The 72,089-nt window shown below is 35.1% G+C and overlaps 3 protein-coding genes across 6 annotated transcripts in view; 1 reads left to right on the top strand and 2 right to left on the bottom strand.

Moving 5' to 3' along the window:
- LOC125651149 (uncharacterized) overlaps positions 1-2,452 on the top strand; it is an 84,022-nt gene extending 81,570 nt beyond the window's left edge. Inside the window, exon 8 of the mRNA XM_056157983.1 lies at positions 1-2,452. This exon is cut by the window's left edge and continues 786 nt beyond it. The gene's annotated coding sequence lies outside the window, so the exon portion shown is untranslated.
- A 13,512-nt stretch (positions 2,453-15,964) lies between these two features.
- Positions 15,965-34,274, bottom strand: LOC130052586 (protein draper-like). Of its 2 annotated transcripts, XM_056157989.1 has the most exons (4): positions 34,085-34,274; positions 33,898-33,956; positions 24,400-24,537; positions 15,965-16,523 (listed from the first exon to the last, which is right to left on the bottom strand). In XM_056157989.1, exons 1-4 carry the CDS (start codon positions 34,171-34,173, stop codon positions 16,126-16,128), a joined length of 684 nt encoding a protein of 227 aa, XP_056013964.1. In that variant the 5' UTR covers positions 34,174-34,274; the 3' UTR covers positions 15,965-16,125. The 2 variants fall into 2 exon arrangements, with proteins under 2 accessions (XP_056013964.1, XP_056013965.1); XM_056157990.1 differs by lacking the exons at positions 24,400-24,537; positions 33,898-33,956; positions 34,085-34,274 and adding an exon at positions 17,238-17,617.
- Positions 34,275-67,664: 33,390 nt separating this feature from the next.
- LOC125677196 (platelet endothelial aggregation receptor 1-like) overlaps positions 67,665-72,089 on the bottom strand; it is a 351,642-nt gene continuing 347,217 nt past the window's right edge. For all 3 annotated transcript variants that reach the window (XM_056157970.1, XM_056157979.1, XM_056157981.1), the window contains one exon: positions 67,665-67,742. The gene's annotated coding sequence lies outside the window, so the exon portion shown is untranslated. The remainder of the gene's footprint in view (positions 67,743-72,089) is intronic.

Genomic DNA, 72,089 nt, shown 5'->3' with positions numbered 1-72,089 from the left:
GTACCCCAATTACAAACGTCTCTTTCTTTTGTCAATTTCGTTTTATTTGCCGGATGTGATCATAATCATGCAGTATTTGACCAGGTAAATTGAACAGATCATAATTGATCATTTGATTGGAAGCACGTGGTAACGGTAAACACCCGTAGAAACTGTCTAAGTATGGAATAATTTTCAAAAAAAAGTTTATACTTCTTCAATCTTGCGAAATTCGTTCGGTATGATTTTCGCTTAAAAAATATTAAAATCTTATTTCTATTCCAGATACGTTTACAATAGATTTATATGAGGAAAATAGCTCTTTCCGAGGCTAATTCTGACATGCATTCGTTTACTGAAAACTGGCACAAGATTAAGTTCTGAATATGGCGATAAGTTGTTCAATTTGGAAAAAAAAATTGGTGACCGTTTTCTTTTCATCACTATATTATGCATTACCGTTTTGCTTTTATGTTTAGAATCGCACACTGGTGTTTTAATCCTCACAAGTCAAGGTTTTGTGATTACGTACCTCCCAATCACAATGCCTCTACCCCTTTTGAAAAACAATGTAAAGACCTTGTGACGTACGGAGTTGAATAAGTATGTACACATTTTCAGCATTTCATCATTTCTAGCGAAGTTTTAGTTATTGAAAACTTGATTGATTTTAGGTCATTATGATTATGTTGACCATACTACTTTTTAGCATATAATCATTAGGTCACCTGAGTAAACTCGGGTGACCTAAGGCAAATGGTTGTCCTTCATCTGTCGTGCTTTCACAATTGAACATTTTTAACTTCTTCTTGATAATTACCATTCCAGTTCTCTTGAAATTTGAAGCATCATTGTGACAAGGGGGACATAAATTGTAAATTTCAGGACTCTTGCACCCCCTTAGGCCTTAGGGGTGGGGCAAAATTGACTAGTTAGCTCACCTGAACCGAAGATTCAAGTGAGCTTTTCTGATCGCTTTTCTCTGCCGTCTGTCTGTCTGTCCGTCTGTCTGTCTGTAAACTTTTCACATTTTCGACTTCTTCTCCAGAACCACTGGGCCAATTTCAACCAAACATGGCCAAAAGCATCCTTAGGTGAAGGGCTTTCAATTTGTTCAAATGAAGGGCCATGTCCCTTTCAAAGGGGAGATAATCACAAAAATGCAAAAATAGGGTGGGGTCATTTAAAAATCTTCTTCTCAAGAACCACTGGGCCAGAAGAACTGAGATTTACATGAAAGCTTCCTGACATAATGCAGATTCAAGTTTGATCAAATCATGGGCCCCGGGGTTTGGATGGGGCCACAATAGGGGATCAAAGTTTTACATACAAATATATAGGAAAAATCTTTAAAAATCTTCTTCTCAAGAACCACTGAGCTAGAAAAGCTGATTTTTACATGACAACTTTCTGACATAGTGCAGATTCAAGTTTGTTCAAATCATGGCCCCCGGGGGTAGGATGGGGCCACAATAGGGGATCAAAGTTTTACATACAAATATATAGGGAAAATCTTTAAAAATCTTCTTCTTAAGAACCACTAAGCCAGAAAAGCTGAGATTTACAAGAAAACTTTCTGACATAGTGCAGATTCAAGTTTGTTCAAATCATGGCCCCCGGGGGGGTAGGATGGGGCCACAAGTGGGGGGGTTCAAAGTTTTACATACAAATATAGGAAAAAGCTTTAAAAATCTTCTTTTCAAGAACCATTGGGCCAAAGAAGTTGACATTTACATGAAAGCTTTCTGACATAGTGTAGATTCACGTTTGCAAAGGGTAGTTTGGGCCATAATAGGGACTAAGGTTTTACATGCAAATATATATGGAAAGTCTTCAGATATGGGCCAAGGTGACTCAGGTGAACGATGTGACCCATGGGCCTCTTGTTTTCAAATATCTTCTCTACAACCACACGTGTTAGAAAAATTGTAAAAATACATAGTGATGTAGAGCAGAAGGGGCAAAATTTGGTATATAGTATGTATGTGTAAAAAATTCAAAAGACATCTTCTCTAATTCTATTGAAAGTAGATGGTTATTAAGAATGAGCAGATAACCCTGTATCAAAATTGTAAATTTCATGATCCCAGGGGTAGAGGTTTTGGTATTAACGTGGGGCCAAAATGGCCAGTGATTAAATGTGTTAACAATCAAACATTTTTAGCTTCTTGATAACTATAATGCCATTTCTTTTGAGATTTGTATGAAGATTGTTTTTTAAAAACAGGTGACTGATAAGGTCTGTGGGCCTCTTGTATATTCCTGTGGTCAGAATAGGTCCTCAGTACCCCTTGCTTGTCGTAAGAGGTGACTAAATGGGACGGTCCTCCGGATGAGACTACAAAAACCTTGGGCCTTTATTATAAATAAATGGTCCCGTGTCACAGCAGGTGTGGCACGATAAAAATCCCTCCCTGCTGAAAGGCCGTAGGTGTCGAGCATAGGACTAAATTTGCAGCCCATCACATCGGTAATGGTGACGTCTCCATATGAGTGGAAAAAAAATTGAGCGGAACGTTAAACAAATTCTTGAACATGTATATAGAATTGCCTGATGTATATGTATTGTAACATGTAGCTGCAGAACTCAATCTGATTAAAATCAGATCCTTTGAATCGCTCACATAGATTGCTACAAAAGGTAGCGATCTACATGTACGTGAGCAGATCTAATCAGATTTTAGCTGTATGTTGAACGATTAGCCCTGATGAATTTGTAAACAGAAATTCGTCCATATCCATTAAATTAGTGAGAGATTTCATGAAACAAAACGGTGCACAGTTACACTATTTTCATTGCGTTATTTAAATCGAAGGGTCTTTATGACGTCACAAGCACACATTATCAAGAACGATATTAAAAGTGGGTTACTGATTCATTCTATGTACAAGTTTACAGCTTTATTTCTTATCAATGCAAAGACAATATATTTTTATCAAACGCTATTTAACTCTCATTCATATCCATCTTTATGTTTATGAAGTAAAATACCATTGTCAGAAATCATTTCATATAGTAGATTTATAATTTTTGATTTTATTTATATACTAATTAATATTTGTACATAGTTGTAAGGAAAACAATAATTCATTAACCTAAGAGAAGACTTGAACATTTTATACATTCATTACTTTCAAAAAACCATCCATTAATTTATTATTAATTCTAGTATTTTATTATGCAACACATTGTGTGATCTAGCTAATACACAGATTTGTGGTCTGTACTGTACGCTGTCAATGTAAACATGGTTCAATTTGTAAAACTTATACGGTACCAATTTTGATGCACCAGATGCGCATTTCGACAAATAATGTCTCTTCAGTGATGCTCAACCGAAATGTTTGAAATCCGAAATAACTAAGAAGTTTTAATACTATTCTTAGGTCATTGGTCGTCGTGTGTCGTCCGTTAACAATTTTACGTTTTTAACTTCTTAAAAACTACAAATTACCATTTTTGGTGTTCTAAAGCTTCTTTATGATAAGAGGAATGTAAATTGTTGAATTTATGATCTTGGCTCCCCCAGGGCCTCATGGGTGGGGACAAAAACTGCAGAAACAAAACAAAACACCAAAGAACAAATTTTCAACCATCTTCATCTCTACTCCCGCACATGTGGGATAAAAACCAAATGCATGGTTACGATATCTATGAAGCCCTTAACCAAGATTGTGAAATTGATAACCCCTTGGTGAGAGGTTAGGAGAAGCTGTCAGTAATCATGGAGAATTTTTTGGAAAGAGCAACAAAAAAAAAAAATTATTGAAGAATTCTAAATTTTTATGCAGTGTTATTGATAAAATCATTGAAAACGCATGTTCGAGTAAATTAAACTCAAATAACACAAAGTTATTGATCACTTTGTTGTTACCATGATAACAAGGACAAAGTCCTTGCAAAAATTGTGAAATATACCTCTTTAAAGTCCAAAATAAATACAATTAAGATAATAAGATGCATATTTTTTTAGTTTAAGGTAAATGAAAAAGGATTATTTAAAATTTTGTTGAAATAAGAAATTTAAATATCTCAGCAATAATGGTTGCCATGGCAACCAACATACCTTGCATTGTATACAGTCAAATATTCATAAAACAATAGATTTCTGAGCTAACTTTTTTCAGAAACGCAACACAATCAGGCAAGGTCTTTCATATAGCAAGAAATAACAAAGGTTAGATTTTTATTCAAAAATATAAAATCAGTTAAACAACTTTTAGTTTTGTGTTTCTGACCTAACCAAAAGCACCATTTTTTCATGTTCAGCTACATTTTCGAAAATCTTTCATGTTCAGCTACATTTTCGAAAATCTATCTAATTACTAAGCTAATGATCTAATTTAGGTCAAGAACATTTGCCTTCTGCATGGGTGCATCAATTACTTTATAATGACATACTAAATTCTATTGAAACTTGTAAATTCTTCTTCTTCTTCCAATTGCTGGCCTCTTTAAACTCATTGAATATTCTGCCAGTTTGTGAGTGTATGCATGTGGTTAAAAACAGGGTAAAAACAGTCTATTTAGTGGTGGAAAAGATTGTTCACTTGAGATTTGAACATCTCAAGTGATGCTGCTGAGGTGATATCCGGAGGCAGGTTGTTCCAGTCCCGTACCGTGTTGATGAAGAATGACCATTTCCTGCAGTCCTTCCTCGCTGATGGTAATGCGAGTGTATGGTGTTGTGAATGCCGTGATGTTCTGGTAGGCTTGCTGAAGTACTTCTGTTGGTCTATAGCTACTTTATTGTTGATGATCTTGTACATCATAGCCATTCGTGATTCCTTTCTGCGTTGTTGTAGACTTGGCCACTGCAATTGTTCTATCATGTGGCCTACGCTGGATCTATTTCTGTGTCTGCCTGTCACATATCTGGCCGCTCTTCTTTGTACTTTTCCTAGCTGCTCTATTTGTCCATGTTGGTATGGGTCCCACACAGTACCTGAGTACTCCAGTTGAGGTCTGACGAGTGATTTATATGCGTTCTCTTTGATGCTCCTTGATGAGATAGGTATGTTTCGTCTGAGGAATCCTAGTGTTCTGTAGGCTTTATTACAGATGTTATTGATGTGGGTTCCCCAGTTAAGATCTGCAGTTAGCGTACAGCCTAGATACTTAGTCGATGTTTCTTGTGCGAGGAAATGGTTATGTAAGCGGTATTTGTAGGATGTAGGTTGTTTCTTTTTCGAAATTGTAAGTACTGTGCATTTATCTGGATGAAATTCCATTTTCCAATTTTGTTCCCACAATGCTAATTTATCAATATCATTTTGAAGAATTTTGCAGTCGTTATTAATAAATTACCTAGTCCTACAATTTCAAGGTCACATACATTAACCAATGACCTTTAATCAGTTGACCTAAACTGCGTTTTGATTTAATTTAAACACATATATCTTTTTCTAATAACCAACATGTGTATATTTTTTTAGAAAATCACACATTGCTGTGGTTTATATATATATATATATATATATATAGAGAGAGAGAGAGAGAGAGAGAGAGAGAGAGAGAAACTCACACACAATTTTGTTTGTTTGATGGATGCTTGCAGCGCCATTATTATTTATAACTTCCATATGATCAGGAAGATTAATTGAATAGAGCTCTATATACAAAGTTGATATAGAATATAGAAATATCAGGAAATAGATATAAATCTCAGAAAAGTTAAATGAATGTAATAATTATTGTATATTTATGTCGGTGTATCTTGATTTATAAGGACGGTGACGAGTGCGAAGCCCTTCGTCCAAATATATTAAGATACACCGAAATAATATTCAATAACTTACTGGTATCATGACCAATTAGAAATATAATATCTGTTATGTGACCAATGGTTTTTGCATGATTTTTTTAATTACCCCAATGAAAAGTAAAGTTTTTGTCCGGTGATCGCTTGGGTATTTTCCTCTTCCCGCTATGCATGCTCATCGCGCACTTATCGCCCGATAGTTGATGAGAGCGGATGTGCAGAATGTGTATGATCAGACCACCTCAACTATGATCATTGGTGATTTACACGATTTAGGTTTACAGTTTTTATTCAATGATGGCCGCCATGAGGATTTTCTCACAAGCATGTGAGGATCACACATTTCGTGAAATTAAACTGGGAGATGATAAAATGGATATCGACACGGCCGCGAGCCTAGATCTAGTGAATTCTAATTTAAACTTCACCATGTGTTGAAATTGTCAGGTGGTGTTCAATAATTTATTTACATAGCATAGTTTTAAAAGATACGCAAATGATGGTTCCGCCCACTGGTGTATCTCCAGTTATTGTACACTTTTTATAAAAGGAAAAACACGACAGCCATGATACAACACATTTTCAAAACTTTACCAATTACATGTATATTTCAAACTCATGAGTAAATAAAACACAATGCTACTTTATGAATAATACTCCTAAAAAGTATCAACTATGGAAAAATATACACAGCAAGGTCATAGACATACTAATTAAAATCACCAGGTTTGTTAAGTTTACTATTGGGGGAGGGGGGAGTCTGCCATTTGATACATACATGAATGTAAGATGTTGGAATAAGTAGGCCTCAAGTATTTCTATTTCGAAATCTCTTATTTTGACATCTCTATGAGGTGTATTGTTTTATTACATTTAAAATATGGATGTGGTCTAAAATATATGAATTACAGAATTTGTAATTGGAAAACGTGTGCTATACCCATATATCCTAATGATAAATAGGAATAGTATATTTGTTAAGAGGATCTACCAACAAAATACCCCCTCCTCTCTCTCTCTCTCTCTCTCTCTCTCTCTCTCTCTCTCTCTCTCTCCCTTCTCATCAGAACAACAATCCACATCGTTACGTATACAATATTTTGAATACGAATTGCATTATAGAAATTACATTGACCATTTGATAGAAAATGAATTATTTCAGTGAAAATGAAATACTTTGAATACACAAAAAGTGCGTCACAATATGCATGTTGAGTATGACGCAATATGAGATGAAAGTGTGACGTCAGCATTGATACTGATTGAGTGTAGAAAATGATTTAGATATTTCTGTTGGGTATATGTTTGTCGTTTTTTTTTTTGTTTTTTTTTTAAAAAGGGAAACAAGTGTTCTACAATAGATATACTTTGAATCTTATTTACCGATGTTTACTATTAATTTATTATCTGTCATCGACAGTTTGTATAAATTTGGAATGATTACATTGATTCTAACTTCACTATTAACTAACATATAAAATTTAATTTACAGAAAAATAGCCAAATCTCTACATCACCTTTCAAGTTTCCTGTTAAATGAATTCCTTAATGACCATTCAGAATTTTTGATGATGTCTGCTAAGTGATATTCATTCATTTCTTCCTTTAATTCTAGAGAGTTCGCATCCAGGGGGATAATAATTGTGTAAAATAGTAGGCACTAGTGTAGAGTTTTTAGGGGTTTTACAAAAAAGGGTAAATTGTTTAACTGTTTTTATTTACTATGTTGGTAGTATAAATAGCTGTCTTAAAAACGGCATGTAGAATTAATGTCAACCCTGCTGCGTTTCAGAGAAGAAGTCATACATGTAGATGCTCTTTTTTACTTTAATTTATGACTTATTTTTAAGAATAAGCAAGAAAATACACATTTTTTAAATCACAAGTACAATAATCTAAGTGCTCTCTTAAATTTTCATTCACTGTACATTGTTGGGAAATTATTTTTGAGCCGAAGGCTCAAGTGAGCTTTTTAAAATTTGTCCGTTGTCGTCGTAAACTTTTCACATTTTCATCTTCTTCTCAAGAACCACTGGGCCAATTTCAACAAACTTGCCACAAAGCATCCTTGGGTGAAGTCTTTCAAGTTTGTTCAAATGAAGGGCTATGTCCCTTTCAAAGGGGATATAATCACAAAAATGCAAAAATAGGGTGGGATAATTTAAAAATCTTCTCAAGAACCACTGGGCCAGAAAAGCTGAATTTTTCATGAAAGCTTCCTGACATAGTGCAGATTTAAGTTTGTACAAATCATGGCCCCAGGGGTTGGATAGAGCCACAATAGGGGATCAAAGTTTTACATACAAATATATCGGAAAAATCTTCTCAAGAACCACTGAGCCAGAAAAGCTGAAATTTACATGAAAGCTTCCTGATATAGTGTAGATTCAAGTTTGTTCAAATCATGGCCCCTGGGGGTTTGGGGGGGGGCACAATAGGGGATTGAACTTTTACATACTAATATATAGGATAAATCTTTAAAGATCTTCTCAAGAACCACTGAGCCAGAAAAGCTGAGATTTACATGAAAAACTTTCTGACATATTTCAGTTTGTTTAAATCATGCCCCCTAAGGGAGGATGGGGTCACAAGGTGGGGATCAAAGTTTTGCATACAAATATATAGGGAAAATCTTTAAATATGAGTCATGTGACTCAGGTGAGTGATGTGGCCCTTGGGCCTCTCGTTTAACATTTACTATGACTATACACAAACTGCATTTAAATAACTCGAACTAGATTTGTTCCTAAATTGATATTTTTCAAAATATAATTATTAATATATTATATCATTTTGTTAGCTAAAACAGTCACAAGTACATGAAATTGTAATTAATTTTCTTATATCACCATGCATCTCGTTGTCATCCGCCATCGCGATCCGCCTGTAGGCGATATATGATTAGATTTTTAGCTCGCCGGGACGACTGTTCGGAGAGCTATTGTCATGACCCGGGCATCAGCGTCACACTTTAAGGATTTTTTAAACCGGGGCTATATCTTTTGAACCAAGGAGGATAAGGTTTTGATATTTCACATATATATGCCTCATGAAGTGACCTTTGCTTTGGTAACAAGACTTTTGACCTTGTGACCTTTACTGTGGACTTTGACCTACTTTTTAAGATCTTTAACCTGTCCGGGCTATATCTTTTAAACCAAGGAGGAAAGGGTTTTGATATTTCACATTTATTCCTCATAAAGATACCTTTGTTGTGGTACCAAGACTTTTCACCTAGTGACCTTAACCTTGGACGTTGACCTACTTTCAATTTTCTTTTATTCTGGGCTATATCTTTTGAACCAAGGGGTACCATAGAGTTTTGATATTTCACTTATAGATGTCTCATAAAAGAGACCTTTGGTATGGTACCAAGACTTGACCTAGTGACCTTGAACTGTGACCCACTATTCAAAAACTTTAACCGGGGCTATATCTTTTGAAGCAAGAGGATTGGGGTTTTGTTATTCCATATATAGATGCCTCATGAAGAGATCTTTGCTCTGGTACCAATACTTTTGACCTAGTGACCCTTACTGTAGACTTTGACGTACTTTTTAAAATAATAACTCGAGCTATATCTTTTGAATCAAGGTGGGATAGGATTTTGATATTTCACATATAGATGCCTCATGAAGAGACCTTTATTGTAGTACCAAGACTTTTGACAATGTGAACTTGGACTTTGACCTACTCTTTAAATCCTTTAACCTGGGCTCTATCGTTTGATTAATGGGGATAGGGATATCATATTTAGATGCCTCATGATCAGGCTTTTGATATGTTATTAAAACTTTTGACTGATTTTTCAAAAACTTTTAACCTTCTGAACGATAGGTTAAGTAGAGTCATGCTTCCCGGCGAGTGATGTTGTCTTCTGACAATCCTTGTTAAAATATTGAATTGGCCACAGCCAAGGGCCAGAAAAAAAATCATTTCGTTGGAAGATATCTTTCTCTAGCTCAATGCTTTTTTGGTCGATGCATATGGCCACATCGAATTGTCTTCTAGACGTGGAAAATTAAAAGTGAAGAAGATCGATGAATTTCCGGATAGGTTTGAAGAATATACACCGTTACACGTGACTTAGATCCGCCGATATACTTGCATTTATAAGATAATTGGGACCATCCACTTCATGAATATCTATGGTTAGTATTGATAGTCATTCTTCATTTTTGAAGTATTTTACAGGGCATAGTTATGATGACAAACCTACCTAGCTCTTTGTTATACCTTGGGATTTAAACTTAAACTCTTTATTTAATGGTTGGTGATACATGTAGGTTGGTTGGTTGTATATTGTTGAGAATTTTTCACTCATATGGAGACGTCACTATTGCCGGTGAAGGGCTGCAAAATTTAGGTCTATGCTCGCCGCTAAATACGGCCTTTGAGTAGTTATCGTTTCGGCTTTCTGTGACACGGGACCTTGGATTTTGCGATCTCATCCGAAGGACCGCCCCATTTAGTCGCCTCTTGTAATACATCTTCGCTAGCCAAGAGTTTATAATCCGCTCCGCTTCTCTACTAGCGAAGTGGATCATAAAACCTTGGCTAGCGAAGATGCTTGTAAACATTTCTCATGTGTATTTCTTCCTGATATCTTCTCCAGAAGAGTGAGGTCATGTTAGTTATTCTAATTTTAAGGCATCCCTTTGTTGTGTGGATTAAGTTGATTTAAGTCACAATCCCATGCGGCTAGGTTTGGGACATGATTTGAGGTCAAAATATGTCATGGGATTAAAAAGAGTAAAGATTTTTTTTTTAAATTTTCTGATGTAGAACAACAGGACCAATGTGACTCTGGTAAACATTTTAGCTCGTGGTCCTCTTGTTTTAATTCTTGAGCCCCATGTGATTGTGTACAAAAATGAACCAATATTAGAAAGCTTGCATCACAGAATAGTGTACATATACATTTATGTCTATCTATATTTGATTGTGCAATATTGTAATATTTTACTATTGACAAAATCATATTTGCGTGGATTTGTATGTGCATAAACAGTAATTTTCAATAAAAGATTAACCCATTTAGTTGACCATTTCACATATCTGTTTTTCTTTCTAATATTTTCCCAGTCAAGACGCACAGACTGAGCGCAGAGATATTTATCACGGAAAATCAGCATGGAATCATAACGATCTTAATTAAGTATTTTGAAACCATGCTTTGTTTTGGTAAACTTAAAATAATAAACAGTGAATGGAAAATTTTCTCGCATTACATTTTTAGCTCTTCTGAGCCGAAGGCTCAAAGAGCTAATCATATGGCCATATGTGTGGCGTGCGGTGTGCGTCAACTTTTTTGGAAAAGGAGCTATATCTCAAAAACCCCTTGGCCAATTTTTGTCACAGGGTATCCTTGGCCCAAGGGCTTTCATTTGTACTAAAACTAGGGTTGTGACCCATTAACAAGGGGAGATAATTAGGAAAATGCAAACAAAAGTAGTGGTTTCTAAAAAATCTTCTCAAGAACCACTGGGCAAATTGTCACCAAACTTATGCATAAGGATGAGAATAGGTTGTAGATAAAAAAAATTGTTCAAGGCATCATCCTGGGGCAAAGGGTGTGGTCTCAAGGTCACTCCAAAGTTGACCTTAAATTTTGTTTTGTTAATACTTTGATATTTTACTTAGTATAAGGACTAGGATCATCAATTTTTTTCAGTTGATGCATCTTAGGACCTAATATCATGTTGTCTCAAAAGTAGGTCATGGTGAATTACTTTTTGAATTTCACAGATAATTATTATTAAATGGATTTTGATGCATATCTTTGACACTTTTGAGCCTATGATCATCAAAAGTTGTTAGTTGATGGATCATGGGACCTTGAAGTGCGTCATGTGAAAAGTATATCACCAAGACCTACTTTCTGAATTTTATGGCTAATCATTTATGAATACATTTTAGGTTGTTATTTCAGATACCGAGAGGTTTAGAATCATCAAACCTTGTAAGTTGATGCGTCTAGAAGCCTCGAAACATATTTATTTTTTTAAAAAGTAGGTCACAGTGACCTACTTTTTGAATTTTGCAGACATTCAAATTTCACATTTTCAATTTTAGATGCATATTTTGGACACTATGAAAGCTAGGATCATCAAACTTTGTCAGTTGATGCATCTTGAGTCTTCATAGTTTGTTGACAAAAAAGTAGGTCACCGTGACCTACTTTTGGAATTTGACGGCTATATATTAATATTTTAGATACTATTTGACTTACAATTATCAAACTTTGTCAGTTGATGCATGTTGAGTCTTCAGAGTGTGTTGACTAAAAAGTAGGTCACCGTGACCTATTTTTGGATTTTGACGGCTATATTTGAATATTTCAGATACTATTTGACTTACAATCATCAAACTTTATCAGTTGATGGGTCTCGAGTCTTCAGAGTGTGTCGACCAAAAAGTAGGTCACTGTGACCTATTTTTTGGAATTTGACGTTGATATCTGAATATTCCAGATACTATTTGACTTCAATTATCAAACTTTGTCAGTTGATGCATCTTGAGTCTTTGGAGTGTGTTGACCAAAAAGTAGGTCACTGTGGCCTTCTTTTGGAATTTGACGGCTATATTTGAATACTATTTGACTTGTCAGTTGGTGCATCTTGAGTCTTCTTGAAAATACCTTAATTTTAGTTCATATATGGATCTCTACTTTTCTACTTACTTATAATAAATGGTTAATTTAATTAGCAAAAAACTTTTGCAGATTTGAAAGGTTACAAAAAACATGTGAATTTACTGTTAAAACTATTATGATAACCTCATTGGTATTCTTTTTTTGCATTTTGATTGCTGCCATCTGCATTACATTAAAATTGTTATTGCATACCTTCAAATTTCTGCCAACCTTGACATATATTGTAAAGTATTATGTGTTTAAAATACAATTGAAGATATGGACTTGATGATGAACATTTCCTATACCACAAGCAATACTTTTGTCAAAAGTAGTGTTTAAGTTTTTTATGTACCATTGTACAGTGGATGTATAGATTGTATTGTTGACATATCTGTCTTGGTCATTGCAACACCATTTTTAACTAGTTACACTTTAAATTGTTGAAACCTTTGAAAATAATCTGGTCCAATTTTTGAAAAAACAACTTATTTTCAACACCAGCTTGCCTGACATGTAATTTTTTTTCCAGATAACCATTGATTTGTGAATTCGGCAAAATTAACTTGGTAAAGATTTAAGTGTTCATTTAAATATGAATATATATCAGAAAGATAATGTTGGATGTGTTTTGATGTATTTGAACACCAAATAATTTCTTCTTGTATTTTTATAGTTTTTTGTATTCATCAGAAACACGGTAGTTCTTTTAATTGACTTTTTTATAGCACTTGTAGTCTGATTTTGTTTAGATCTAGTCCATTTCTGTTATTTTGCATGTTAAACAAATATATTTTGTTTCCTAGTCTTCAAATGATAATGGTGCTTGTGGACAGTTTGTGTTGACATTTTGTGCAGCCATTGTCTGCAAATACCTTAATTTTAGTTCATCAGTGGATCTCTACTTTTCTATATGCTTATAAAAAGGGGTTATTTTTATTAATCAAGGGAAACTTTTACAGATTTGAAAGATTACAAAATACATCTAAATTTACTGTTAAAACTATTATTATAACCTCATTGGTATTCTTTTTTGCATTTTAATTGCTGCCTTCTGCATTACATTAAAATTGTTATCACATACCTTCCTGCAATATTGTGTGTTTAAAATACAATTGAAGATGTGGACTTGTTGATGAACATTTCCTATATCATAAGCAATACTCTTGTCAAAAGTACTGTTCAAGTTGTGTTTTGTTTGGGTTTTTTTTTTTTTTTTTTTTTTTGATACGATGTAGACTTGATGATGGGCATTTCTTGTACCGTAAGCAGTACTCTTGTCAGAAATAGTATTTAAGTTTTTCTTAGATAACATTGTAGAGGAGATGTATAGATTGCATTGGTGACATTTTTGTCTTATTCATTGCAGCATTATTTTCAACTACTGTACTTAAACTTTAAACTTAAAATTTCCTGTATAATTTTTTGATAACTGTACACATTTTTAAAACCAGCTTGTCATGTAAATTTGTGTTTCAGACAATCATTAATAAAACATTGCCAAATCTTTGAAAAATATAGAAAAATTCATTAAAAATGCTATTCTGTCACTTAACTCACTCATTGTTTTTTTTTATTTCAACAGAGCTGAAAAAGTTAAAAAGCAATTTTGTTGATATTGGTTTTAAGAACCATTCTCCAACAATGGCATGAAATGTAATTGCATTAAAAATCGGACAAAATACCAGAGTTCTTGAAATTTCTTTTGAAGTGTCAGACATTTGGTCCGATACTGTTAGAAATAGTGTCAGCCCAAACAAAAGTTTGTCAGTCCAGAAAAAAATGCATTGCTTTTGAGGTTTTTATAAATTTTATTTATAATCAACAACATGTGTTATTGTATTCAATCTCCATCTCAGCTATACGTTCATAAATTCTCCTTTCATACCCTTTCGCATCTTCCTCACACTCTGAATCTTCTTCAATTCACCGAGTCACTTTTTTGCTCCATTTCTCTCTCGTCCTCCACTTCTGTCCCATCCTCCACTTCTCTTTAACCCTCCACTTCTCTCTCACCCTCCACTTTTCTTTCTATCCTGTCTATTCCTCTCAACTTCTTTCTCATCTTCCTCTGTCCTCTGCAATCGTTTAAATTACTCTCTCTCACTTTGACCCGGGTGTAGTTGGTCTCGCGACTTTGAGCAGATTGTGTCACCTAGTAATAGGTAAAACCGCATCAAACAAAAGTCATTGTTTCCCAGATTCCCGGTTTCTTTTCTCCTCATAGTTCTCAAAACAGATTCCTCACGTTTACGTTTCAATGTCTTGCCGGATTTAGCATCGGTTTGAAAATTTATGGGCCACATGGCCGTCATTTTTCCCGGTAAAAAACGGACTTCGATCCCGATCTTTTATCGGCCATCAGGACCGACAATTAAGTAATTTGTGTCGGACATTTACTACTTTTATCGGATAATCCGACATTACCGACACTTTTCAAGAACTCTGAAATACAATGCGATCCCCTTGTTCTAATTGTATGCATAGTAAATTCGGTAGTTAGCACCCCAACCATCTCTATGTCCCTTGAAAAAATTCATGTAGAAGAAAAATATGTACTACCCAGATATGCACATAGGTTAAGTAACTACATTTTGTAATTATTTTGATTCCCTAATCTAATAGTGTACTGTATGATATCCCCTTCATACACTATCATGTGATAGGTCTTTAAAACCTTGTTAATTGATGAATCTTGGTTAGTGAGAATTTTTGCCTCTTCTACAATGTATCAGAAGAGCGACTCTAGGCCCATGGGCCTCTTGTTAGACTATGGGCCAGTGCCTCTTTACAACCTCGATTATACATTCTGTGTATGCCTAAAGGTCCCTAGCAGCAATAATCAAATTAGAATATCAATTCTGGTTTGCCTGTGTGTCTAAATCCTTATTTGTGATATAGACATAAGACAATGCAAGGAGAAGGACGTATTTGGTCAGTGACGGGAACAATGCATCCAAAGGCCAAGCTGAAGCTCATGTCACAGTTATAGGTTAATTAAATAACCAAAGCTTGTCCATATATTGATAACAGTATTTCATATTCGGTCAGATGAAAGGTGAGTCAATTTCAGGATATAATCAAGATCAAATATCTATGCCAAAGGATAACATTGAATTGAGAGGACTTTGGCTTCTTGCAAGGGCTATTGGTACTTTGCGGAACGGAACCGATTGTGGGGTACCCTAAGGGGGAATCCACTGTAAAAAGAAGTTGGTTGTTTCGTTCCGTTCCGCAAAGTACCAATAGCCCTTGCAAGAGGTACGTAAATAGACATGCTAAAGTTGTGGAAATGACAGTTGACATATACATGCAAAAGGCTAACAGTACGAATACAGAAAATGTTCAAAGGGGTGGCGAGTTTTTTTATTGGTCCTAGAAAAGGAGATGTGGGCGAAAAACAAGCCCAAATTGAAAAAAAAAGATTATTTTTGTTATAAATGTTCAACCAAGGGGGAGATTGCAACCTCGGTACTCCGCCTCATCCACATCCGCCACTGATTCTTGTAGTATATCTACACGGACAAAGCTAACAAACACACTGTACACATTTTATCACGGACGTTTTAACATTTAAAAAAAAAGGTATATGCAATGAACTAGTGTAATTTAAGAGTTTAATTACATGTAAAGCGAAATATTACTATTGAAATTGCAAATAAGATACAATAGATATATAAATTAATCAATGTAATTACATGGAAAATATTGTTTCGCACATTGCAAAGGGGTGGCTTTGGGTATGTGGATCTAAATGTCACATGCACGTTCTAGTATTGGCATTGCAGAGCTTGAGACCCGCACGCCTACACCTGAAGTCGATGGCAGATTAATCTCGACATTTTCGTACGATGTATCGTTTCCACGATAATCTCCGGTTGTGTCGCTAATCTCGTGTACATGTGCTGCTGCAGTATGCCTCCGTTCATAAAACCCAACAGCCAAGTAAGTACAGCATAGAATAAAATCCACAGAACCAAACACCAGTATAAGGACAAGCAGAACATCATTGATGTTGAGAGACTCCGAATTTCTTGTTTCTGGGTTCAATTTCTTCGTAGTTCTGTCTACAGAAGAATGAGTGGTTCGGTGTATCGCGACTGGTTGTGTTTCTGTTGTACAAGGGGTGGCTTCTTCATCAGAATCCTCTTACAAATATAAACAATAACACAAATCAATCATTAGATATTACATATTTACATCTTAACAATATTTTTTCTTTTTCTAATAAAATCTCATTAACGAATATCATATTCTTTCCATTCTTCAAAATAACTAGCAACTTGACGTGAAAAGTATTTCAAGCTTCATACAAAAATCTGAATGAATAATGATATTAACATTTTTCGAAATTAGACTGTATTACATGTAAGTACCCATACGCAATTACTTATACAGGTACCAAGTACATGTATAAATATAAAACAAAAATCATACGCACTTTGATTTTTTATGTTGACTGGTGATCAATGACAATCATTTATTTAGAGAGGGAGGGGATAAACCCTGCTAGTCTATCTACATAGCATTATTTAGCGCAAGCTCTTGTTTATGCACAATCAAACTAATTTAAATCGGAATGGAAGTTTTTTTTTTATTACGTGTATATGCATCGGCATCTTCGCTAACCAGGCAATCTAAGGTTTAAGGGGAGAGAGGAGTTACAAGCATAAGTTTTTACACTTATTCCTCTTTAAATATATCTTAAAAATTTTATAAGATATCTTATAAAAGTTAGATATCTTCAAAATTTTATGAGATATCTCATATTCTTTATATATATTTTATAAAAGATATGATATGTCCCTTTTGCGGGTTTGAATCCCTCTCGCGCTAATAAGTGAGAAAGTTTCCCAGTTTACTTTCGGAAGGTCGGTGATCTCTTCCCAGGTACGTTGTATCTTGGTTTTCTCTTCCACCAATAAAAACTGGGCACCACCAGATAACTGAAAAATTGTTGAGTGTGGCGTAAAAACAAACAAACAAATCTATATAAGATATCTTATAAAACATATAAGATTTTATATACCAATCCATGATTTTAGTTTTGAATCAGCCTTATGGAAATTTCCAAAACGAAGCGAGGCAACATTATAACATTCTTGGCCGATAAGTTGCGATTGGATTATAGCATGATCAGCAAAAAATTGTGTAGGTTTTTAGTGATAGTTATACTTTTAATAGTTTTGACTAGGCCCATATTTGTCATGTTATGAAGATTTATAATTATTTTATTTATATACATCACGTCTCTATATGAGTGAAAAATTCTCTCTCTCTCTCTCTCTCTCGATCTCGATCGAGATCGAGATGATATTTAAGAAATAAGGTATCATTTAAAAATATTTATCGTGATATAAATACGGGTTGGTCACGTGATCAAATTTGATCGATGATTTGATAGATGATTTGATCATGTACCAACCCGTATTTATATCCCGATAAATATTTTTAAATGATACCTTATTACTTATATTTACATTTTTGGTCGGTAATATTGCTGAATTGTGTTAACAACACGTTTCCATACATTTCAAATTGTTGACGTCCACAACGAAGCGTCATAGATGTTCAATATGACGACAACACAAAAAAAGTTCTATAAAATGAAGAACTGTTTTAATTATTAAGACGCTAGAAAGCAAGTATATCAACATATACTTATACATTAACTCGGGAGTATATAATGGAAAATTCTTCCATATGTTTAATTTTAGAGGGTGGGGGAATTATGATTTAAACGGGAATGCGCAATGTTATACTTAGAGTTGTGATGCGCTTTGACTTTTGAAAAGTGAAGAAGACGTTGAAGACCGACTTTGAAAGATATTCTGTGGATATTACGGAGTTAACAGAAGACTGAGATGGAGGAACATGAAGAACAGGGCGGCAGTCGTCAGGTGTAGGCAAATCATTTATAGACAGGACAGAGGACGCAGCTCAGATGAATCTGCGGAAAGAACTGAACATCGCAGAGAATGTGGAACTGCACGAAGGTAAGAGACGGTTTGGATTTGGATATGTAATTGTTGACAAACATGAGCTCACTGAACGCTTCTTTTGACTCGATAATTTTTTGTAATAGGTTTTTAATGACGCCTCGTTTCGATGTCCGGACATGTCCCGACATAAACTTGGGAACCGACATCAATCACCTATGGCTGCTGTGGTACGGAAGCAGCGTGGTGTGTAGGTCTTAATGCACTTTGACGACTTATCGGCTATACATCCTGTGAATGACCTTTTTGCTAAAGCCTGATGTCATCGTCTAGCAGTAGGTACAATTCCGCATCACCGATGACCAGGGTGAAGTTGTAGCAGACGAAATTTTAGACATACATTAGGCCTAGTAAGCTAATAACTAAAGACATTGTTTACAGAAATGCTTTTATCAATTATTGATGAAAGTCCACTGCTTGGAATACAAATAAAACCGTAAATACATTTTGTGATGTTGATTTCATCTATTCAAAGATTTCTGTAGTAAGTGAGAGCGATTGCTAGATGTGTATTCCCTTAGTAAAAGTAGTAACTGTTACCTACTTTTAACAAATGTTCATACGCACAGCCGTGACCTGTTGACCCCGTAGTAGATTTATCCAGGGATAAATACGTATTGCTCGTAATAGTGTTATGTAGGAGAAAACAGTTGCAAATGTAAATATTAAACAATAAACAACCAACCAACTTGCATGTATATACATCTCATTCAACGAAGGAAGTAAATTGTAAAATATATAAGATATCTACAAATGTACGTTTTATAAGATATCTAATGAAAATGTTGTAAGATATCTTTTATTTTTATAAGATATCTCATATAAACAGCAGGTGTGGCACTAGCTTCAATAAGGTAGCCCTATCCGATTTTTTTTATTCTGATGTTTTCGGGATAGGGCTACAATACGCCGGTTTCGAGATACGTCTGAGTTTTGGAGAACTCTCGTAGTTAGTAAGGTGCAAAACAACTTGTTTACACGCGGGAGTGGGACAGATATTCATCACTACATAAGTGAATCTGCTCAGTAAGTTTATCATACGCAGTTTCATCACCCAATTTCGACTGATACATGATTGATTGATTGTATCTTGCTTAACGTCTCGCTCGAGAATTTTTCACTCATATGGAGACCTCACCAAGACCGGTGAAGGGCTTCAAATTTAGGCCTATGCTCGGCGCTTACGGCCATTGAGGAGTGAGGGTTCTCTAGCGTGCCACACCTACTGTGACACGGGACATCCGTTTTTAAGGTAGGTCATCTCCGAGGACCCGTGACATTCCCATCTGATGCCGAGCGTTTGGCGATGGAACTGTCACTACCTGTTTTAACGATTTAGGTCTGTCGCGGCCGGGATTCGAATCCCGGCCTTCCGCATGCGGGGCGAACGGGGTTCGAAACTAAGTAAATGGTAAGTATTCAAGAAGTAATTAAATACTTAGAATTCTTATTATATCACGTTATTTTGTTGCTGCTAGCTATCATATCCAGGACTTTGCTTGAAAATATGACATTGTATTTATGTTTCCACCTTAGTAAAACATTTCTTTTGATAGTATTTTACATTTCCTACATCAAGTACTTATCTATACATTTTATCGTCTTTCTCACTGACTGTAGTACCACTCTGTCCCACCTAAGCATTCAAAGTTCCACTAAATGAACCTCCTACACAGTAGAGTTCTAATCTCGAAACTGGAGTATTCCATAGGATCTCTGAAATGGTACTAAATAATTTTATGAATATCCGATAATAAGCTCCGTGTTTTAGTCCCAAATGTTGTTTACACCAAAAACAGAATCAACTTTGTGCTTGGGCATGTCTAATAAAGGTGTTTTTCATTAAACATCATGTACAGCATGCAAAATTTGCTTCGCCATGCTTGTTATCACGAGATCTCGAGGGTGGATTTACTGAAAAACCTAAACATTGACAATCTGCGCGAAAATGTAGTTACTAGAGCCACTCTGACAAAGAAAGGAAAATCATATGGTTGCAGAAAGAATTTACACTCTGCTGTTCGTTTTTTAGACGGGGTCACGTGACCCCGTCTATTAGTTTACTGTCAGTCGAGGCCTCCAAACGGAAGCCGTGCGGAGAACACATGAATTGAATCTACGTGGAAGAAAAGAGTGCATAAATTGCGGTGATCATTTTGTACACAGATTTGAAAAATATAAGATCAATATTTTGAAGAAAAAAACCAATCTTTTTATTTTTCATTGATTTATTAGATGAATTTGAATTATCTTTCAAACAGAAACGATTGTTGTTTTCATGCGCAGATATTCTTACTTTGTTTACACTCGGCCTTTTTTACGGAAGAAACCGAGAATATGCGAATGTATCCGGAGTTTGTCGTGTTATTTATTCTATGCACGCAAAAAAATAGTGTCAATGCAAGCAAACTGACAACTTGTGTACAGGCGAGTTCTTTTGGACGTTTTTTCTTATTTATTTTGAGGTCAAAAGGTCAAAGTCTCTTTTTCACTATATCTGTAGATTTGAGCTTGCCTCTAACTTTTATACATGTACTTGCTGGTGCATGTTTATCAGACTTCAAATCCTGATGACATTCAAGATTCATGTTGCTTTTGATATCCAAAGGTCAAGGTCATTATCACACTAAATACCTATTCCAGCCATTCAAAGCTTCAAACTTATAAACTATATAAAATACGTGCATGTTTTTACTTCGTGAATACAAGCGTGCATTATTTTCCAAACTGTAACTCGGCCATACGCATCTTTGATGCTTAATATTTTGAAATTATATAATTTACAGCTCTTTATATCTGGCTTGTGGACTTGTATATTTATGATTGACTATCACATGTATATATCTTTCATTGCATAGAAAACTTCTAGTCCTAATGTGTGTCAAAATATTTGAAATTATGTAAATAATTTGTTAAAATGTTTACAATTTACATGTACATATTTACAGTTCTAGTAGTTTAGAACCCATTTTTAAGACCCCAAGATCGAAGATCAGGGGACATATTGTTTTTATCCTGTCTGTCATTCTGTAATTCTGTCTGAAACATTAAGCTTGCTAATAACTTTTGAACAGTAAGTGATACAGCTTTGATATTTCACATGAGTATTCCTTATGACAAGACATTTCCGTGGGTACCAATATTTTTGACACTGTGACCTTCACCTTGGAGTTTGACCTACTTTTTGAAAACTTTAACCTTGCTAATAACTTTTGAAAAGTAAGTGATAGGGCTTTGATATTTCACATGAGTATTCCTTATGACAAGACCTTTCCGTGGGTATCAACATTTTTTTACACTGTGAACTCCACCTTGGACTTTGACCTACTTTTTAAAAACTATAACCTTGCCAATAACGTTTGAACAGTAATAGCTAGAGCTTTGATATTTCATTTGAGTATTTCTTGAGACAATACCTTTTTGTGGGTACCAACATTTATGACCCTATGACCTCGACCTTGGAGTTTGACCTACTTTTTAAAAACTCTAACCTTGCCAATAACTTTTGAACAGTAAGAGCTAGAGCTTTGATATTTCATATGAGTATTTCTTGTGACAAGGCCTTTCCGTTTGTACTAAACATTTTGACCTTGACATTTGACCTACTTTTAAAAAGATTGACATTGGTCATAACTTCTAAATGGTAAGTATTAGAGCTTTCATATTGCGCTTGAGCATTTCTTGTGACAAGATCTTTCTACTGGTACCAAGATATTTGTCTTTGTAACCTTGGACATTATCGGGGGCATTTTGTGTTTCACAAACACATCTTGTTTTATACAAGTTTGGATTGTTTACATGTCCATCTCATTATAACCTTTTCTGTGATACTGAAAATAGCGATGAAAACCCAGCATTGCAATTTATTTAACCCTGATCAGGCATCAGTCTGTATTATGAACTCAAAATCTCACATTGCAACAGTATTATATTCTTTACACAATCATAGTTCACTGTTCTGTATCGATGTTACTATTCAACAGTAATGTTTTTACAATTGTTAATTGTCCAGATACTGATATATGCATAATATTCTAAAATGCCTGAATTTGCAGCACTTCATGTTATATTGTTTCACTTGGGAAGACAGTTGTCTGGCTTGTGGACTTGTTTTTCTATGTTGGACTGTAACATGTAAATATTTTTCATTGCATAGGGTGCGTCGAAAAATTTGAAATTTCTATGTTACCAGTAGTTTAGAAAATTTTCTTTACTAAAGAAAGAATTGGAGTATTTACATATCCACTTGATTTTAAACTTTCATGTGTTATTAACAGGTTGTATTGTGCAATTCCAAAGTATGTCATTATCAATTTTATCTTTAACATTTGGTTTCATTATGTTGGTCCATAAAAAATAAGCTATTAAACATATACTGTCATATCTCAACCTATCATATGTTATCTTTCTGTTCTGTTGACATATTAAACTTTGTTCCATACCTTTATCTATATTTCTTTTCATTTACTTTATTAAAGCATTCATGCTTTTTCACAAGAGTTCAGCACCTGATTTAGATATGAAGAGCTAAGTGCACAAGTTAAAATGGTGACCCTCACCATAAGATACAAACCAAGAATATTGAAGTTTATTGAGGAAGGAACTATCTCGGCGAAATGATAACCAAGAATATCGAGTTCTGGATCATATTGATTAAACAAAACTGGCCACAAGACTAGGAGGTCACAATGCAAGCATTCCTTTAGATATTCGTTTTGGCTTCAAAACCATAAACTTCAAGAAAATTTCGATTTTGAACACTTCTTTTCTTATATCAAAAACACGAATAGGAAGTTGTACGTAAATCTACTTTATTTCACCTGTTTTAACCAAAATTATTTGATATTAAATCGATGTTTACAGATAACCGCGTCATTCTGCCTATCAAGTGAGAGTCACGTGACCAGTTCAAACTTTCAGATCATCGGTGGTCTTATCTATGTAAATCTGTGTATTTTGTTACAACAGTACAGTGCCATAAGTTTAATAGAAATAAAAATATCAAACACTTCTTAGTAATTCGTTGTTTTACGCTCTTTCAGCCTTAAAACTAGACAGTTGCGTATCACGGTATGAGTTAATATACATCATGTTGGGATTCCCCTGACGCTCGTGGGTCTATTTATAGACGTCTAACACTGTATAATTTATGGGGTGATTTATATATGTACCACACTATATTTACTTTCTAAATAATATTCTCACTGTTTTCTTGTACATGCAGATGTTTTCAAGCATGTAATTAAGAGAAAGTTGATAACTTTATAAAGTAATTAATCTGCTTTAATGTAATTATGTACAAAAATAATACATGAACGCTTTAAATTAAATATGAAAGGATACTGAACTATGTTTGACTTGTTTTAGGAGATGTTTAACGCCGTTTGGATAGGGTGATTCGATCTGTTTCTTGGAATTAAGGTGATTTTGAGCTTTGTTTTCATCTGGTATCCTATTTTCGAGTCATTCCTTGTTAAGGAGGTATGCTACACCAGAGAAATTTGATTTAGATGAAAAGTGGAGGATATGTACAACAATATTTTGAAGTTGAAAATTTTCAAATTTACTTTATTTTGTCAAAAAATACAGTTCCAGTAGAAGGTAATCTGAAAAAAATTTAAAACCCCTGCCGGACTCGAACCTGCGACCTACAGTCCAGCAGTCGGTATTCAAACCTAATGAGCTACTCGACTAGGTATTTAAATGGAAAAGGAAAAGACAAATATTGCTGATATCGATTTTTTCATCCATGTTTTTAAAGGAAGTCAGCCATTATGATGATGTAGAGTACTACCTTAGATATGTATATATAGAGATTGAGAACAAAATGGATAAAAAGGCCCTGTGATTGCGTGTTGCAGCAGTTTCACACCACAATAAGCAAAATCATACTTTTTACATTCTCTACCATATTCTCATTGATGGTTGATCAGTTTAATTGAATTATAAATAATAAACATACTTCAACAATCCAAACGGTTTGAATGAAGTTTGAATAACCGTTAAAAGTGCAAAGGTTATCTACCTGTTGTTACGTCCTTACAACCGACGGAAACATTACACAAGTCCCTCTCACAGTCACACTCTTCCTGACATCCTTCTCCATAATAAGGATAGGGACACATTATACTACAGTTGATTCCAAGGTATCCCGGCAAACATTCTGTGACAAATACGGTTTGGTAAATAACAAAAGTGAAGATAACGAATTTTGAACAATCCTACGAATCCTATAACACCTATCCTATAATCCTATAATGCTAACAGGGACCTCTGGACACTCCAGAGGGGGTGTCAAGTGTCTAGAGGAGTAAGCATCCCCTGTTGACCAGTCACATCTGCCATGAGCCCTACATCTTGATCAGGTAAACCGTAGTCAAAATCAGTAAGTAAAGATTGGTACATGTACGCAACACTTCAGACAGCATTCAACCTAATCTCAGGTTTTATTTGGAAATTACATCATAACGACCATAGAATTTGCGACTTTAAACGAGACTGTTGAAATATATATACACACCATTTTCTACACTCAAGAATATCGTGAATATGGGACACAGCGTTTGATAATACATATACAAAGATTTAACTGCTTCCATCAACAACGAATTCGACAATACCAAACAATTATCAAACGCTATGTCCCATATTCACGATATTCTTGAGTGTAGAAAAGGGTGTATATATCATTAGTAAGATGGTATTAAAATGATCAATATTATTGAACATGCATCTTGATCAACAAAATCTATGACGTGTAAAAAGTTGCAATACCAAACAAATATTGTTATATTTCGAAACTCTTGATTTACATTTGATAACCTTGTCATCTCTATACGAAAATCTTAATTTATATTCGATAATCTTGGTATCTATATGCTAAATTCGATTATCTTGTTATCCATATGCGATAATTTTGATATCTATATGCGAAAAGTTTGATTTATATTCGATAATCTTGATCTTTATATGCGAAAATTATAATTCATATGCGATTTAATCTTGATTTATATGCAATATATCTTGATTTGTATTAGATAATCTTGCTATTTATATGATCTTGTTATTTATGCAATATTCTTGTTATTTATAGTCGACGAAGTTTGATTAATATTCGATTATCGTGTTATCTATATTCGATTATCGTGTTATCTATATTCGATTATCGTGTTATCTATATTCGATAAAGCTTCATTTATCATTCAAAGTCAGTTAAAGTGTACCTTGTCACAAACGCCTTTCGATGACAGAAAACCACATTTTTAGTTATATTGGGGGGTCCAATTTAGCAACAATGTATGGCCGGTAAGTAAAAAGAGATATTGCGATGTATTGATCCCATTTACTGCACAAACCTAAAGGATGTCACAAACAAGGGTGATCGTATTCCTGCATTTAAAAAAATAACGTAGAAGTCCAAATAAAGAAGGCACAATAATGTTTTCTTCAAGAATAATGGGATAACCCATACATTTTACCTAAAAGTTTCTCCACAATTACCCCAAAAAGTTTTACAAACACATTCTGAGTGTTCCATTTACTACTAATGCCGTGGGTTACGTTACCATTTTCTTACAGTTAAAATGAAAATATATTTGGCACTTACGGTTAATTTACGTTGATAAAATTTATCATATAGTTACTGAAATATGGAAGATTTAATTATTAACAGGCAAAAGATAACTTTTGTTAAAAAACTTTCATGGATTTCAAAACATTTCCTACATGTGCATTTAATTGTGAATTACGTTACCCTAACTTTCACAGTCCTTGCATGCTACAAACTTCAAATATCCAGACACACTAATGTTAATAAAAAATAACACAAAGGCAATGCCTTAAGCTGCTGTAATTATTTTCTTATTCGACGTCTCCATATGAGTGAGATATTCAATCAATCTAAATAAAAAGCAAGTCCGTGAACTACGTTACAGTGAATTACGTTATAATCAATTCATTTAAAACTGTAAAAGAATCTTTTCTTGGAGCAAAATTACCAAGAATTTATCATTCACTTTGTCTGTCATACGGGTACCTGTAGAAAGGAAGTTTACACGCGGGAACGATTTTGACTACTACAGTATTGTAAAAATCATCTTCATTATAAGTATACTTATTATTAACAAATAAAACTATTTAATTCTTAATAATTTCATTAGAATTTTATTTTGGGAATGAAGAATGTATGTTATACTAAGATACCATGAAAATAAAATATTGATTCACCCTGTGTTTACATCTGGTATAGATATGTATTATAGTGTAACGTAATTCACGGAAGTGTAACGTAATATTCACATACTAATAAATACTGTTTTAATGTCAGATAATGACTAGAATGAGTAATGTTGAGCTGATGCTCTGAGCGCATCAATTCATTTGATAAGAGAAATAATCGATTTGATGCGTGCATCAATTCAACTAATGCGCGCAATAATTGAATTGATGATATCTCCAAACAATTAGAGATATCTTAGTTGGGTTTATGTTATTTTGGCGATCTATACCATCCTAGGAGGAGGTGGAATAGCTGTTTGGGATGCATTATGTTTCTGCGACGTATGTTTTGTAGACGGGAAAGTGGCACAGTTTTGAGACATGTTTGAGGGATGGATAAGTCACATGATTCATTGATCGATCGTTAATATATATTTGAACGTCCCGCTCAAGATACTTTCACTCATATGGAGATGTCACCATTGCCGATGAAAGGCTGCAAAATCTAGGCCTATGCTCGGCGCTTAAGGCCTTTGACCAGGGAGGGATCTTTATCGAGCCACACCTGTTGTGACAGGGGACCTCAGTTTTGGGGGGTCTTATCCGTATGACTCTTATGACAACCAAAGGGACTGAAGACTTATTCTAACCCGGATCCCCACGGGATTAACTGAAAATGACTTACGGCCTTTGAGCAGGAAGGGATCTTTATCGTACCACACCCGCTGGTACACGGGGCCTCGGTTTTTGCTAAATCATTCGAAGGACTGTCCCAATTAGTCGCCTCTTACGGCAAGCAGGGGGTACTGAGGACCTATTCTAACTCGAATCCCCAACGGATAATTATAATATGTGTTATGATCAAGGCACTGAGATTGGCATTCTTACCAACAGCAACAGCACTACAGACGAGTCAGCACTAGAACATACTGTTGATGAATCGGTGAATGCAAGTGAGCTCTATCAAGTAGATGCGTATGTTGCCGCCATATACGAAAATAAATGATATATTGGGAAAATCTTTGAATACGACAAAGATGATCAAGAATATCATATCACATACAATTTACGTTAGTTGGGGGGGAAAGTCCTTTAGATGGCCAAAACATTCGTTCCTGGTACATGACATTCTGTGCTCCCTTAACGAGCCCGTAGAGTGGGGCAAGACACGTAATATGGATCTAGAAAAACCCCAGAATCTGTTCGAAAAACTAATAAAACTCCTTTCTTAAGAAAAATTACGTATTCAAAATGTTTATTTCCATAACTGACACTTACATGTGAATTACGTTACACTGTCTGTTTTATCATACAGACTTGTTGTAGTATACAGTTTATTGTTTAAGACTATTAAACTTAAATGGGCATTAGAAATGGTGTATCTGTTGCTTAAATCATTCGTAAAAATTTATAATTCTGCTTTTTCAGAATACACAGCTAATTATTTCGCCTTTTATTTAACAAGGTGTGCGAAACGTGATTTAATTTGATGTTTACCAATCATAACAATTTAGAGATATATTTATGTTAACATTTGCAAAGTTGGTGCAATAAGTATTTTCATTTTCCGTATTCCAGTTTGTGGAAGTGTTATTGTTAAATCAATAGAAAACATGGGTTTGCATTTAATGGATGAATGTGAATTACGTTACAAAGACGACCATTTTCTCAAGTCTGAAAATAGATATTCCCTATGAATTTTAAAGTACAAAAACTTTTGAATATCTTTTGAAAAGGTGTACAAATGAAAATATATATCTACTTTTTTGTTAATTTTAGTATGAAAGTCTATCCAAAGAAGAAATAAAGTGGCATTTTCCTATAAACCATTTCCCCCCTTTTCATGAATTAAGTGTATCTAAATATGGACTATTTTAGAAGATATGGGAAATTTTGAATTACATTTTGGTTTTTAATTTCATGGTTATTATATATCTATCAAATAATGATATTGGAAACACCATTTTGAATACTACAATAATGAATGTTTTAAATTTTGAACAACATCTAAAGAAATAACGTTATTCAAAATTACAATGGATTTCTTTAAGATGTGTGTATAATATAAATCCTTTCAAGAGCTACCGTATGCGTTTTCTAATTCTACGAATATTGCTCTACAAAATCAAGACATTTCCTTGTTTTTTGTTTTTTTTAAAACTATTTGGGGCACTTTAATTGACTTTGGATGTTACATGTATATTCAATAATCGTGATATACGAAAAGAAGGTGTTACACGTCTCATGTTAATTTCCCTAAAGGTGTTGCATGAGATATCGATAAAATAAAGTTATTCAAATATATGATAAATAGAATATCACACTCTAATGTTGATCTCGGACCTGGGATTGGCCCCGAGAGTTGATCTCGGTCCGAGCCCGTAGGGCGAGGGCCGAGATCACTCGAGGGGCAATCCCAGGTCCGAGATCAACATTAGAGTGTGATATTATTTATATCATATACCTAAAACACAACAAGTTGATAAACATTTTTTTTTAAATTGGGTGGGGGTGGGGGGTCATTGACCCAAACATAAATACATGGTATACTGTACAACGATATTTGACTATTTCATTCCTTCAGAGAGTTTACTTTAATGGTTACGTTTCCAGTACTATTGACATTGTGAAACATGCTAAAGTCTGGGTTTTGTAGCTTTATTCCATTGCTGATTTTTATTTATTTTTTCGGATTTACCAAACTCGCCCGTTTTCAATATTTCATATAATTTGTAAGAGTTGTAGAACTTTGTTTACGTGGCGTCATCGAATGAACGGGAATGTTTACAGATCTGATGCTGCTATTTCTTTGCTTAAGGAATGTTACCTTATACTGAAGTAATTTTTTTTTTTTACCGTTTCCCATCTGTTTAGCATCTATAAGTCGTTGAAATACGTCGGAAGATAATGGTTCTACTTTTCTCGTTTTATTGCCAAGGGATTTTAGATTTCAGAAATCGTTTTAAAACAGTTTTCTACATCAAAATTGCTGTAAATTAACATTTTATCTCCATTAGGACCGGGGATTTCTGAAAATGCTTCAGTATCACCCTCCATAATCCTCCTACTGTTTTCTGTCACCTAGAACGTTGATTGTTTTGAAATGAAGTTAAACGTGTTATTGTTCTAAATAAACAATTGTTACTTGGGTTACCCCTCTTTGCTTAGATACTTTTTTTCATGTAGTTATGTTAGATTTCAAAAGATTAAAGAAGAAATAGCCATTTGAAATTTGAGGGCGAGACAGCCCCTTGACAACGGGCCGAGACAGAGATATCTACCTACCTACTTGCAGCTGTCTCACCCTAGCCAAGATAGGTGTATCAGGGCTGATACACTACTAGGTATATGATATAAAATCAATTGGAACTTATGCCTTGATTCAAATATTTTTGAAAATAAGTTTATAAGACGTGTATTAACAAGAATTAGCCGAATTAATTTGAGTTTAAACCAAGCAATAAGCGATTTATATGATTTTTAGCGTTAAAATAGTGGGACATCCCTGAATTTCAGAAAAACTGCCTCCGTGAAACAAATTGTATTTAGCATGAACATGATCTTCGAGTTTTCCACTAAAAAAACTGTCGCATTGAAATTTTGTTTCACGAGAGCATTTTTTGTTGTTGTAAATTTCAAAAAATCGAAACGATTTTACTGATATCATTTTCAACTTCACCTGTACGTTAGTTTTCCATTGCAACTTAAATTCTACTGCTTGGTTCAGTGGATAAGGTCGTAGATTTTAATGTGTAAAGAAGTAATCTTTTAACGACCGGGTTCGAATCCCTCACGGACACAAGATTTTGTTTTCAATATCATGTTTTTCATCTAGATTTTTTTCTTAATTGAAACACACTTACAATGTGCCGAGTTTGAAATAAAATTTCAACCTAGACACTCTTTAGTTTGTGAATGGGAGTCGAAACAAACACGCCGAATACAGCATGTGATACCTGTTTTAATAGTCAAGGGTGTTAACGAGAATTCTTAGGTTTTAAAGCTTTGAAAGAAAAATGTCAAACAAGGGAAATAACTGTTAAACAGTTTGAATGGATAAGACAACATGTATTCCAGTTGAAAATTGCTATGACAAATCAATGTTTTCAGGTGCATGTACTTGGAATTTTGTTGAACTTTATTAATGCGTATTAAACTTCTCATATTTTGTTTTGTGGTCAGAATTATGTACAGATGGTTGTAGAAAATAATACATGTACATACGAGTATATAAGAGCTTTTAGATTGTAGTATTATAGAATATTAAATATTTGATACACTCGTAACCCTATACATTGTGTCTAATACTCAGAAAATATTAAAACTATTTAATTTTCACGATTTCAAAAATAAATCTTAGACTATGTACGGACACATAAAATATCTTAGGCTTGCTATTAGTACTGGGGAATCCCACAGATATTTAAATGGCAAATACGTAATAAGAGTTTAAATAAAAATGGAGGTAAGTTCTACATCACTGTTGTTTAAATACCAGGCACAAAGCTCCGATTAGGGAATAGTACCGCTTCTGTGCAACACCCTCTTTGATAAATATTGCCTTTATAAAGAACTCTGTTTATTACATCTACATGTATCATGTACAAATCAACATTGTCGAATATTAATCACAATTTTGTTTCGAAAAAATAGCAAGATTGTCGTATATAAATCAAGATTATCGAATATAAATAACAAGATTATCGAATGTAAATAAAAAAAATATTGATTTATTGCATATAAATACAAAAAAAAATCCCCATCTAAATATCAAGATTATCGAATCTAAATCAAGACTTAATCAATATATTTTATGAGTTTTGTCAGACAAGGGGAATTGTTAATCATTTAATAACCTTTAAAATGTTGATTTAACTACTTCTCTCTGGAATGCGTCTTCCCCATTCTAATGATAGCGCTATTTATAGAACGGGAATTTCCACACAAGTATTATAAACGAAATGCATTGGTTTGATTTTTGTTTTTCGCTATCAAAAATAAACACAATCAAAGATATGAATAAAATACAAATTAATTTAAAGAAACAACATACATAGGCTAAGTGATTACGTGAACTTGATGACGTAATATAGTAACAATGGTAGATTCACATTCAGGAAGGTAAGTTGAAAACATAATTTAATCTTAGAAATAAACACGTTTGCTGCTATTTTAAATACGCTTTGGATTGAATAAACGTACTGGGCACAGCTTTAGGTCTGCAAGATATTACATGCATAACATCCACATAAAATTGATAGAACCACGATTGCAATTTCCAGACCTACATGTATCATGTTATATTTCCAAAAGTTTTTGATACGTCATATTCTCCTCACAAACCATTGGTTAGTGATGATGGGGTAAGGGCTTATTGTGAGATTTCAATATTAATTTAAAGTTATCAATTATCGCATTCTGTCCTCAAGCACCTTACGTTGTACATGTGTGATGTAATTTTAACCCATTCATATTTTTTTTAAAAAGATGACTTCAACGTTATCTGCGCTGGTGTGCATCCAAATAAGAGATGAGTAATTTCGCTATGTATTTTGTGTTACGATGATAGAATATTCACGCCCATGTTTCTTTCAAAACAATATATCATTATTCAGGCCAGAATTAAAAAGGAGTTTGTTTGCCATCACGCGACCGACCCATTTTTAATTCCCCGACTGGAAAGTTTTTAATGACATAATTTCGGCCATGTTTTTTTTTTACTCGAATTTCCGACTTCTGTTTTTCTTTCAAGTTCCTATCCGTGTTTGGTTCATTTTCACAAGTCAACGGTCATTAATTCGTTACCTCGCACCAGTCACCATTTAAAACACGGGTTTGGGACAGGGGATGACGGAATAAGCTAAAATTAAATCATCCAATGAGATTCCTCGTTTAAGATGCAAGTTTGGAAAGGGCAAAAACAGAAAGTAAACTGGTCTTCGTGGGGTACTTTTCTTAACATCAAGAACATTGCGTGATGTTTTTATTTTGTAACGAGGTAACTAATCAATAGCCCTTGACTTGTGAAGTTGCGTTTTGTTTTGTTTTTAGTTTTGTTTTTTGTGGCATTTTGTAAATCGCCGCAATTTTAAGCGCTCAAATGATAGATTTGGCACATGACATACTGGTAGAATTTTATCTATCCGACGAGGAATTAGTTTTCGAAATACCACCTAAAAGTATCGAAATTCCCCTCTAATTATATACATTAATGAAGAGACATTATTTGTCGAAATGCGCATCTGGTGCATCAAAATTGGTACCGTATAAGTTTTACATTAATGCATATCAAGTTTATATATGTTAATCTTTATGATAAAAGGTTTTTAAATTTGTGATTGTAAATTTAGGGAATTCAATTGTGTTCATTTCTCGCATTCACGATGTTTCAAAGATAACTCTAGCAAAATTTATACATAACATTTTTATTTTCCAATCAAGGGGCAGCATGATATTTTCCCCCCTATACAATATTTGTTTGAATTGCAAAATATATATGAATGTTAATTTAATTCAACTTAAGCAATGTATATATGTAATGATTAGGAAATAATGGTTGAACGCATTCTTCTAAATGAAAGAAAAATAACATGAATTACCTTCCTTAGATTAACACAAATTCTAATAAAACAAGACTCTTTTTTAATTAACAAATTTGTTATTTTTTCTTCAGAGACGGTATTTTACACATTGAATCAATCCCTAATATTTCAATTTAACTTTAAAAAATTGATTCAAAGGGGAATTTCGTTAGTTCTAATCATGGGCATTTCGGTAATTCGAGGTACCGCGGAGCACGGATTTAATGTATCAGAAATCGTTTGACCAACATCATTGAACATGAAATTGTGTGGGGTTTATACGAATAATGTTTTAGAACAACAACAATGCTACCAAGTTTCAGTTGCATAATACATTCATGTTACATTGGCCATTGAGAATAAAATCATGGCAACCAAGAAGACTCTAGACAAATTTGAAAAAACAAGGGACATATTCAAGACCTGGAAAACAAACAACCACAAAACAAGTAACATATCAGAATAACAAAATGATATATTAGCCATACACAAACTACTCCTGTCCATGAAGTTAAAACTGCACTTTTTAGAGAGGTTTCTGTTCACTGTTATAGGGTTAATTCATCAAAAGAACGCAAAATATAAAAACAGAGTTTTGATATTCAATATATTTTCAGCAAAAAAAAAAAAAATCCCTACCGACCGACCCAATATTTTTTATGACCCTCGGGCTATAGCAAACCAATATTTTTTTTAAATGTGGCCTCAAATGTTTTCATACTTACTTTCGCAACGTTGACTTTCAACATTCCATTTGTAATCTGGACAACAATTCTTGAAGCCCCTGATGATAAAAGTTAAATTTAGTTAACCAGTAAACTGAACTTAAGGAAAGTATTTGCAAACTGAATTTAATATGTTTTATGTTAAAATCTAGTAAATGAGTTTTGATTAAATGCGTGAAATACTCACGTTTCACATTTTGGAACGTCTGAACAATGTAAAAGAAAGCATGTAGCTAATAACAACGATGCTCTGATATAACCTAACTTGCGATCCATTAAATGGTATAGCGACAACAGCCAGATGCGTGTGCGATTTGATTTTTGACATAGTTTTGAAAAATTACAAGCGCACGGAACAAAGTTGATTTCCTTCTTCCGTCATTGCCCTTATTGGAGGCGTTTCTATAGAAACAGATCATATAATCACAACGACTTATGAAGATGATCGGCGGTGAAATTACACATTTTGGGGGGAATTATTGGTTCTATATTTATTTTATTCATTGGGTTGTGTGGGTTCACATGTATGTTCGTAACATCCCAGGGGGAGGGAGTATGTGCAGAGAATCTATAGACACGATATCCACACTTCAGGTGCCTGTGGATCAGTATGAAGTTTATATAGGTGGTAAGTAGTTAAAGATGACTACGCATGTGTTTATCATTTCCTGAAGATTTCTATTCATATATAATATTATAGTATATTTTCCTTTGGTGAATGGGGTGTGTATATCTGATTTAGCTACATGTATATACATCTCATGCATTTTCACGACATCAAAACTAATTTTGTGATCTGGATGCAGATTAAAGCACATAAAGTAGAATATGACCTTGATTAGGGACACAAACCTGATATCATTTTCTTTTTAGTTATTTGGAATTGAACTTATAAAAAACGTACTTTTACAAGAAATCTAGAATTTTCAACGTAATATCGCAGAACTGAAAGATTAAGATTATATTTTGCGAAATGATTTCTGAATTCAGTGAGATTTCTGTTTAGTCGACATTGCTATCAATCAGAAACAAAATCATACATGTATGCACGATATCATTGCAATTAAATGTTTAGAAAGCTTCAAAAACGCGGGGAAATGGTTTTCTGTGCACGTGGTAATGACACATGTAGCTAATCTTCCTTATACATTAATAAATGTTAAAAAAAAATATTCTTGGTTGGAATTTACTCTATTGTATACATGTAGGTTATACTGCAATATCCTTGACCCAGGCATCTATGATAAATCCGACAATTACGTATTTCCTTGTAACTATCAATGTATGCAATTGTTTACAATGGTAAATCAATGTAATAAGAATAAGTAGTAAATCATCAATGTATCAATCTTTTTATCATAATATATCAATATATCACAATAGGTTTTAACCGTTGTTAGTCAATATATCCAAAGTTTTACCATTATACCGGTAGTAAGTCAATATATGGAAGTTTCACCATTATATAAAATCAATATATCAAAGTTTTACCATAGTAAAACAATGTATCCAAATTTATAACATAGTAAATCAATATATCAAATTAAGTTTTTGTCGTTGTTAATCAATTTTTACCATCTTAGCAAATTCCTTTATCAAGGTTGTATCACAGTATTTAAAGTTGTATTAAGGTTTTTACCATTGTTAGGCAATGCATCAAATATTCCTTTATCCTTAACTTTAAATACAATAAATTGACTCGCATGTGATGAAAAGAATATCATGTAAAATCAGCCCTCGGACCCCACCATATCAGATTTTGTTTTTGGAAATCCCCATTAAAAACACTATACTGTATATACAAGTACATGTTACATGTTGAACTCCATATGAAAGGTGAAGATAACGAACAGTGATCAATCTCTTAACTCCTATATGCAATACAAAATAGAGAGTCGGGCAAACACGGAACCCTGGATATACCAGAGGTGGGATACGGTGTCTAGGAGGAGTAAGCATACCCTGTCGACCGGTCACACCCGCTGTGAGCCCTATATCTTGATCAGGTAAACGGAGTTATACGTAGTCAAAATTAGTATGCCAAGAACGGTCTAGCGATCGGCATGAAACACGTCAGACGGCATTTGACCCAATGATAGGTTGCATTGGCAAACTAGATCGTTATAACGATCATAGAATTTGCGAAATGCTGACTTTAAACGAGTCTGTTGGACCCCTGCACCATCAACTTGTTTGTCAGTAGCCTGCTTCGATTCAAAAACTGACCATAAGCAGAACAAGCTCTTGCGCATCTAATCAGTTGAGAGATATAAACACCATATGCTGGTGATGATGGACAATCGTTATATAAATATGGGAAGTTGACGATGGAGAAGCTGAAATCGTCCCGTTTGTCATAGTTGAGTTGTTAGTTTGCCGTTAATGTCTACTTTCAATAGAATATCTAAGTATGAAGCAGACGTCGACGACTCTGTGGTGTCTTTTATTTCCAGTTCACAGGGCTATATCGAATCGACATATGAATGAAAATGATTATTGTTAATAGATAAGACGTCGTCGATATATCTAAATGTCAAATTAAAGGCCACAGCAAGAGATTTGTTCTTCTCACTTAGAAGTGTTTAAATAAATTCTGCTTCATAGGAGTATAAAAACAATTCGTGTCCACGGGGATTCCAACAGAGTGTTGGAAGACCTGATCACCAATGATCACGAAGATATTGTCAACGAGGAATTCCAGTATATTTTTTTTATTTCAACTTCAGAGTACTTGTGCGTGGAATCAGAGTGGCGTTTTACAAAGTAATTTTTGGATGACTGGTCACTACATAGGACAATTTGCGTTTACCATCTTTGTTGAAGAAGCAGCTGTCGATGATTTCAAAAAATCAAGTATTTAATTCACCGTAAGACATGGTCGTGTGAAGTGTTGAAAAGTCATAGGTTTTGATGTTATTGATTTCAGAAAAGTGTTGCGATTTCAAGTTTACTAAAAGTTCTTTAGAATTTTAGAATCCACATTTGATTTACACCACGTCTGGCATATGTAGTCGCACAGTACGTTTGAAGTTTTTCCTCCACAGCTGTTAATAGTTTCGTGAGGATCAAAGATAGGGGCTTGGTAGAACATTTACTGGATCCAGCAATATATCTTTGTTTATAAGGGTTTTTATGAAGATTAGGAACCCAATATAGGTCAGGTAACTCATATCATATGTCATAGTAGTCCGCGGGCCCCACATCAACCCTAAGGCTGATATGATACCACTCGGGCAGATATGACATATATGAAAGGTGAAGAAAACGAACAGTTATCAACTCATAACTCCTATAAGGAATACAAAATAAAACGTTAGGCAAAAATTGACCCCTAGACATACCAGTGGTGGGATCAGGTTCCTAGGAGAAGTACGCATCCCCTGTCGACCGGTCACACCCGCCGTGAGCTTTATGTCTTGATCAGGTAAACGGAGTAAATTGTAGTCAGAATCAGTGAGCTTGGAACGACTATTGTCAAACATGATATGGATTTAGCATTTAATATTCTATATGCATGATTTGTCAAGCGGGTTAGAGTATCTAACATATGCAATGTTTCATATTATTATAATATCATTATTACATGTTACTTAGATAGACTGGTTGTATATGTAAAATAAGGAAATAGTTTTCCGTTGTTATAAACACGTATACTTCACATAAATAATGAAGTTTTATATATCCAATGTCTGCGGCTTAATTGCTTTAAACCCAAATGATATTTGCGATAAGTGGGCTACGTTTCCCAGCAGTTGTTTCTCTGACGTTACTACATGAACTTGGAAAACATGACCGTATAACAGCAGAATAAGATCCAGTAGACAATTGAGTTGTTATGTATAAAGAATAACATAATCTTGATTCAATCGTGGGTAATTTAACACATATCTTCTGAAAACAAGTGATTTTGATATTGTGCATAATTTTGTTTCATTGCCAAACGGTTTATAATGTTTTGGTGTATGAAACATGTTGAATATTAATGCAAACATTTCTGTGATCTATGCAAACTTTAATCTTTCATTACAATACCCTTCAAATAGAGGACCATAGTTAAAGACTAAATAAAAAAAACTGGAAACTTCCCAATACCAATTAAGGTGATTGTTGGGGGAAAAAAGAAACATTGGAACAGGCACCAAAATTCTATATCGTCATAGATGAGAACAGCCAAGCAGATATGTACACGTATATAATTATATATGTAGATCTATATACGAGTACGTAGAGACACTCTAGTCTCGTTTAAGGAGATCAGAGAAACGTTTTTCATATTCTCACTCGTCGTGTTGCTCTGTGGTACTGTTTATTTCAAATATTAAGATTTTCTATGTTGTTTATTTTCATATGGTGATGTTTTCTATCACAAGGTGGGCTGTTGTCAGACGAAAGGAATTTCCGCTCTTTCAGAGCAGTTTGTCTCTCCGTGCCTTCTTTTCACAGATCTGACGATAAAAGAAATACAGATATATTTCAAATACACGTATAAAGAGCAATTAAAATAAACAAAATGAAATAGAGTAACGGACATTCTGGAATATCAGAATAGTTTATAAAATCTTAAATAGTTTTACTCTTATAGATAAAAGGCAATGTCTTTTCATTTCGTGGATCTCTTTCATTTGCTCAAATATATAATTTGTAGTATTCATATTTCGTCATGGATATTATATCATTAAGAGGAGATCCATCGTTCACTTACATTCGTTCACAGTTTTCAATATAAAAGATTGAATACCAATCACATGCTACTGGCTGTAAGGGTCATGATGTGAACAAATCTGAATCTGCATTATATGTATATTAGGATAGTTGCATTTTGATTTGATAAATGAATTGGATCCTAAAAACATTTTCAAAGAATTTTCCAACATATCCTTATAAAAAAAACTTTCATCCCTCCTTATATATGGTGCATTTCTCGACAATCCAGAACATGCACAAACTAAGAATACTTGATATTTTCATTGTATTCCCCATGTTGATTGGTTGGGTTTAACGTCCCGCTCGAGAATTTTTCACCCATAAGGAGCCGTGAAAATTCCCAGTGAAGGGCTACAAAATGTAGGCCTATGCTCAGCGCTTACGACCTTTGATCAGAAAGGGATCTTTATCGTTCTACACCTATGGCACGGGGTCTCGGTCTTTGCGGTCTCGTCCGAAGGACTGGTCCATATAGACACCTTTTACGTCAAGCAAGGGTACGGATTACCTATTATAACCCGGATCCCCACGGGAGTATTCCCTATGTCCTTACGTAGTTTCGAATCATTTTCATGGCCTCGCTCAGACTCCAGAATTCACATATCATGATTCAGGTTTTAAAGAAATTTCTTAAACACTTCTATGTAAAACATGAAACAGTACCCCCGCCCAGACTCCCATGATAATCATGAGAGGAAAGTTGAATTTACCATTATTGTAGGATGCCCAGATCAATTCCTGGTGTGTCATCCAGGAATGTCATCGAATATTACGAAGTGGTTCCAATTAAACCTCAAGTCCATGTTCATTGTCAGATAAATTAAAATACCACATCACCTAGATTGGAAATAATTTTCCAGCTGAGTAATACTGGTGAATAAAATCGCTCAGAAAAAACACTGTCCTCCCGAGTTCAAGACAATATTCGTAACTTTAGAAATAAAAAATTACAGAATCATCGACAGCAAGCCAAAATAAACATTTATTGAGAGGGAAAGGGTTACCAAACTGGAGTTCCATGACACATTACTGTGTAAGCCAGGATACTGTGGGGCTGACACTTCTTCTACATCTCAGGAAACCGAACAAAATAGGCACATGAAACATCAAGACAATGAATAAGACAAAAAGAACTATCTAAATGAGACATGTTCACAGACTATAAGACGCTGTATGATAGTGTTGACAGCGAAACGCCCTGGAAGTTACTACCACAGTATGGGATAATCAATGCTTCATCTTTCTTCTCATTTGTACATGCCAGGGCGTGACATGTATGTAGCCCATTCATGTTTTATTAATGAAAACAAAATTACGTCGGGGCTGCTACTGCTTACTGGATGACAAATACCACCACTGCAAACACAAACAAGAGGCCCAAGGGCCTAGAATCGCTCTTCTGATAAATTGTACAACCCCACCATTTCTATTCTTAGCCTCTTAGTATTCTAAATCTTTAGTTAAGTCCTAAGAATTCAAAAAAAGTAGGTCAATGTGACCTACTTTTTGGTTTACACATTTTGAGAACCCAAGAAATATCAACTGACAAAGTTTGATGATTTTAAGCCAATTAGTAACTGAATATTGAAATATAGCTGTCAAATTCCAATCGTAGGTCATGGTGACCTACTTTTTGGTCAGCGAACTCCGAACATGCAAGACCCATCAACTGACAAAGTTTGATGACTGTAGGTCAAATAGTATCTGAAATATATAAATATAGCCGTCAAATTCCAAAAGTAGGTCAAGGTGACCTACTTTTTCGTCAACACCCTTCAAACATGCAAGACCCAACAACTGACAAAGTTTGATGACTGTAGGTCAAATAGTATCTGAATTATATAAATATAGCCGTCCAATTCCAAAAGTAGGTCAAGGTGACCTACTTTTTGGTCAACACCCTTTGAACATGCAAGACGCATCAACTGACAAAGTTTGATGACTGTAGGTCAAATAGTATCTGAAATATATAAATATAGGTGTCCAATTCCAAAAGTAGGTCAAGTTGACCTACGTTTTGGTCGAAACCCTTCGAACATGCAAGACCCATCAACTGACAAAGTTTGATGACTGTAGGTCAACTAGTATCTGAAATATATAAATATAGCCGTCAAATTCCAAAAGTAGGTCAAGGTGACCTATTTTTGGTCGACACACTCCGTTGACTCAAGATGCATCAACTGTCAAAGTTTGATGATTGTAGGGCAATTAGTGACTGAAATATATAAATATAACTGTCAAATGCCAAAAGTAGGTCACAGTGACCTACTTTTTGGTCGATACACTCCGAAGACTCAAGATGCATCAACTGACAAAGTTTGATGATTGTAGGTCAAATAGTGTCTGAAATATAGTAATTTAGCTGTCAAATACCAAAAGTAGGTCACGGTGACCTACTTTTTGGTCGACACAAACCGAAGACTGAAGACGCATCAACTGACAAAGTTTGATGATCCTAGGTTTTACAGTGCCCAAAATATGCATCTAAAATTGAAAATGTGAAATTTGAATATCTGCAAAATTCAAAAAGTAGGTCACTGTGACCTACTTTTTTATAAATATGTTTCAAGGCCTCAAGATGCATCAACTTACAAGATTTGATGATTCTAAACCTCTCGGTATTTGAAATAACAACTTAAAATATATCTATAAATGATAAGCCATAAAATTCAGAAAGTAGGTCACGGTGACCTATTTTTCAGTTGACGCATTTCAAGGTCCCATGATCCACCAACTGACAAGTTTTGATGATCATAGGCTTCAAAGTGTCCAAGATATGCATCAAAATTAATTTTAAAATAAATACCTGCAAATTTCAAAAAGTAGGTCACCGCGACCTACTTTTGAGACAACTTGACACAAGGTCCTAAGATGCATCAACTGTCAAAATTTGATGATCCTAGTCCTTATAATGACTAAAATATCTAAGATTTAAGGAATTTAAAAAAAATTTAAATTTAGGTCAACTTTGAAGTGACCTTGAGACCACGCCCTTTGCCCCAGGGTAATGCCTTGAACAATTTTTAATCTACAACATATCCTCATCCTTATGTGTAAGTTTGGTGATAATCTGCCCTGTGGTTCTTGAGAAGAAGATTTTTTAGCAACCACTACTTTTTTTTGTATTTTCCTGATTATCTCCCCTTGTTAAAGGGTCACATCCCTCTCTTTAGTATGTATGAAAGCCCTTGGGCCAATGATACTCTGTAACAAATTTGAACAAAATTGGCCAAGGGGTTCTTGAGTTATAGCCCTTTTTCTAAAAAGTTTACGGACACCGCACAAATGGCCATAGCATTAGCTCTTTGAGCCTTTGGCTCAGAAGAGCTAAAAATTATAGAGATCCAATTAAAGGAAGTGCACCCATCTGTGTACCTAAAAAGTGTTGTTGACAAGAATGTTGGTACTGACCGAGATGTCCTGTTCAATCAATCCAATTCTCTATGTAAATTATCAAACTGCTTTGATGGTGTATGAAGTACACATCATACTCAAAACATCCGGGTTTTGATTTGAAATTTCAGTTGAATGATATCATCACTATGATTAACAATAATCATCCATATGTTGATTTGATGATTTCAGTGAACACGAAATAAATTAGACACCAGAGTCTTCAACATGTTTCATATTTGGATGTTTTACTGAACACAAACGTTAATGGTAAACCAACAAGTCATCTTTATGGCAAATATGACGATTTTATGTTCTCAATAGTCAACTTCTCATATTTGTATTGCAATTTCCATTATCTTCTGCATATGGTGTTTGTGTCTCTCACCTGGTTCAATTCGTGAGAGCATGCTCTGCGCATGATCAATTTCTTTTCGCTAAATTAATAATCGTTAAAATGACCTCGTTTGGAACTACAGCTTGTCATTGGGTCGAATGAGTTTTTTACCAATTGTTAGACCACTCTTTTAATTCTGATTTTGAATACAGATTACTCCGTTTACCTGATCAGGACAGAGGGTTCACAGCAGATGTCACCTGTCAACAGAGGATGCTTACTCCTCCTAGACACCTGGTTCCCAAATGTGGTGTTTTTAGGTGTCCATGTTTGCCCTGTTCTCAATTTTATGTACTTTATAGGATTTGTAAGATTAAACACTGTTCGTGTCTCCACCTTTTTCATCTCTCAATATTTAACTCGTTCTTGCATATAATTATTTATCCTTGGAATCTCCATCATCATTTCAACAAATGTGAATTCATATTTGACACAGGGATGTTTTGTAGTTGAAACTGGCTCAGTGACCATAGAGAAGAAAGTACTTGAATATGGAAACTGACGCAATAGTGACGGATACACTTCAATCAAAACAGCTTTCAGCGAAGGCGACTTAAGATTCAATAGAAATTTTATTATCCCTTATATCACAATAATCGGTATCACGTTAACGTTTTAAACCTAAATGATGTCATCAAAGTTCTTTGTGGTAAGTTTGCTTGAAATTGACCACGTGGTTCTAGAGAAGTTATCTAAACATGAAGCCTATCATCTATTCAAAATTAATATTAATCTGCTTAGTTAACTGTTGTAAGTATACATCATTTAAATAGAATATTTCTATCCTTGAAATAGCGTTGAAGAATATTGTGAAATGAAAAAGATCTGAAAATATCCTAGACGCAAAATTACGCTTACCTAAATAGCTCGGATCAAACTTTTTTTAAATGACAAAACCACAAACTTGACATCCTTTTCACTTCCATGACCCCAGGACTGTAACAAACGTTAATTGAAAAAAAAACACATTGTGATCTCACGATGAGATTACACATTGGGGACGCCTTTTCCAGAGAGAGAAATTATTCTTTTCAGCACCGCTTTCTATATTTACGTGTACACAGTTTATGGATATATAAGATTTAATTATATATTCTGAAGTGTCGACACATGCTCCTCTATCCAACAGTTTTTCCTGCATATTTTCGATTTTATTACTATTCTGTTAGGAGGAAAAGGAATGTCGGAGCTAAAAAAAAAACTAAAGTACAAGGAGAGACAGTATATGCATATAATAACAAAGGATGTATGGAAAGTTAAAAAAAACCCACCAAAGCACCAATCAAACCTCCACCCTATTTAAATCAATACCGTTCCCTCAGAGTGAATTTATGCTGCCTGGATTACATGTTGACATGTTCTCAGTCTGTCCTTTACACTGCTGATGGTGGAAGAACATGTGTGTTCTTAAAATAAATGTACATAGGATAAGAAATGTTCATTAAACAAACATAACTCATGATGCGTTTAACAGTATTTGGTATGTATAAATAAATATACCTGTGATTACGTCTTTGCAACCGACGGAAACATCACACAGTCACACTCTTCCTGACATCTCTCTCCATAATAAGAATAGGGACACCATCATTCCACTATATCCCGGCGAACATCCTGTGAAAGATAACGAACAGTGAACAATCCCATAACGCCTATAGGGAATGCACAATAACGAGTTCAGCAAACACGGACCCTGGACATACCAGAGGTGGGATAAGGTGCCTGGGAGGAGTAAGCATCCCCTGTCGACCGGTCACACCCGCCGTGAGCCCTATATCTTGATCAGGGAAACGGAGTAATCTGCTGTCAAAATCAGAGTGTAAAGAACGGCTTAACAATCGGTATGAAACACACCAGACTGCATTTGATTCAATGACAAGGTGTATTCGCAAACGAGATCATTATAACGACCATAGAATTTGCGAAATGTTTACTTTAAACGAGCGAAATGTTTACTTTAAACGAGACTGTCGAAAACCCTGCAAAATCAGCTTGTTTAACAGTAGCTTGCCACGATTTAGGAATTTATCATACGCAGAATATGCTCTTGCGTAACGAATCAGTTGAGAGATATAAACACCATATGCAGGTGATAATGGAATATTGCTGCATAAATAAGGGAAGTTGGCGATGGAGAAGCTAAAGTCATCACGTTTGACATAAAGTCAAGTTGTTAGTTTGCCTTTTATTTTCAATAAAATATTTAAGTACAAAGCAGATGTTGAAAATTCTTTGGTGTCTTTTATTTCTCTATTGTTGTACATATTGGTTATGACAATATCCATTTTCTTAATGGTCAGGTCAATTAACTCGTGGGGGGAGGGGGGGGGGCTAATTTGTCCATATGATCATATAGTATACAATGCTTAAGTCACCTGGTTAATTGGTTGGTTATTGTTAATGTCCCTCTCGAGAATCTTTCACTCATACGGAGACGTCAAAGGCTGCAAAAGTTCGGCCTATTCTCCGCACTTACGCCTTTGAGCTGGGAGGATTTTTTATCGTGCCACACGTGCTGTGACACGGGGCCTCAATTTTTTTTCGGTCTCATCTGAAGGACCGCCCCATTTAGTTGCAAGGGGTGCAGAGTACTTATTCTAACCCAGGTCCCATGGGATCGTAAGTCTTCTCATGTTCAATGAAAGACGAATACTGTGGAATCATTAGAATTCGTGGTGGTTCAATTTTCGTGGAATTCGTGGGTACCCCTCACCCATGAATTTACATCTTCAACGAATAAAGACAAAGCAAATATTCCAGAGTTATCTTTCTTACAAATATATCAATCCACGAAATTACGTCCCCACGAACCTGTAAAAATTCAACAATCCACGAAAATTGGCCCCCATGAATTTAAATGATTCTGCAGTACACATTTAGAAGAGAGGATAGACATGTTTACCAAAATTACAGATAAAATTCATCGGGGCGGGGTGGGCAATTGAATAAGGGCTTATCTAAATGCATCAAACGTCATCTTTCGTTCTATTGTAATGAAATGGCATTGTATGCATATTTAGAAAGATCATAAGGCTGTGAACAAAAGACTCCAGAATGAAGCTTAATGCAAATATGAGACTCCCTGGCAGGTCTATGGTACCAGGTGACCGTTAAGGTCTGTGGGCCTCTTGTTATAAAACTCAAAGACATACATGTACTACACTGTAGCCATTTTCGATGGTTTATTGCATGTCATTATAGACAGTGATACTGACGACGCGCTACCAAATCACAACAGCGTCTATTGCATGTATCGTCGTCATGCAAAACCATATGTTACAGCACACACATGGTGAAAACAACAAACTCGTCTACGAGTAACAGAATATCGAAACATGCTCTCGCGTATCGAAGCAGTTGAGAGCTTATCTAAAAAAATATATATCCACTATGCGGTATTACATATGCGTCATTAGCACACCCTATAACATGCCCCATGGTTCCGATGTTTATGATACATACCGCATAATACAAACAATTTATACATGTGTTCTTCAAGTGCCAACTAATCAAGATTGGGATTTTTTTATATTCAGAGAAACATTGATTTGGAAATGGGATGACTTGTAATCAAAAGTCCTTACTTGCACATCATGAACCAGGTTTTAAATTAAATTGAATTGCAAACGAATTCCCTATTTTGAGTTACTTAAGTGAAAAATTAGGACAGAATTGAAACAAGGGATGAATATCGAATTCAATTTTTTTTAATCATATGTCTTCGATCACACACATCAATTTGCAAAGGAGCAGTCACTACCTATATTTACATGTACGCCATAGATTGATGTGACCATGGTTCGAGCGGGATCAAACTCACGATCTCGGGTTATACGAAGCGAACGATCTACCAATGAATCCGACTTACGAATAGAATACCGCTTTATTTCTTGATACTAAACTTAGCTGACCGTTTTCTCCTTTGCCAATACAACCCACCCTAGCTATGTCAATATTTTTATAAAATATGCGTTACGATTTGCGTTCTTCGAGGTCAAATGCTGTCTGACGTGTTTCGTACAGATTGTTAGGCCATTATTGGCACATTGGTTTTGGATGCGGATAACTCCGTTTACCTGATCAGGATATAGGGCTCACGGCGGGTTGTTCACCGTCACTGCTCGCCTACGTATCCACTGACGTGTCCAAGCGCGTCTGTTTATTCTCTTTCTCTTAAAGTGCTGTCACAGCCATAGCTATATCCATTTTCTTAACAGAATACAATGTGTACGATAAAACAAAAACAAAAAAGACACCGGGCATTTACGGTAATGTTGTTTATTGTCTTGCAAGGCTTGCCTTAGCATATGGGCAAAAGAGTCATACGGCTTGCGGAAACTTAATTTAGCAAGCCTTATCGCTTAGCGAAGAAACAGTCACTGTCTAATTGACGCGGCGCCGGGAATGAGGATGGAATCCATGCCTCCCTATAGCGAAGCGAGCGCCCTAACCCATTGACTAATGCGACTAACTACATGTATCTATTGTCAATAATGAGTGCAGACGAATTGAATTCGTTATATGTGTGTAAAGCAACATTATATTGTACATGTACAGAATCTCATAACAAACCCGTTTTGAAAAAAATAAGATAAAATTGATACATGGTGGGTGTTTTTTTTTCATCTCAGTGCATCACAGCATTAGAAGGATTGCAAGTTCTAAATGTTTTTCAAAGTAAATCGTGTGTTTACATGCTCGACTTTCTTAACCATATATTTCATGAAATAGATCTATAGAAAAGAACCATCGTCATTACCGGAACAAACAGTGTCATTCCAAATATATCCAGGACAGCATCCTTTGTAGCCTCTGTAAAGAAATAGATCAACGAATATAAGGTCTAGTGCAGGATAAGTCACAATATCAGTTATTTTAGCATGTACAACACTATATATCCCTGTAAATCGTACAGGCGATGCATTTTAGCCTAAAAATTTGCATATGCAATTTAATATATATTCAACCGTGGATTTATGATTTTCCCTTCATGTGATTGCTTGAAATGTTTTCAACCTATTTTACTAGCTCAAAGTAAAAAGTTTAATATATGAATGGATAGAGGCCAAGCACCTAATGATCATTAACCACTTCCCCCTGTCTCAACCAGCCCATTATATTTTAAATTATCAGAGAGCAGTCATTAAACCAATTTTAGATACTGCTTTGGGATCTGTTAGTAGTCAGAAGGTATAAAAAGTTCTAAGATGCCTAAGAAATCATTATGAAATGAATAAAATTCAGCTATGATGACAAAAGTAATACTATGTGTACAAAATGTCAAATGAGAGAACCAGTGTAAAAACTAATTTGTATATAAACGTGATGTTCGAAAGAGAAAATATCAAGTTACCTTTCAAACATGGGAACCCCATGACATATTTGTAAAGTTAGGAGGAGCATATTCGATAAAAGAAGAAAATATGTCACTCATGTAAAATATCTGAAGGATTTTATTACAATGTATTAAAGAGAGATGTTTGTCATTTTAGTTACAAAGCTATTTTCAGATATCCTAAAAACAACAACATGAAATAGCATAAATGCACGTATTTCCTTGTATATGGATTCCCTGGGGAGTGTGAAGGCTGCGGAAACAAACCTGTGTTGTTACCAAGTACCATAATCGTTTTGAATAGATTTATAACCTATTTCTATCAAATGTCCTGATTTATATGATAATTGAAAACCATCTTCAATGCATTGAGAGTGCATTAATTCACCAAATAAAACAATATCAATCATTTAGTAATGTTTTATTCTATTGAATGAAACGAAATCAAACTGACCTCAAACACGGGTTAAGAAGGGTCGATACAAAACTTGAGTAATCCTTGTACACGGATACTGTATTCAATTTTCTCAATATACGCAGGGATAGTGGATGTATGACAGTTATCACTTTTGTCTTGCAAGAGAGGTTCGAATCTCATTTGAAATTTTAATTGGACATCATGGCCACATTTCACACAAAACAAGAGATGTTTGTAAAACACATATGCCCCCTGTGGTGCAAACGGTTATACATACACATCATTTAATTGATAATAGTATCATCAATTCAAAATATTGAGCATGCAATATCTTCCTATGTCAAGAGTGAATTGACCATGTGACCTAAAAATCAATAGGAGTCATCAACTCCTTATGCTGTACCAGTGTACCAAGTTTGGTGTCAATCAAGCAAATAATTCTTAAAATATAGGAGACAGCATATTACTATGTCCAGTTCAACAACTGACTTTTGACCTCAAAATCAATATGGGTCATCTTCTCGTGAAGATGTACCAGTGTACTAAGTTTGATGTCTGTCAAGCAAAAGGGTTATCAAGATATTGAGTGGACAGTATATTACTATGTTCAGTTTGACCTTTGACCATGTGACCTCAAAATCAATAGGGATCATCTTCTCCTGAAGATGTACCAGTGTATGAAGTTTGATGTCTGTCAAGCAAAGGGTTCTCAAGATATTGAGCGGACAGTATATTCTAATGTCCTGTTTGACTCTTGACCTTTGACCATGTGACTTCAAAATCAATAGGGGTCATCTTCTCCTGAATACGTACCAGTGAACCAAGTTTGATGTCTGTCAAGCAAAGGGTTCTCAAGATATTGAGCAGACAGTATACTCCAATGTCCAGTTTGACCCTTGACCTTTGATCATGTGACCTCAAAATCAATAGGAGTCATCTTCTCCTAAAGATATACCAGTGTACTAAGTTTGATGTCTATCAAGCAAAGAGTTCTCAAAATATTGAGCGGACATTATATTCAAATGTCCAGTTTGACCCTTGACCTTTGACCATGTTACTTCAAAATCAATAGGGGTCATCTTCTCCTGAATACGTACCAGTGTACCAAGTTTGATGTCTATCAAGCAAAAGGTTCTCAAGATATTGAGCGGACAGTATATTCTAATGTCCTGTTTGACTCTTGACCTTTAACCATGTGACTTCAAAATCAATAGGGGTCATCTCCTGAATACGTACCAGTGAACCAAGTTTGATGTCTGTCAAGCAAAGGGTTCTCAAGATATTGAGCGGACAGTATATTCTAATGTCCTGTTTGACTCTTGACCTTTGACCATATGACCTCAAAATCAATAGGGGTCATTTTCTTCTGAAAATATACTGGTGTGCCAAATTTGATGTCTGTCAAGCAAAGGGTTATCTAGACATTGAATGGTCAGTATATTCCTATGCCCAGTTTGACCCTTGACCTTTGACCATATGACCTCAAAATCAATAGGGGTCATCTACTCCTGAGGATGTACCAGTGTGCTAAATTTGATGTTTTTCAAGCAAAGGATTCTCAAGATATTGAGCGGACATTATATTCCTATGTCCATAGTAGATTGACACTTGACCTTTGACCTTTTGACCTGAAAAACAATAGGGGTCCTCTTTTACTCATAACCAACCCACATATGAAATATCATTATCATCAAGTGAATGGTTCTCAAGATATTGAGCGGACAACACATGGTCTACAGACCGACCGACCGTTGCAAAACAATATGCCCCCTCTTTTTCAAAGGGGGGCATAAAAACAAAAACTAAGACCAAATTTCTTCTTTTGCAATTTCATTCTTTACTTTGTATGATTTGTGCTTTTAATGTAGATAAAAAGAATTCTGTTATGTAGTCTCATGTTAGTACAATCTCATAAAGTTGATTATGACGAGGTTTTAGAACTGTATAACATTTTTAGTCTTAGTCGTTAGTTCTTTGTAGAGCTGGGCCCAGTGCTATCTTATTTTCTACACTCGATGTTAGTAATTTTTTGACTACAAAAAGAAGAAATAAGAAGTTAACAATAAACATATATCTTGATTTTATCGATTTTTTATGATGCAAATGGACGGTTGAATAAGAGTTTATCTACAAAAGGATATTCATAATATTCATTTAAAGCACTGTAACTGTTTGTCACTAGCCGAGATCTAGGCAAGTGAATATTGTCACGTAAATGCAATTCGTGACCATAAACATGTATGTAATACTTGTAAAATAGCGAGGTTGTGAGGTACATGTATATGGAAATCGGCAATTGAAGTCGTACGCCCTACTTCTCTTTTCCAGTTGGTCGCTTTATGTTGAATAAAGAAATGAAGTTCACAGAAACTGATTTTATAGATAATGTTTTTATAATTACCAAAGATTCGAACTGAATATAACAAGCATTGTGAGAGTATTGCATAGCAATACATATATGTAGTCCCCTACCGGAGGCAAAAATTATTGGACTGCAACAATATTCGAAGTTCATTATCAGACCAAGGTTATGGTCAAAGGAAAGATTGGGAAACCAAGATAGGAATATTAATGGTTGGAAATCAACTACTATTCAGGTACAAAGACTAGACCAGAAAAACTTCAAAATCGATCTGTAACTTGTTATGGCAAAGCAATCATCATGATGTACTGAATATCAATTGAATATCTTCAAGCATATTAAAAAAAAGTCCAGAAAACTGATAATTCATACTATTTTTTTTAAGTCCAAGGGCGATAACTTAGTGAAAAATCAACGGAACTCGATATGTAACTTCTTATGACAAATCAACGTACCAAATATCAAATAAATATCTGCAAGAACAGCGAAAAAAGTGCGGAAAACTGGACTGACAGACGGACGGACGAACAGACGGACGAATTGCAAACCGAAAGTCCCCTTCGACTTCGTCGGTAGGGGACTAATAAACGGTCTTTCAAAGCATCTTCCACAATTTCATGGAATCAGTTGCTTGAGTCTGTCAGAAGCTGTGGTTCTATCACATCTTTTAAATCAGCATATATACAGCATTATAACTGAAACAGGTGATATATAGACAAGACACGTACATGTTTATTTTCCCCCAGTGATATCGTGTATATATTTTATTCACAGAGTCTTCAAAAACATGACATGTTTGTAAAACACATATGCCCCCCATGGTGCAAAATTGAAAAGGGTTATACACACACACATCATTTAATTGAGAGTAGTATCATCAATTCAAAATATTGAGCAGACAATATCTTCCTATGTCAAGAGTGGATTCACCATATGACCTACAAATTTTTAGGGGTTATCAACTCCTGAAGATGTACCATTCTACCAAATTTGATGTCTGTCAAGCAAAGGGTTCTCAAAATATTGAACGGACAGTATATTCCTATGTCCAGTTTGACCCTTGATCTTTGACCATGTGACCCCAAAATCAATAGAAGTCATCTTCTCCTGAAGATGTACCGGTGTACCAAGTTTGATGTCTGTCAAGCAAAGGGTTCTCAAGATATTGAGCGGACAGTATACTCCTATGTCCAGTTTAACCCTTGATCACGCGACCTCAAAATCAATAGGGGTCATCTTCTCCTGATGATGTACCAGTGTACCAAGTTTAATGTCTGTCAAGCAAAGGGTTCTCAAGATATTGAGCAGACAGTATATTCCAATGTCCAGTTTGACCTTGACCTTTGACCATGTGATCTGAAAATCAATAGGGGTCATCTTCTCCTGAAGATGTACCAGTGTACCAAGTTTCATGTCTGTCAAGCAAAGGGTTCTCAAGATATTGAGCGGACAGTATATTCCTATGTCCAGTTCGATCCTTGACCTTTGATTACGTGTCCTCAAAATCAATAGATGTCATCTTCTCCTGATGATGTACCAGTGTACCAAGCTTGGTGTCTTTCAAGCAAAAGGTTCTCAAGATATTGAGCGGACAGTATATTCCTATGTCCAGAGTAGGTTGACCCTTGACCTTTAAACTTGAAAACAATAGGTAAAAACAATAGGGGTCCTCTTCTTTTCATAAGCAACCCACATATGAAATATCATTACGATCAAGTGAATGATTCTCAAGATATTGAGCGGACAACATGCAGTCTACCGACCGACCGACGGACCGAACGACAGGTGCAAAACAATATGCCCCTCTTCTTTGAAGAGGGGCATAATATACATGTTTTATTCAGGACCACAATGTAAACTAGTCGTTTGATACTAATTGTGCTATCCTGTTTAAATAAAGATTTATTATTTATGTTTATTCATGCTGTACAGTCTCATCGCATGAGTAGGATGAATTAAATCAACACTAATGTACCGGAGGTAGTGATGAAAAATGTCATTTATTGAAAATGACGAAAATCATGAAAAATATACATGTATAAACCATAATAGTGGATCAAATTAACAGCTAATCACACAATGCAAAATGGTGTTTCAATATGCTAATCCCCTAAAATTACAGATGTACAATATATATGTACAAAAATACAAACTACATAACGTAAACAGCAAAAAGATGGCACATCAAAAAATAAAACTCCACCAAATGTGAATTACCAAACCCTTTTGAGTAATCACATTGAGCCATCCAAGGTGAGGTTGTGCAAAGAAATAATTCTGCAGGATATATATACTAGCGGAAAAAAGAAACTGTGCATTACAAAATTTAGTATAATGTTTCTATATTTATTGTTTATATTTATAAAATCTAAACAATCGATAAAGGTGATGTTTTTGTACAATATCGGATAGTACCCGACTCAGATGCACGGACTTTTTCATGGTTAGTGAACACATGTTGTTTATTAAAGTGTTCGTACGCACGAGTTTTAATACTGTTTGGAGTAAGAAGTGTAAAAGGCTTGATTGGACACTATTCGTTAAGGAAAGCACTTTAGTTTTAACAAAATTTACCCTTCTGTCATGCCACGACTCAGCGAAAACCAACGTAATCGTTCTGTTGGGATGCTTCAAGCTGGAATGGCACAAAATATCGTAGCAAGACACTTTGGAGTTCATCGGAACACCATCCAGTCATTATGGAGACGTTTCCAACAATCTGGTAACACTCGGGATCGACCACGTTCTGGGCGTCCTCTTGTGACATCGCGTCGACAGGACAACCACATTAGACTTGTGCACCTGATAAATCGTTTCCAGACAGCAAGTTTGACTGCTCGTAGCATTCCTGGACTTCGACCAATCAGTCCAAGAACTGTGCGTAATCGTCTGCGCAAGCACAGCATCAGACCAAGACGTCCAGCGGTGCGCCCAATACTGCTTCAACGTCATCGTATCGCTAGTCTAGCGTGGTGCAGATGACATCTGCGATTCGGAATACAGGACTGGGCCAATATTCTGTTCACTGATGAATCCAGATTTCATTTGGATAGCAGTGACGGCCGTTGTAGAGTGTATCGTCGCGTTGGGGAGCGGAACCAGGACGCTTGTGTTGTGCAACGTCGACAATTCAGTGGAGGTAGCGCTATGGTGTGGGGTGGAATAACAGCACATGGAAGGACCCCTCTAGAAATTGTCAATGGAAATCTCACCGGCGTACGCTATCGAGACGAAATTATTCAGTGCCATGTGATACCCTTCAGAAGCTTTCATACAGAGACAGCAAAATCACATCACTCTGCAGCAAGACAACGCAAGGCCACATGTTGCACGTGTAGTCAGGGACTTTTCTGTTCAACAGAATGTCGATGTCTTGCCTTGGCCAGCTGTTTCCCCCGGTTTATCGCCGATCGAGCACGTCTGGGCTGAAATGGAACGACATTTACGCCGTTTACCAAATCAGCCAGTGACATTGGCTGATTTTGGTCAGGCTTTAACCAACATCTGGAACAACATCCCTCAAGCATTTCTGAACACTTTAGTGACATCAATGAGGCGCCGTTGTCAAGCATGCGTGAATGCAAATGGTGGTCACACGCATTATTAACTTTGTTAATTCAAGTTCGAATACCAGTGTCTTTCGAGTGTGCTGAAATTGACATTATTCGACGTTAACATTAATGGATTATGAAATGTTGTAACGAATACATTTGTTAACAGTATTACAAAAAATAAAATTTGTTCATTGTTATTTCTTTAACTATTTTTTCATATATTAAATAATGCACATTTTCTTTTTCCTGCTAGTATACATGTAATAGTACCAGCAGTTAAACACTGGCCTGGCACGAACAAACCTGGATACATTGATACATATATCATATAAACAACATGGACATAATCATATCCTCTGTAGATGGAGCCAGAAGGCAGCTTAGTGGCATGTAACTAAATTACACAAAAAAGTTTATTATTATTATTATGTTATTTGTTTAAAGTCTTTAGAATGGTGTCTTAACCACTGTACGCTTTGTTGTTCCTCCATTTTCACAGTTCAATGCAGCATATATATTGCAAATTCATACTAATTTTCTAAGTCCAAGGGCCATAACTTAGTGAAAAATCAACGGACCGAGAGGAAAATTAAAATTGATCTGTAACTTGTTATGGCAAAGCAATGCACCAAATATCAAATGAATATCTACAAGCACGTAAAAAAAGTTCGAAAAACGAATAATTCATGCTATTTTTCTAAGTCCAAGGGCCATAACTTAGTGAATAGTCAACGGACCGAGACGATATTCTAACTTGATCTGTAATTTGTTATGGCAAAACAATGTACCAATTTTAAAAAAAAAAAGTCCAGAAAACAGATTTGCAGGACTGACAGACAGACATACGGACGGATCGCAAACCTAAAGTCCCCTTCGACTTCGTCGGTAGGGGACTAATAAGCAGTGTTTGTTGGACTTGTTTCATTATTAATCAAAAGAAATTTTGTTCTCTTTATACCACATATCTAACTTCCACACATGCTTAGAAAATCCTTTTATTTTCTTCACATTTAATTCAAAGTTAATGTCGCATAGTACAGAAAAAAGTAACCATGAGAACACAGTAGATTCAGGGTTTTTTGTGTTTTGTTTTTGGTGAAAATTGTCGCTGCTGGTGTTAACTCCTTGCTTCATAAACTTCCTTTTCAAAACATATGAACCAATTATCAAGCAAACATGGCATAAAGCATTTTATGTTAAAACGATTTGTTGAAATGAAAGACCATAAAACATAATGAAATTATGGCGGACAAAAGCTAAGCCAAACCTTGCAAGAAAACTTCATTATATAATGTAAATTCGAGCTTGTTGAAATAAAAAACTCAAATAGGAACATGACTGGGGAGGTTAATCTTTTGCATAGGAAAACATTACACGGATACAGTATTTCAAAATAGAAAGCAAGAGTCTCTATGTAATGTAAATTAAATTTTATTCAATCAGATACTTCCTAATTATGCATGTTCATAAGGAAATTCAATATAAATGACTGCCTGGGAACGAATGTTTGAAATAGAATAAGGAAATACTTTCTATTTTATGAATACATAAGTACTTCCCAAGTACTTTACACAAATAATAAAAGTCTGCGGCATAATTAATTATGTTTGCGATAAGTAGGCTATGAGTGCGTATAAATGATCAAATCTTGAACTTTGGATTTGTTTCTGAGTGTGCATTCCACGGTTCTACAAAACTTCATTTTGACATTTTATTTTTCAACAAAGAGACATTTCCCAGATTGTTTCCATCATATTGCGATGTACACGTATTCTTACAAATGTCAGTTTGAAGTAAATACTACCAAGGTACAAATGTATGATTTCCGAATTTAAGAATCTATGAAAATCGGTAATTTCCAGGTAGAAAACAACACCCGAGTGACCAGACACGAACAGAGTAGGTTTCCTTTGCTCTAATCGGGTCCTTAATTTTAAAATAATTGAATTTTTTTAAAACTTGTCAAAATTATCTTATTTCTAATTGTTTTTTTTTTTTTCGAGTACAAATCTAAACTGTTTCAATGTATTTCATTCATTCATTTCCCCATAATGAGATATATACATATGAATATTATATATTATTGATTTATCTGTCTGTCTTTCGAACAGAACCGCATAATACAGGATTTGCTAGCGTTGAAGTTTTACAATTTTTTGTGGGTAAACATTTGCGATATATATATATATATATATATATATATATATATATATATATATATATATATATATAACATGCTTTGTAAAGAGTTTGGTATTAGTACTATTAAAGAAATGTCATCTGCCAATGAGGGCACACATGACTATTCGACTGTAACCATCAATGTATCCATGAATACAGAATCCAATAGGTTTAAGCTTATCATATCCATCCACATGTCACACGTAGTTTGGTTCCTTCAATGTATAGACCCTCGCTTCAACCTATGCGCTCTTCGCTCCTCAACAGCTTCTGGGAAATTCTCTTTCATAATCTTCAGTACATCATTGTTTTTTACTGCCAATCCATGGTCTTGAATAAGTCTTTTCCACGTGGTTCTGTAACCAACACACTGCCCACTTACTCTGTATTCATTTTTTATTACTTCAGCAACATTTTCGGTGTCAGAGTACTGTTGATAACGTCTTCGTAGACCTACCTTCTTTAAAATTCGCTTCAACTGTCGAACGGATATAGTAATGCCGTGTTTAGAAAACAGGAGAAGAACTAATTCAAAATACTTAAAATACTCAATCCATATATAAAACTAGTTCTAATTGTAACGGGGACCGTTACAGATGTTCCCCAAACCTCCCCCAATTAAAAAGTGATGTCCTTGTGAATCTATAGCAAAAAATCATTTTATTTTAGCCTTTAATTACATGTAGTACGTTCAATATGGTCATTTCAATACCAAGAAATGAAAGAAAGCGTTGCACGTGCATACACGCGCACGCGTGTATGATTCCGAATTTTTGTTGATGTCGTTCAACAGGCATTTGTATCATATACCCACAGTATGAATTTCATAACGTTTCCACCAAATATAAGGAAGTTATAGCGATTTTAAAATCGTCCAATCAGAAATCAGCACACGTGCATGCACGTGCTGAGCAGTAATTCTAACCACAGCAATTTGTAAGGAGTACCAAGATACATCTAAACCCCTAATATGAATAGAATTTGATGAAAAACAAAAACGTTATCGTCCTTTAAAAATTGAACATTTAAAAAATGTTGCACGCGCATGCGCGTGTGCGTTGGCATTTTTTGTTACACCAACATATAGATACACATATTGTCTACATATGCTGTGAATATCATCTCATTCGCTTCATAAATAAGATAGTTACAAACGTTTTAGCATTATCCAATCAAAATGAAGCGCACGTGCATGCGCGTGCAAATTGGTAATTTTGACCATGTAAATCAGTTAAGGGTCTCAATATCTACCTATGATATGAATTTCAAGCCATTTCAATGAACAACAAAAAAGTTAGACTGATTCCAAAGTTAGCGTACAAATTTTGTAATGCGCGTGCACGCGCATGCGTGCGCGTGCTGGCAAAATAACTATTATTTTTCATATGTACAAATGATATACTATCATCCTATTTAGGTTTTATATCGCTTCCTTCAATATTCTGATTTTCCATTTTTTGTACCAAAATTGCAATGCACGTACGCGCGCGTGCATGCACGTGCAAACAAAATGACTATCACTATGCACATCTACAAACGCTATACTATCATCCTGGAAAGTTTCATATCGATCCCTTTTGTAGTTTCTGAGAACACTACCGGACAAAAAAGTACCGGAGAAAAAGAATAATAATAACTAGATGCAATCTCGTTGCGAGCAACGATTCGGTCTTCCATCCAATTTTAGATGTGAGGAGATAAGAATTTGACTGAGATTTTCGTTCATAAATAATGATACAAATATATTGTCTAGACGTACAATTTAGCTTCGGTAGTGTTTCGCAAATATTGATCATTAAGTGATATAAATTAAAGACTTCCTGCCTCTCTCGGCCTCTATTTAAAGGGGTCAGCCTTTTTTGGAGAAAAAAGTTAATAATGTTATTTACTGCGATACAAATTCGACTGATCAGGAGAGTCATATCGCCTGGAGGCCTAAATATGATATCATTCTAGATATATCTCGCAAAACTGAACAAATTTTGTTCTACATGTCCTATGGAAATTTTCTTGAGAAAAGTTATTGATTGTGACATTTATCAGACTGTTAAGGCGAGTCATAAGGCCCATTGGGCCTTTTTCTTGACATCGTTTGAAAGATCTTGCAAAAGTTAACAACTTTTGTTCTACATGTTTTATCAAAAGATTATCGAGAAAAAAGTTAGTAATTGTGACACTAATCAAACTCTTCAGGTGAGCCATGAGGCCCGTTCGCCTTTTTCATGATGTTGTTCGAAAGATCTTGCAAAACTGAACAACTTTTGTTCTAGATGTCTTATTAAAAGTTTCTTGACAAAAATGTTATAGATTGCAACAATAACCCAACTGTTCAGGTAAGCCATGACACCCGCAGGCCTATTTCTTAACATCGTTAGTTAACGCTTGCGAAACTGAACAACTTTTGTTCTACATGTCTTGTCAAAAGTTTCTCGAGAAAAAAGTTATTAATGTTATTAATTGTGATACAAATTCGACTGTTCAGGCGAGCCATGACGCCCTGAGGCCTAGTTTTTTATATCATTAGATAGATCTTGCAAACCTGAACAACTTTTATTCTACATGTTTTATCAAAAGTTTCGTGAGAAAAAAGTTAATCATTGTAACAGAAATTCAATGGTTCAGGCGAGCCATGAGGCCTATGGGCCCATTTCTTGATATGACACGAAAGATCTCAATAAACTGTACAACTTTTGTTATATATGTCTAAGCAAAATATTTACGAGTAAATAGTTATGATTTAAAACGTGGAGAAAAATGAGACACTTTTTTAAACTCCATTTTCGACCCCTACCGAGCTTCCATACTAGGCATTTACGGAAATTTTGAAAACCCAGGTGCACAACTACAACATGTCGTCTAACATCACTGAAAATTTCAGCACTCTAGCTTTTATCGTTTTTGAGTTTTTGTCTGGACAAAAATGTCATCTGAAAATCGATAAAAGGGGGATAACTTCCAACCGGAAGTGATTTTTCAAAAATTGAAACGGCGGTACAAACTTCAAATGGCAACGCATCAATCCTGAAAATTTGAAGCAAATTGATCCAGCCATCTCCGAGAAATCTTCTGCACAAAAATCGGTAAGGAGAAAAAAAAAGAATAATAATAATAACTAGATGCGATCTCGTTGCGAGCAACGAGTGGGTCTTCCGTCCAATTTTAGATGTGATGAGATAAGAATTCGAATGAGATTTTCGTTCATGAATAATGATACAAATATATTGTCTAGACGTACAATTTAGCTTCGGTAATGTTTTACAAATATTGATCATTTAAGTGCTATGAATTAAAGACTCTCTGTCGCTCTCGGCCACTAATTGAAGGGGTCAGACTTTTCTTCGACAAACAAGTTAATAATGTTATATATACTGCGATACAAATTCGACTGATCAGGCGAGTCATGTCGCCTGGAGGCCTATTTTTTTTTTAATATCATTCTAGATATATCTCGTAAAACTGAACTAATTTTGTTCTACATGTCCTATCAAAATTTTCTTGAGAAAAAAGTTATTGATTGCAACATTTATCAGATTGTTAAGGCGAGTCATAAGGCCCGTGGGCCTTTTTCTTGAAATCATTTGAAAGATCTTGCAAAACTGAACAACTTTTGTTCTACATGTCTTATCAAAAGTTTCTCCAGAAAAAAGTTATTGATTGTGACACAAATCAAACTGTTCAAGCGAACCATGAGGCCCGTTCGCCTTTTTCATGATGTTGTTCGAAAGATCTTTCAAAACTGAAGAATTTTTGTTCTAGATGTCTTATTAAAAGTTTCTTGACAAAAATGTTATAGCTTGCAACAATAACCCAACTGTTCAGGTGAGCCATGAGACCCGCAGGCCTATTTCTTAACATCGTTAGTTAACGCTTGCGAATCTGAACAACATTTGTTCTACATGTCTTATCAAAAGTTTCTCCAGAAAAAAGTTATTAATTGTGACACTAATCAAACTGTTCAGGCGAGCCATGAGGCCCGTTGGCCTTTTTCATGATATTGTTCGAAAGATCTTGCAAAACTGAACAACTTTTGCTCTAGATGTCTCATTAAAAGTTTCTTGACGAAAATGTTATAGATTGGAACAATAACCCAACTGTTCAGGTGAGCCATGAGACCCGCAGGCCTATTTCTGAACATCGTTAGTTAACGCTTGCGAAACTGAACAACATTTGTTCTACATGTCTTATCAAAAGATTCTCGAGAAAAAAGTTAGTAATTGTGACACTGATCAATCTGTTCAGGCGAGCCATGAGGCCCGTTGGCCTTTTTCATGATGTTGTTCGAAAGATCTTGCAAAACTGAACAACTTTTGTTCTAGATGTCTTATTAAAAGTTTCTTGACAAAAATGTTATAGATTGCAACAATAACCCAACTGTTCAGGTGAGCGATGAGACCCGCAGGCCTATTTCTTAACATCGTTAGTTTACGCTTGCGAAACTGAACAACTTTTGTTCTACATGTCTTATCAAAAGTTTCTCGAGAAAAAAGTTATCAATGTTATTAATTGCGATACAAATTCGACTGTTCAGGCGAGCCATGACGCCCGGGAACCTTTTTTAAGATATCATGAAATAGATCTTGCAAAACTGAACAACTTTTATTCTACATGTCTTACCAAAAGTTTCGTGAGAAAAAAGTTAATCATTGTAACAGAAATTCAATGGTTCAGGCGAGCCATGAGGCCCATGGGCCTATTTCTTGATATGACACGAAAGATCTCAATAAACTGTACAACTTTTGTTATATATATCTAAACAAAATAGTTACGAGTAAAAAGTTCTGATTTAAAACGTGGAAAAAAATTGGACACTTTTTTAAACTCCATTTTCGACCCATACCGAGCTTCCATACTAGGCACTTCCGGAAATTTTGAAAACCCAGGTGCACAACTACAACATGTCGTCTAACATCACTGAAAATTTCAGCACTCTAGCTTCTATCGTTTTTGAGTTTTTGTCTGGACAAAAATGTCATCTGAAAATCGATAAAAGGGGGATAACTTCCAACCGGAAGTGATTTTTCAAAAATTGAAACGGCGGTACAAACTTCAAATGGCAACGCATCAATCCTGAAAATTTGAAGCAAATTGATCCAGCCATCTCCGAGAAATCTTCTGCACAAAAATCGGTAAGGAGAAAAAAAAAGAATAATAATAATAACTAGTGATCCTAATTGTTCGCGAACAATTAGAGGGCTTTCCACCTACAATGATTTAAAGATAGATATTTAAGAATATTTAGGATGATGTACGAAACTCAAAACGACTTAGAAAATTTAATAATTTTCTCAATGATCTTGACCTTTGACCTTGACCTCATTTTGAAGGTCAAAGGTCATCGGTCTTAATCCAAGTGATTCCATGTCTCTATCTATATTAATGTAAAAGCTATAAGCTTAAAAAATGTTAATCAAGACATTCAGGGTCAATAATTTGTTTAGGGGTTTTCGGTTACTTTCGGTTAACTTCTCAATGCTAAAAATACTTTGAAAGACCTTGAAAATGGAAAAAAATTAATTTTGATGATGACCTTGACCTTTGACCTTGACCTCATTTTGAAGGTCAAAGGTCATCGGTCTTAATGCAAGTGGTCCCATGTCTCTATCTCTATTAATACAAAAGTTATAGGCTTAGATAATGATATTGGAGACTTTCAGGGGCAATAACTATGCTTAAGGGTTTTCGTATCCCTTTGATTATTTTTTCTTTGCAAGAGGGTTTTACTGTGAATTCATTAGCGAAGGTTTCGTGTCTCTATGACTTTCCGTTAAGTAGGAGTAGCGATAACAAGGTTTTCGACGCGAGTCTCCGAAATTCACAGAAGGGTCAAAGTTCAAAGTTGTAATGCATACTATCAAAACCAATCAAGAAGTCAATACTTACCCATATCATATTTCAATGCTATCTTAAGCAGGAAAGAGAGTATAAAAAGTGCTATTTTTTCCTCTTTTCTGATGACCTTGACCTTTGACCTTGACCTAATTTTCAAGGTCAAAGGTCACCGATTCTATTCCAGTTGGTCCCATGTCTCTACGACAAACCGTGCTCAAGCTCGACATGTTTTACGAATAAATCGCAAAACATAAAGAGGCATTAACTCCCCTTAGGGGACACCGAACCCCTTCATTTGAAATTCTTCGCTTCTACTAATTACCCTCTATGTTTTAGAAAAGGTTTCATCCTCCTATCATTTACGGTTACAAAGTAGAAGTGCTAACAATGATTTCTGCGAAAGGTCAAATAACTCCGTAAGGGGTCAAAGTTCAATTACGCAGGGTGAACTGTATTCGTTTCTCAAGAAGTACTATATGATGGACTATAAAGTTTTTCGATAAGTCTTAAGACGAAGATTTTTTTTGACGGCAGGAAAATAATAATAAACAGAACAATAACAATAGGACTTTCCACAGAAAGGTGGAAAGCCCTAACTAGTGATCCTAATTGTTCGCGAACAATTAGAGGGCTTTCCACTTGCAATGATTTAAAAAAAAGACATTTAAGAATATTTAAGATGATGTACGAAACTCAAAATGACCAAGAAAATTTAATTAATAATTTTGATGATGACCTTGACCTTTGACCTTCACCTCATTTTGAAGGTCAAAGGTCATCGGTCTTAATGCAAGTGATCCCATGTCTCTATCTATATTAATGTAAAAGCTATAAACTTAAAAAAATGTTAATCAAGACATTCAGGGGCAATAATTTGTTTATGGGTTTTCGGTTACTTTCGGTTAGCTTATCAATGCTAAAAATACTTTGAAAAACCTTGAAAATGGAAAAAAATTAATTTTGATGATGACCTTGACCTTTGACCTTGACCTCATTTTGAAGGTCAAAGGTCATCGGTCCTAATGCAAGTGGTCCCATGTCTCTATCTATATTAATATAAAAGTTATAGGCTTAGATAATGATATTGGAGACTTTCAGGGGCAATAACTATGCTTAAGGGTTTTTGTATCCCTTTGATTATTTTTTCTTTGCAAGACGGTTTTACTGTGAATTCATTAGCGAAGGTTTCGTGTCTCTATGACTTTCCGTTAAGTAGGAGTAGCGATAACAAGGTTTTCGACGCGAGTCTCCGAAATTCACAGAAGGGTCAGAGTTCAAAGTTGTAATGCATACTATCAAAACCAATCAAGAAGTCAATACTTATCCATATAATATTTCAACGCTATCTTAAGCAGGAAAGAGAGTATAAAAAGTGCTATTTTTTCCTCTTTTCTGATTACCTTGACCTTTGACCTTGACCTAATTTTCAAGGTCAAAGGTCACCGATCCTATTCCAGTTGGTCCCATGTCTCTACGACAAACCGTTCTCAAGCTCGACATGTTTTACGAATAAATCACAAAATATAAAGAGGCATTAACTCCCCTTAGGGGACACCGAACCCCTTCATTTGAAATTCTTCGCTTCTACTAATTACCCTCTGTGTTTTAGAAAAGGTTTCATCCTCCTATCATTTACGGTTACAAAGTAGAAGTGCTAACAATGATTTCTGCGAAAGGTCAAATAACTCCGTAAGGGGTCAAAGTTCAATTACGCAGGGTGAACTGTATTCGTTTCTCAAGAAGTACTATATGATGGACTATAAAGTTTTTCGATAAGTCTTAAGACGAAGATTTTTTTTGACGGCAGGAAAATAATAATAAACAGAACAATAACAATAGGACTTTCCACAGAAAGGTGGAAAGCCCTAACTAGTGATCCTAATTGTTCGCGAACAATTAGAGGGCTTTCCACCTGCAATGATTTTAAAAAAGACATTTAAGAATATTTAAGATGATGTACGAAACTCAAAATGACCAAGAAAATTTCATTAATAATTTTCACGATGACCTTGACCTTTGACCTTCACCTCATTTTGAAGGTCAAAGGTCATCGGTCTTAATGCAAGTGATCCCATGTCTCTATCTATATTAATGTAAAAGCTATAAGCTTAAAAAAATGTTAATCAAGATATTCAGGGGCAATAATTTGTTTAGGGGTTTTTGGTTCCTTTCGGTTAGCTTCTCAATGCTAAAAATACTTTGAAAGACCTTGAAAATGAAAAAAAATTAATTTTGGTGATGACCTTGACCTTTGACCTTGACCTCATTTTGAAGGTCAAAGGTCATCGGTCTTAATGCAAGTGGTCCCATGTCTCTATCTATATTAATATAAAAGTTATAGGCTTAGATAATGATATTGGAGACTTTCAGGGGCAATAACTATGCTTAAGGGTTTTTGTATCCCTTTGATTATTTTTTCTTTGCAAGACGGTTTTACTGTGAATTCATTAGCGAAGGTTTCGTGTCTCTATGACTTTCCGTTAAGTAGGAGTAGCGATAACAAGGTTTTCGACGCGAGTCTCCGAAATTCACAGAAGGGTCAGAGTTCAAAGTTGTAATGCATACTATCAAAACCAATCAAGAAGTCAATACTTACCCATATCATATTTCAATGCTATCTTAAGCAGGAAAGAGAGTATAAAAAGTGCTATTTTTTCCTCTTTTCTGATGACCTTGACCTTTGACCTTGACCTAATTTTCAAGGTCAAAGGTCACCGATTCTATTCCAGTTGGTCCCATGTCTCTACGACAAACCGTGCTCAAGCTCGACATGTTTTACGAATAAATCGCAAAACATAAAGAGGCATTAACTCCCCTTAGGGGACACCGAACCCCTTCATTTGAAATTCTTCGCTTCTACTAATTACCCTCTATGTTTTAGAAAAGGTTTCATCCTCCTATCATTTACGGTTACAAAGTAGAAGTGCTAACAATGATTTCTGCGAAAGGTCAAATAACTCCGTAAGGGGTCAAAGTTCAATTACGCAGGGTGAACTGTATTCGTTTCTCAAGAAGTACTATATGATGGACTATAAAGTTTTTCGATAAGTCTTAAGACGAAGATTTTTTTTGACGGCAGGAAAATAATAATAAACAGAACAATAACAATAGGACTTTCCACAGAAAGGTGGAAAGCCCTAATAAACAGAACAATAACAATAGGACTTTCCACTGAAAGGTGGAAAGCCCTAATAATAAACAGAACAATAACAATAGGACTTTCCACTGAAAGGTGGAAAGCCCTAATAAGAAAAGTGAAAAATCAACAATAGAATAATAGAAGGGTCTTCCGCTGAAGACGGAAGACCCTAATAATAAGAAGAAAAGTGAAAAATCAACAATAGAATAATAGAAGGGTCTTCCGCTGAAGACGGAAGACCCTAATAATAAGAAAAAGAGTAAAAACAATATGTTCCCAAACTTTGTTTGGGGAACATAATAAAGCTTTCGCGGGTTGGGACATTTGACGGCACTACACATTGAACGCACACCAAGTGACAAAGGCAAGCCAATTTCTTCAACTATGATTGTAGAATATACATGTTCTTTTATATATTGGCAATATATAAAAGAACATGTATATTCTACAATCATGGTTGAAGAAATTGGCTTGCCTCTGTCACTGGAAATAATAATCCAATAATTGAGGAATAAGTCGTAACAAAAAAGAAATAACAAATAAGTCGTAAGAGTAATATAAAATGGCCCTCTAGGGGCTCCGTAGACCGCCGAGTATATCACGAGACATTTGGGAACACTGTTCCTCACTTCCTCTATTTGCTTGTAGTTATTTTCCAATGCTCTGGTGAAATACCGAATTCTTCTTATATATGTAGCTCACTGGTATCTAGCGTTCGAGTGTGAGCGGGAGGTCGTGAGTTCGAGTCTCGTCCGTGCTATGACTGCGTCAAACCTACGACGTGAGCATTGGCAGTGATTGCTCCTTTGCCAAACACTCAGCATTTAGAAGTAAGAATCATGGGTCTTATTTTGTAAAAAATTAAAAAATTAAAAAAAAAAAAAAAAAAAAACAAACGACGGTCCCGTTGGCGTTGGCACGTTAAAGAACCCTCACTGCTACAGCCCTGAGCGCTATGACAGGTCTGGATTTGTCACAGTGAATACCTACAGCTGGTGACATCTCAGTATGAATGACATTCTTAACAGGAAGTCAAACAACTGAATATTAAATAATCAATCAACCATTCTTGAGAAGAAGATCCTGCAATATTTCCCTATATATTTGTACGTTAATAAATCCCACAAGATCTTCTATCATAGCCCCTAGCCACCGCGGTTCGAATCCCGACCGCGACAAACCTAAGTCGATAAAACAGCTAGTAAGAGTTCCATCTCCAAACGCTCGGCATCAGGTGTGAATGTCACGGGTCCTCAGAGATGACTTTAAAAATGGATGCCCTATGTCACAGTAGGTGCGGTATGCTAAAGAACCCTCAATGCTTAATGGACTTAAGGAGGTGTGCTACACCAGAGAAATTTGATGTAGATGAAAAGTGGAGAATATGTACAAAAATATTTTGAAGTTGAAAATTTTCAAATTTACTTTATTTTGTCAAAAAATACAGTTTTAGTAGAAGGTAATCTGAATAAAAATTTAAAACCCCTGCTGCACTCGAACAGGTCAGCAGTCGGTATTCTAACCTACTGAGCTACTCGGCTAGATATTTAAATGGAGAAGGAAAAGTCAAATATTGCTGATATCAATTTTTTCATCCATGTTTTTAAAGGAAGTCAGCCATTATGACGATGTAGAGTACTACCTTAAGCGCCGAGCAAAGACCTAAATTTGAAGCCCTTCAACGGTGTTGGTGACGTCTCCATATGAGTGAAAAATTCTCGAGAGGGACGTTCAACAAGATACAATCAATCAATCTATTATAGTCCCACCCTACCCCCGGGAACCATGATTTGAACAAACATGAATCTACTCGATTTCAGGAACCTTTTATGTAAATTTCAATAGTTTTTCTGGCATAGTTGTAGGTATGCTAATAGAAATGTAAAAAGAAATATTGCAAAAATTATATTTATGGACATTTCACCACAACAGTTTTGGCAAAAATTCATACCTTTCATGTTTTTAATATTTTTTTTAATATCTGTACCCTCTGGACTATTTCATATGTGTTCATACACACAAAACGTCACCCCCAAATTCAGGCATATACATGTACTTTGTCTTTAGAAATAATCTATTTCCTTATCTTCTTTTAGAATAGAATTTTTTTAAAATTATTAGGTTCTTCTTTCAAATAACCATAATTAATATGATCTTAATTACCAAAAGCTTGCAATTTCACCTGATTTCTTTCAAAAGCACAAAAATTCTCTAAAAATAATTTTCAAGTTAAAAGGCCAAAGAGATCAGAAGTACTATTTCAAGTAGCCTTGTATAGACATTTAAGAACATTTGAATTATATTTAGTTCAATTAATGATTACTTACAGGTATTTAAGATTAGAATGAGATACATTCACTAGATTTTCCATGTCATATAAAATCATGTACTTTTTCTGAATACCACTGTGCAGGAGTTTCAAAACTACCTTCTACACCAAAAATAACCTAAAAGATCACATTCTAATTTTTATTCAACAAATACAATTTAAAAGTTTTTGGAAGCTGGCACAATCAAGTATGGAACCATTCGCCTGAAATAAAAAGGAACTACACTGAAATATAATCATACATTCCCTTAATTGAGTTGTAAATAAGTTTAAATCATCATCAAATAATTTCAAACCTGCATTACCATTAACTAAAGTCATCAAGTAGTCCCTATCTAATTCCAAGTCTCTACTTTCATTTTTTAAGCGCTAAACGTAGCTTAAGCGCTTATTGCCGCCAGTTGGATTTTGCTTTCGTCATCATGTTTCCGGTTTATCGCCACCTATAGGCGAATTTATGCATCGCTGTAGTCAAGTCGTGTTTATAGTGGACTTTTGCGAGAAGGGCTCACTTTTACAGTCAACGGCTGACTTTGACACGAGCATAATATACGGAAACCTTTTTGTGACATATCTGTATACATGGATAAGTGATGAACCGCTGCAATGTACAGAAATGTTGTCCAAACATTATAGAGTTGTTCCGGTTCATTTCCATACTCGTACTGTTTCTAAAACAGTAAAGTCTATGTGACTTAATATCCCCATAAATATTTTATGTCACCTAACTTAATTAATGCAATTGGTCAACATCCGTCGTCGTGCGCCGTGCGTGAACACTTGACCATTCTTATCTTCTTCCTGATAACTGCCATTTATTTTTTTCATATTTGGTATGAAGCATCTTTGGGACAAGGGGGTATAAAGTATAAAATTCAGGACTCCTGCACACCCGGGGCCTTAAGGATGGAGCAAACATTGACAAATACTAAAAAAATCTTCCTTATGACCTTACATCTGTAAGAAAAACTGAATACATAGATCTGGTCATATAGAGCTGAAAGTCCTCTACCAAAATTGTAAATTAGCGAGTGTGACCGGTCGACAGGGGATGCTTACTCCTCCTAGGCACCTGATCTCACCCCTGGTGTATCCAGGGGTCCGTGTTTGCCCAACTATCTATTTTGAATTGCTTATAGTAGTTGTGAAATTAATTACTGTACGTTATCTTCACCTTTCATCCGTGGTAGCCGTTCTGAATCCAGGACGGGGCCAAACTTGGTGTTTAGTTTTTATGTGTAAACATAGATTTTCTTCAATGCTATGCCGTTTGCCTATATATTTTAGATGAAACAGTTCCAGTTCCATCCCCGCCAAGTTCTGTTTTAATATGTCAGTATTGAAAAAAATCATCGGGGACAGGGACCAGACTTATAGCTTTCATAACGTACTAGGTTTACTTTTCAAAATTTACGTCTAGTATTCGTGTTTATTATATATATATAAATGAAGACAGAGTACGTACTTCATATTGAATAAATATATATTTTAAAAAAACATCAACGGGATTCGAATTGACTGCTACCTACCATGGCTATATCTACAAACGTAATCAATTAAAGATGTGAGGTTTCAGTTCACATGGGGCTTTAATAAATGTTTGGACAGAAATATACTTGGAAAATATGTTAGGAATTTTTTGATATGATGCAAGAATACAGCGACCTGCGCCATGAATCAAAGTTTTTTTTATAATGGGTGGATCTGTAGCTCTCTGTTATGAGCTACAGATCTCCATTAGTGCAGATGCACATGTAATTCCGAATTGTCGGTACGCTTAGCATGCACTGTGTTGTATCTGTGTGTGCTTGATTGAATAAAGTTGTATAACAACTTCATACATTCTTATAAAATAAAACGCAAAACTCCTCCATAATAAACTTACATTCGATTTGTCATGATGTAATTACTTTTTGTAAAGTTTAAACATGAATCAATGTATCTGTGCGAGTTAACATTTTACACCTAGGTATGCATGCAAAAATAGCCTTGTGAAAGAAGTTCAAGTGGTTTGAAACATAACAGGCCTACCGTAATAATATCGTAACGTGCAGCGATCTGAACACACTAGCCCTTGCTTCATTAGAGAGAGACCATTTCACTGAAAAAGCTAGCTCACTAGCGAGGCCATAGAAATTCCCTACATATTATCTGCTACACTCCCCCTGCTCAGGGAAGCTTCGTCCCGAAGCTTAGCATGGGTCTTTTCTGATTGTTTGGCACCTCTTCAGCATCTGCCATTCACGACGACAACCGCCGTCGTCCCAGGACGAAACAAAGTGCGAACATGGACACAAAGTCCCAAACATACTCTACCTGAAGCAAGCCTCTGGACAGCCAAACACCAGTCACTACGCTGCCACCATTTTGTAACGTGCAGCGGTTTGAACACTCTCGTCTTTCCTTAACGTGCGTGATCAAGAGAAATCACTAAAACATCTAGCTCAAGAGCGAGGCAGAAGTTCCCTATATATTGTCCAACAATTCGATATTACATATAGTTAACGATATCGTGCTTCCATACCATACGCAGGTTTAAATGTCCTAGTCAGCCGTTGACTGTGAAAGTTAGTCGTTGTCGCAAAAGTCCAGTAGTCGTAATTTTGCAACCGATCTAGCACGGGGATAACATTCATATCTTCAGTTGCATTTTCCCCCCGGAAATACAGTTCGTTGAACAGTGAATAAAATATGTATAAAAAGGGTGATATTTTTGTCCTCATTCTTGGGGAAAGTGAGAAACAGATGCAGGTCATTCTTCAGTTAAAATTCCCATTTGAATCTGCGTCTGTAATAATTAAAGTGATTCAAAATCTAAAATTGAATAAGAATATGTATATGAAACCGTTTTAGCTAGGGTGCCTTTGCATTGTTACCTTTGCATGGCGTTTAGAGACCAGGAAAATCAATTTGCATGGTGCAGTCTATAATTAGAAGCCACGTCATTAAGCTATACACGAATCAGGAGGGTTTTCCACGCGTGTTTTGGCTGCTGTTCCGACTCAGTAAAATTTTTGTCCGACGCAGCAAACATGTGTGCAACACAGTAAAAAATTAACTGATCCGCGTCCATTGTGAACGAGAAAGAATTTGTGCACGATTATGCTTTGACAGCGAAGGAGAGAGATCGGTGTCTCAGAAGGATTATATTGCGTAACTGCTTACACCTTCCCCAATCATATATGTATGTCGGTCATGCAGAAATTTAGAGGATGCAACGGTGTAACTTAAGCTTACTTTATCATTTCTAAACGACCAAGATATTCTTCAGAATTATCGTCAACACAATCAAATTTGATTTCGTGATTTAGTTTCAAAAATGAGACTAAAAATATTAGTCTTGGGGCAAGGAAAAGATAAAAGGTACAACATTATATTATATTATATTATGGAAGACAATACCCCGGTTTCAAGTATTCAAAACACCGCATGGAATTTTACGAGGGCTGTATACTGAAATACATATGTTTAGAACAAGTGTTAGATAAACATTGCCATTGTGTCAAGCATGAATGTGAAATGGTTTGTGGTCCAAAGCACGCTACAAACAACGAGAAGTAATCATGTTTTCAATTTCTTTATACTTCAAACAAACAATTGACAATGACATACATATGCTACATGTATTTCCGAACGTACAAATGATGAAGAAGGGGGAGGGGCATGGGTGTACTGTCGTTGTTTCCTGTCCCCAAATTTTGTTTTCGCTGACCGATCTTTTCATATAAAAAAGATGCATTTAGTTTTTTTGGTGAGATGCCTCTTCATTATTTCTAACAGCGGTTTGAACATTACCGTTTGAAAATTACTTTTGTAACTTTTCAGTGTCTAGTTTCGGATTCTCATTTAACTACATTTCTGTTACGGTTTTTTTTTTCATATTAGAACTCCTACACAAGCTTCGAATCTTATGGTTTTTTGCTAAGGTTATTAGCATTTTCATATAAAGAACTGTTTTATAAAATTAAAACAATAGCAATGTGTATTACGTCTCATTCAGACAAAAGGATGAGTCTCCTTTGCAATATGAATATTCGCTTTTACACAAGAAGTGTAATACACACAAGTTGATGAGTTTAATGTACCTGTGAACAAACTCTTGGTTTGTTTTTTTGTTGTTGTTTTTTTTGTTGGTTTTTTTTTTTTTTTTTTTTTTTGGTTTTTTTTTTTTTACCATTTACGTATAACAAACAATCACTACAATTGCTAAATGTAAATCCATGCTTATATGTTAGTCTATTTCATCATCATATTTGAATTAGTATATCCTCTTGCACTAACTTTCATGTTAAAAATGAGCTATCTCCACTCTTGTTGATGACGCAGTATTCAGTTTCAAAGTAATATTCCACATGTATGATGAACATCTTTTCTAAATAACTTCCTAAATTTTGTTTTCAGTTATACATGTATTTATCGGACTTATTTGGATTCAGATTCTCTCCAACCTGATTTTGAATTGAAAATAACTTCATTATTGATTACAAAAAATAATTCCACTTTCATGGTTTGATTGCTATTTACAGATAATTATGCACTGGATTCTGTAAT

The sequence above is a fragment of the Ostrea edulis genome, chromosome 3 (genome assembly GCF_947568905.1).
Source record: "Ostrea edulis chromosome 3, xbOstEdul1.1, whole genome shotgun sequence".
NCBI classification, from domain to species: Eukaryota; Metazoa; Mollusca; class Bivalvia; order Ostreida; family Ostreidae; genus Ostrea; species Ostrea edulis.
This window is presented reverse-complemented; position numbering and strand designations above follow the sequence as displayed.

Bases quoted from the DNA above. Each gene is read 5' to 3' on its own strand.
- LOC130052586 (XM_056157989.1), bottom strand. From the start codon at position 34,173: ATGGATCGCAAGTTAGGTTATATCAGAGCATCGTTGTTATTAGCTACA. The intron at 33,957-34,084 runs GTGAGTATTTCA...TTTTATCATCAG, and splicing joins GACGTTCCAAAATGTGAAAC to GGGCTTCAAGAATTGTTGTC. The intron at 24,538-33,897 runs GTAAGTATGAAA...TATTTGTCACAG, and splicing joins TGAAAGTCAACGTTGCGAAA to AATGTTTGCCGGGATACCTT.